Raw genomic sequence first — 72,089 nt, 5'->3', positions numbered from 1 at the left:
TACCGGACGATACGATCCAACTATCATCATCTTTTACTGTATATATACCGTACGCCATTAATACAAGCGAATGCTAGATTCTATTATATGTCATCTACAGAAACCATTCAAAAGTATCTAGAATTTTTATAATATTTATATTTTGTAACAAAATATGTTATGTAGTAAATTTATATATATACTGTACTAAGTTGCAACACCGATTTGGATATACTGTAATGGTCTTGTAATATTGAATTGAATAAATAAATAAATAAATAAATATATATATATATATACTAGCTCTCCCGGCAAACGTTGTTTTGCCATATAAATTAATAACGCTATAAAAAAATAGGGGTTGATGATAGAAGGGTAAAAATTTAGGATTGTATGTATTTTTGTATGTTGTATCATAAAAAAATAGAAACTAAAAATTTTGTCTAAAAAATAAAAAATAAAAATTTAGGGGTGGACTAACCCTAACATTTAGGGGGATGAAAATTAGATATTGGCCGATTCTCAGACCTATTCAACACGCTCACAAAATTTCACGAGAATCGGTCAAGCCGTTTCGGAGGAGTATGGGAACGAAAACTGTGCCACGAGAATTTTATATATAAGATTTATTTATTTAGATTAGACATTTCTGCTGACTGTACCTTATCAAAGCAACAATGATATCCGTAACGAAATTGAATGAAAAACGTTCACAAGGTTACAACGCGACATAATTCCTGTCACAATGTGTTATCCAATGAATATTTATGTTGCACGCGTATAGTGAACGCACGTGGGTGTACCGCAATGGACGCGATTGTTGTGCTACATTGCGTAATGTCGATACATTGTTCTTTTTATTGGTCAATTTGATAAATTGACTTTGACAGCCCTGTCAATATGCAATATTAATTACAGGTATTGAAATATACACCTTTACGCTGCTCAGCCATCATCTTATTATTATTATAAACTCGAAAGTTTACAAAAGTATCGATGGATGTTTGTTACTCTTTCACGCAAAAACTACTAATTACAATTTAGATAAAACTACAGTAATGTAGCTTACACATCAGAATAACACATATAAATTTCATGCAAGTGAAACTGAGGGAATAGCTAGTGAAAGATAAAATAAAATTGAAGAGTTTATACGCGGAAACATAGGGACTCGGTGGTGTAGCGGTTAATCGCACCGCTTTATGTCCGATGGTCGCGGGTACGATTCCTCGCATGGCTGAAACAAAAAAAAATTAAATAATTTAAAATTTGAAACTATCAGCTTTAAATTCTAAATGATTTGAAATTTTTCCATGATGGGCTAACTGACCTGACCTCATGCTCATCTTATCATCCTCCCCGCAGGGGTATACCATCAGCACAGCCGGGTACTCGATTCCATTAGCATCCATTGAAGACGTTCGCATTCAGGACGTCCCAGAACAAAAACTAGGACATGTCCTGGGAATACAGAACGTTTGGTAACTCTACATAAACATTCAGAAATAATAGAACTCACGAATCGAGTACGCAACAATCAGACAATCGACGAGACTGTCAACATAGCAGCTAATGCTGAGCAAACATTGATGTGAATGCGGGTCTGCTACAAATAGAGTTCTGATTACACTGAAAAAGTGTACGCACCTCGCACCAAATAGACAGATATAGTAAGTTCAAAAAGGAGCAAGCAAAACGGCTGGCAATTTATTTGTTTACTTCAGGCTTCTAGGCCCATATTATAAATACTATATAAACATACATCTATACATATAAATACAATTGGAGTGTCTGTTTGTAATATTGAAATACGTTTTTTACTACATGCATATGAATACAAATACGGTACATACACCAAGATAACATTTTTTACAATTTTGTTCTGTCTGCCTGTTTGTACCGGATAATCTCTGAAATGGCGAGACCGATTTTGATGGAATTTTTTTGCCAAGTAGCTGATGGAATAAGGAATAACTTAAGCTACTCTTATTTTAGAAAAATAAAGTTAAATTCCACGCGGACGAATTCGCGGGTACAGCTGGTATGAAATAATATTATACAATTAAGATATTGAAATTGTCTGTGTGGTCACGGCACTGATGACGGCAATCTGCCACGGTAGCGCTGATATACCACACCCATCAGACACTAGTCCTTCATGAAGATGGGCAGAATGTTGGTGGGGACCCGGGTCACAAACGCCTTGGAAATCGCGTTGTGGCTGCGTCACCTTCAATGTCAGGTTCGTGAATGGCCTGTTCCATTGCCCTCTGAGTGACTTTGACCTCAAATATACTCGATATTTGGCATAAAACTATAGAATTAACGAAAATATAAGTCAAAAATTATATATAAAAAACATGATTCAAAATAAGGAATTGACGACCTCGGTGGTCTAGCGGTCTAGCACACCGCTTTACGACCGATGGTCGCGGGTTCGATTTCGCACAAACAATTTGTATTCATGAGTATGATTGTTTGTATCGGTCTGAGTGTTTTCTATGTATAATATGTATGTATACGTATTTATTTATGAAAAAAATCTATGTATATATATATATCAGTTATCTAGTACCCATAACACAAGCTTTAGCTAGCTTAACTTGGGTCTAGATGGCGCTGTGAATTGTCCTGAGATTATTATTATTAAGGAAACCAAAGAGGTCCAAAGAGGTCTGTCTCCAACAGTACCTAAGTTTGAACTTTATATATATAAATTAGCTGTATACGGTCGCTCGCAAGGGGGCACCCTTGTCCAATTTAACCCCTAACGGTGCCCTCAGACTAAAGTCGTATCCGTCAGACAGGAGTTGCCCTTCAGCGTTGCATAAGTCCTTCCTTTTGGAACCTTAGGAATCTTCCTGCTGCCAACAGCATTGGAGTAGTCCAAACATAATGTCGCTTTATATGCATATTGTATTATATCAATATTCGATATTTAACTTCCGTTACGTCAGTTTTACTTCAATCCATCCATCAATATACTTGTCAGTGTTACCTAGTATACCTTACATTTTTTTTTCGGACTACTCAAATGCTGTTGTTCGCAGCTGGCCTTTACAGCTTCACTGGGCGATTGGGGGCGAGTGCAGATAGCACTCCAAACCCGCGGAAGGACTTATGGAGCAGCTAAAGGCCAACTCCCACCTGACGGATACGACTTTAGTCTGAGGGCACCGCTAGGGGTTCGAACCTCGGCTCAGGCCGTCGTAACATCGATCCCCGTTTGAATTGGACGGGGGATCGATCGGAGGGGTTATCTTACATTGTTGTTACCATATACATTATATATATATATATATTCAACCCGGCTGAAAACACGGCTTCCAGGAAATAAATCATTCAAATACACGAAACAAATTACCATTGATTTTCTATTTGAAAAATAATCATTAGAATAAAACAAACGGCAATAAATTCTATCACAACAGTTTTTATCGGTACATTTTGTTCGTGTCTGTGGGCCGGTACTAATTTATCTACTAAATAATTTACGATACCATTGTAAATCAGTCCGGCCGTCTGTTTGTATTCCATAGCTAATATATTTTCATAAATAAATAGTACTGAAATAATTATTATGAGGATTATTTTTTATAATTGTTTATTTATATGTTAATACGTGAAGAAAAAACTGCATTTCTTTTTACGAAAATTGCGCTGATGGGCAGTATGTAATTTTGCTCACTTATTGTTTATATAGAGAAAGAGTGTAGAATACTAATATATCCGTCATACTCGTGAACGAGTGCTGCTTGTAGGGACTGGTCTGCTCTTATCACTACGACTGATTTAATCTTATTGTGTTTTTATATTTGAGCCTAAATAAATTAGTGCTGGTTGGTAGTTTGTATTCACACGTTTCGACTTGTAATAAGTGAACTTACAAGGATTGTTTAAAAGAGCAACACACAAGTTTCTTGCTAATTCTTCTTGTGATGAGACAACATTCTGAATGAGCGGTAGATTTAAAAAAAAATGTTGACCTTTCAAAAGTGCTTAAATTAAGTTTATTTGAATAAATTATTTTCTATTCTATTCTATCTTTTTTAATTTTGCATAAAAAATAGATGAAATCAATAAAAAAAAGATTATACACTCTACCATGTATTTCAGACACACACAGATATATACTCGTTTGTTTATTGTCATAGTCTGTGGTAAAATTGATAATAGACTAATATTTTGTTTGTTTTTAATATTATTTGTCTGTTTCCCTGAAGGTTAGGAGATTATATTATACTAGCTTTTACACGCGGCTTCGCTCGCGTTAATTTATACCCTTAGGGATGGAATTTATCAAAATCCTTTCTTAGAGCCTACGTCATAGTAGCTTTATGCATGCAGGGTCTCAGCCCGATCGGTTTAAACGCAAAAACTACTAAACGGTTTTTGATGAAACTTTACAGTAATATAGCTTATACATCAGAATAACATGTAAGTTATAATTTAAAGAGATATTATGTAAATTGGGAGAAATATAATAATATATATCGAGTATGTGTGGTGTAGAAGAATTTGTGCGGGCCAGCTAGTAATTCATAAACATAGCTAAATATCTGTCTATTGTTGCAAGATGATAAATATCTAATAATATAGGATAATTGATAAAAAAATCTTTATTGTAATATAATGTTTACTATACATTAATTCATTAAAACTAACTATAACATTATTATTTAACTTTAACATTTCCATTTATAAAATAATAAAACGAGAACATTTATTAACAGAACTTTGTACAAACACTTCTATGGACTTCTATTTCGCCTACTTATGGTCTAGCGGTATAGCGCACCGCTTTACTTCCAATGGTCGCGGGTTCGATTCCTCGTACGGTACTAACAGTTGTAGTAGATTCATTATTCATAGTAGATTTTTTAAAGAGTTTGGTTGTTTTCTGTGCTATGTACATATATTTATCACTTATTTGGTACCTATAGCACAGGTTTTGCTTAACTTGGGCCTAGATGGTAAATTGTCCAAGGATATTATTTATAAGTTCTCTTTTTAGCTATAATTTTCCGTCTCGAACTTATAGCTAATTCAGATTGGATAGCAGGTTCTATTTTCACATCTTCGCGTTCTGTTTCGTATATATGTGGATACGTATCTATATAATCATTGTAATGAGAATCTTTGCTTAACTTGGGCCCAGATGGCGCTGTGTAAATTGTCCAAAGGCATTGTTACTTATTTTCAAGTGTCAATTCTCTCAACAGCAAGTTTTGTATTTCACTCCTTATTATTAACTTCCTAACTGGATTTAGCTTCTTCATAAAAGGCACTAATGATTTAACAAAGTGCATATCATCATCAAGATTTACTTCTTCTCTATCGTCTTCTACATTTGATAGTCTTCTCTTTTTAGCGACAATTTTCCCTCTCGAACTTACAGCTAATTCTGCTTGATTTGCAGGATCTATTTTAACTTCTTCGCGTTGTGTTCCGTATATATGTGGATACGTATCTATGTAATCATTGTAATATTCAGGTGATAAAGAATTATCACTCACACTGATTTCTTCTAACTTTATCTGCTCTGGACCGTCCAGCGTAGTGTCTTCTGTGTTTGTATAAATCTTCTTTCTGACGTGGTCATCTATTATCACTTTCATGAATAGAAGCCTCTCGAAGTACATCCATTTGCCGCCGTAGAATGAGATGAGAGGTTTGCCATTGGTGCCTGACGATGGAATGTCCAGTTTCTTTGCCTCTCTCAAGAACTGGTCTCGGAGGTTTCGCCATTTGCTCTTCACTTTGTACTCTGCAATTGGAAAAACGTTTATCTATACATCTATGCATATAAATAAAATTGGAGTGTCTGTTTGTAATATTGAAATAATCGTTTTTTACTTACTACATGCATATGAATATAAATGCGGTACATACCCCGCATTATTCATAATATACATATATAATATCTATAAATAAAGCGATAAGGGACCGTTAATAATGAATGGGAACTAGTTGCTCATTTCCAATGTACCATTTCAGGTCTACCTCCACGCGATCCTCCTGAAAACAATAGTTGTTATTTAGACGACCTCGGTGGTCTAGCGGTCTAGCACACCGCTTTACGACCGATGGTCGCGGGTTCGATTTCTCGCACCGCAAACATTTGTATTCATGAGTATGATTGTTTGTATCGGTCTGGATGTTTTCTATGTATAATATGCGGTCCTCCTGAAAACAATAGTTGTTATTTAGACGACCTCGGTGATCTAGCGGTCTAGCACACCGCTTTACGACCGATGGTCGCGGGTTCGATTTCTCGCACCGCAAACATTTGTATTCATGAGTATGATTGTTTGTATCGGTCTGGATGTTTTCTATGTATAATATGCGGTCCTCCTGAAAACAATAGTTGTTATTTAGACGACCTCGGTGATCTAGCGGTCTAGCACACCGCTTTACGACCGATGGTCGCGGGTTCGATTTCTCGCACGGCACAAACATTTGTATTCATGAGTATGATTGTTTGTATCTGGGTGTTTTCTATATAATATGTAGGTATTTACAAAAAATATGCATCTATGTGTATGTATCAGTTATCTAGTACCCATAACACAAACTTTAGCTAGCTTATCTTGAGTCTAGATGGCGCTATGTGAATTGTCCTAAGAATATTATATTATTATTATATTTTTTAGTAAATTTGCGACAATACACTAACTGACTTGAATTCACACTCCTTGTATTATTCTCCACTTCTGTGCCGCCAGCGCATATCGGTAACGTAAACGGGAGCACTATATATCCATTAGAAAAACCTATAAATACATATACAAACAACATATACATAGCTATATCTAAAACACCTAATCAAAGAATAAGTGATACCTATTGACCTAAGTGGGCAAATAGGTCGCCATGTCCGTTCTAATCTACAGTAGCTCTTTGTTGTATAAATTTTAATTCACGTACAAAAATCAATCTTATAACTAACGACTTAGGGTTCAAATTTGAACACATACCAAACAAGTTTCCCGCTAATTATATACTTGAATAAAACTCTTTATGAAAGAATGAGACAACAACATAAACATGACTTACTCTCGGTGTGTAAAACTTTCGCAACAAGGCTCCACTCCCTGTCCACTGCCGTTCGATTTGGGTGATCGTCGTGGTACTTATTCCAAAGCATTGGTCTCTTTTCTACCTCGTCGATCAAGTCTTCAACCAAACTCATTGTCACTATTGAGATATTGGCGCGAAACACGTACGCATAAGGAAATACAAGGTAGCTTTCCAAAAAACTACTATTGTGTAAAAAAAACTACTATGTTCTTAATTCAAACACGGTAGAAACACTATAATGAATAAATATTAATACAAAATACTGGCCGGCTAAAATGATACAACGATTTTTGATTTGTTTGAAATTTAAAAATAGAACGCGCGTCGTGCGTGCGACGCGATGTAAATATTACTAAAGTGAAGTGAGCTGCGGCAGTGCATGTAGTGCGACGGCCGCGTTGTACGATGTAATCGATCGAGAACGCGCGACGTTGCCGCATCGCACGTTCGTGTCGTTCAAGGTCATATTGTCGCATAGTTTTTTTTTATGTATGACTAGCTGCTCCCGCGACTTCGCCCGCGTGGAATTTAACTTTATTTTTCCAAAATGTAGTATCCTAAGTTACTCCTTATTACAGCAGCTACCTGCTAAAAAAGGTCCCGCAAAATCGGTCCAGCCATTTCAGAGATTAGCCGGAACAAATAGATCGACAGACAGACAGACAAAAATTATAAAAAATATTATTTTGGTGTATGTACCGTATTTACATTAATATGCATGTAGTAAAAACAGTTATTTCAATTACAAACAGACAGTCCAATTTTATTTATATGTATAGATAATGGAATGGTGCACCGCACCGCCTGCGCTAACGGTTTACGCTGGCGGGGCACCAGTGGAGGATGATAAGATGAGCATGAGGTCAGGTCAGTTAGCACATCGTGACAAATTCACCAAGAATTTATCACGATGGTTTCCAGGGGGAACCGCGTGGAGATCAACCTGACATGGTACATTGCTAGCGATAAGATCACTACTATTACTAAAAATCCCCTTTCCCCCAAACAAACAATATTAATATGAAAGTAATAAATAAAATAAAATATTAATATATTCTCAACTTGATATATACGTGTGTGGGTCAAATACATGTTAGTTTTTTTTATAGCATAGGGGACAAACGAGCTTGCGGCTCACCTGATAGTAAGTATTTACCGCCGTCCATGAGCATCCGCAGTACCAGGTCAATTGCAAACCTCGATATGGGATACCAGCATTGGTATTCTGTAAGCGTTTTACCGCAGAGGAACCAAAGTGACTGATATAGCCCGAAGAATTGCGAAACTGAAGTGGCAATGGACAGGCACGTAGCTCAGAGTCAATAAAGTTCTCGAGTGACGACCACGGACCGGAAGACGCAGCGTGGGAAGGCCTCCAGCAAGATGGACCGAAGATCTGGTCATAATCGCTGGAAGGCGATGGATGCGACCAGCGCAGAACCGATCGTCGTGTAGATCTTTGGGGGAGGCCTTTGTCCAGCAGTGGACGTCTTTCGAGCTGAGATGATGATGATGATGAAGCGGTTTATCACCTCATTTCGTTCATCGCTTCACTCAAGGCACTCGTATTTATTTGCATATATAAAGTTCTTACTGAGCTATCGAGATTGCCTATATTTCTAAAATAACACTAGTGTCTGTTTCACCTCCATCCCGCTCTCGAGCGTGTGGTACTGCAGTCGCTATCGAGTTTTACAGAATACCAATATACAACATCACAGCGGATTCTGCTTTCGAATTAGTAAGTGATGCTTTCAGAACAGCTCTACAATTCTAAGATGAACCTGAACTTAGATATCATCATCATCCTTATTCTAAATACCTAAACACAGCATAAATCAAAGAGGCAAATATTCTCACCGTTGCTTCTCAATTTATATATTCAAATATCCTATATGTTCATAAAAATTTTGACTTATTTCCAAAAAACAGCAATGTTCATAATATTAATACTAGATTTAAAGACAAACTTGCTGTCCCCAAGTATCGTTTAGAGAAAGTTAATAGGTCTTTTATGGGAATAGGTATAAAATTTTACAATAAGATACCAAAGGATATATTGGAATTACCCTTAAATAAATTCAAAACATCTGTTAAATCATATTTACTGAGCAAGGCCTATTACTCACTAAACGATTACTTGAATGACGAGCGTGCATGGCAATAGTTTTCATGTTCGGGATTTTCATTTAATGTTAGACATAGACACCTATATAAATACCTATGCATTGTAAATAATTGGATTTAAAAAAAAAAAATTCAATTGAGTTTCTTGCCAGTTCTTCTCAATTGGATCTATATACCGAACTGGACGGTAGGGAAAAAAATTCTAAAGTAAAAACTTGACGTTCATAAGCGACTAAAATGTCATGAATAAATGATTTTTGAATTTTGAATTTTTGAAAATAATTTGAAGGCAGAAAGTCATTTGCTACCTCATGGCAATTAGTGGGATTTAAAATTCATTCTGCAGTTTGACAAATGTCAATAAGCAGCACTAAATGCAGATGTCAAAAGCGAATGGCCGAAAGCAAACAGCTCGGATACATTCGCAGTGAAGTTTAGCAATCAGTGTGCCAGCCAGTGTACACTCCTGATAGGGTTGTCACTTATTGGTAGATTATGACTTTGAATTAAAGAAGAAATCTGTGGTATTTTATTCACCTGCCTGAGAAAGGTTTGAATATCCCCAGAAACCAGCAGAAGACTGTGTAATGACAGAAATAGGAAGGAGAAAGCGGGACTCACCGACCGGGCTAATTTGATTGTAAATTGAAGACCTTGGGTGCACCCTTCGTCCTTGACTCCGATTCCACACACCACCAGCAGTTTATTTCACACTTATAATGCACTGGACACGTGAATTCACACAGATTTTCTTGTTAAATCTCAATTAGAATATGAGTAATGTCAACTCAGGTATTAATAATAAGCCAGCCATAATTAATTGCACATTTTTCTTTTTTTTCGGGGTTCACACGCTCACGCAGTTAGCACCGGTTGGCGGGAATATTTGAATTTGGAATTAATTGAACGAATGAAATATCTTCTTAGTGATCGTTGATTAATACAATGTTATGGGGATTGGAAAAGGATGTCAGAACACTTATATTGTTATTTTTTATTAATAACTCTGGATATTTATAATGTTTATTTAGTAACAAACATCCATCCATACTCACAAACTTTAGCCTTTATAATATTAATAAGATTTATATATTACCTATACACAGCATATATAATTAGTTTGACGCCAGAAATATTGGTAACTCATGGCAATTAGTGGAATTTAAAATTCATTCTGCATTTTGACAAATGTCAATAAGCAGCAGTAAATGCAGATGTCAAAAGCGAATGGCCGAAAGCAAACAGCTCGGATACATTCGCAGTGAAGTTTAGCAATCAGTGTGCCAGCCAGTGTACACTCCTGATAGGGTTGTCACTTGTGTTATTATTTAATTATTAATAGCTCAAAATGTTTTAATTGTTGTAATTTTAAATTACAAATCTTTGAATGTCTCGGCTTGTTCTATACTATAACACACATATATTATAAATATAGACTTTCCTCTTGAATAATTCTGTTTATTGGTGAAAACTACATTAAAATCCGTTGTATAATTTAAAATATATAAGCGAACAGATAGCGGCGGCGACTCTATTTTATACTATGTAAAGATATTTTTGATTAGCTAGTGTTTACTGGAGAAATCGTGCTATGTTTATAATAATAAAATAAACAATGATTAGAACTTTTTGTACACCGAATTTAATAGTGACGTCACGGAATATTCGAGAATAAATGAAAAAATGTATATAAAGGAAAACAAAACAACATCGATGTTCCATGGCTGATGTTCCAAATTTGAATTTTATGAATTCATTTTTGAATGTATTTATATATAGCTGTTTACGATTACAAACAGCTAATTTCAACACGATTAAAGGTGACAACCCTAACTAAGAGTCTCCCGTAAATGCCATTGTTTCTTTTTTGAAATGAAAAAATGTATATAAAGTAAAACAAAACAACATCGACGTTCCATGCGAAAACGTTCCAAATTTGAATTTTATGAATTTATTTTTGAATGTATTTATATAACTATTTACGATTGCAAACAGCTAATTTCAACACGAATAAAAGTGACAACCCTAACTAAGAGGCTCCCGTAATTGCGATTGTTTCAGTTTCAACACTAGAACCGTTTTCGGTTTCATAGTTCTCCTGAAAAACTGAACGCAGAACGCTTTCTGACCGACCGCTAATTGCATTTATTTATGAGTAGTTCGTGTTTGGAATATCATTCACCCGTTCACGAGTATGACGGATGAGCCAGCCGTCATTGCGCTCAACCATATTAGGCCCACCACGCCGCCACATGTTTGAACTATATAGCGAGCATGACTGTTTCAAGTTAATCCACTACGTCATTTATATACATAGGCTGTACCAATCACAGTTTTCACTCATTACAATATTGAATTGTAATGGGTGCAAACTCAAGTTTGTCTATGATACTTATGATTTTTAATAAAAGCGACAGCCCTGACTAAGAGGATCCGCTAATTGTGATTGTTTCAGTTTCAACACTAGGAGCGTTTTCGGTTTCATGGTTCTCCTGAAAAACTGAACGCAGAACGCTCTCTGACTGACCGCTAATTACATTTGTTTATGAGTAGTTCGTGTTCGGAATATCATTACACACTCTAGTTTGTATTTTGCATGATACTAATGAATTTTAATGAGTTTATTTTTGAGAGTTTGTTTTAAACTATATAAATAATTATATATTACTAGTATTATAAATGCGAAAGTTTGTGAATAAGGATTGACAGATGGCGACCTCGATGGTCTAGCGGTCTTGCACACCGCTTTACGACCGATGGTCGCGGGTTGGATTCCTCGCACGCCACAAACATTTGTATTCATGAATATGATTGTTTGTATCGATCTGGGTGTTTTCTATATAATATGTAGGAATTTACAAAAAAAAAAATCTATGTGTATGTATCAGTTATCTAGTACCCATAACACAAGCTTTAGCTAGCTTAACTTGGTTCTAGATGGCGCTGTGTGACTTGTCCTGAGATTATTATTATTACGGAAGGACTGTATTAAGGCTGGTTAAGAATGAGACACGTTCCTAGGTGATGTAAAATAATTGTAATCAGCTCGCTAGCAAAAATATAAAGACAAAGAATATAGCATAAGAAAACAAACGGTATATCAAAACAGAACGTCAAAATATAAATTTCAAATGTATATAAAAAACATAAAAACTATTAAAAAAGGTTGCCATCGGCAACAATTATTATTTATTTTTTTCCAAAAATTCTCATCTCCCCTCTTAAGGAGAGGAGATGGCAACATACCCCCGGCAGAAGCACAGTCGGCCGGGGTTCAGGGCCCCAGGGAGAGAAACCGGCGTACAATGCGGGCAGAATCTAACAGCACCGCTTTCTGCATCTTTCCCGGGAGTGAGCCGCCTGCATCCATACTCACAAACTTCCGTGTTTATAATATTAACCTTACTTTGTTAGTTAGATAGCTAGATAGATAGATAAAAATTTTATTCACACACACACACACAAGCCACTGTAATAATAAGAACAAAAATAAAAACAGATATACACATTACATTAGTGAAGTCAAACAAAATACAATACACAGCAAACATACAGATAAAATAAAATGCAATACAGATAACAAAAAACAGTATGAGTAACGTAGTGTGTATGCATAGCCCATACGTAAAAAGCAGCAGCTCAGTGTATTGTTTGCAGCATACAAGCAGCAAACCACTGATATTCAGGCACTTTTTTGTTGTATGATAATGGAATGTTGCACCCACCTGCGCTAACGGTTTACGCTGGCTGGGCACCAGTGGAGGATGATAAGATGAACATGAGATCAGGTCAGTTAGCCCATCGTGACAAATTCTCCAAGAATTCATCACTATGGTTTCCAGGGGGAACCGCGTGGAGGTCGACCTAACATGGTACATTGCTAACAATCCCCTTTCCCCAGATATTCTGGCATTGTCCAGATACAAACGCGAGGACGCATGTAACAAGACCACAGCTTGTAATCAGCTCTATTATATTATCATAAATAGTAATATATTAAAAAAAAACTATAATAAAACAAGAAATAGGTATAACATATAGGCATAAAATATATAGGAAATTATTATCAATTCATATAATAAAATAAATATGAAAAACAAAAGAGAGATTAAACTTATTGCATTGGAGTGTTAATTACTATCTAATTGGTTCTATCTTGAAGCGACAATACCCACATATACTGTGTGTATATATAGTAATATGCACATTATATATATATATATATGTGTGTTATGAAAACAGCTAACGTATAATTTTGAATTCAGCTGTCTTCAGTGGACTGTATTTACGACAATAGGATTTGAGCAAGAAATTGATAATTTGGAAGGCACTCACCTTGTACTGCGAGGATTGCCGGTTCGGTTTCAGCAAGGCTTCCCAGAACTCCGGGCTTGTCCGAACTTACCTTTTGAACGGGTTACCTGTTTACCGCCAAAACCGACAATAGGTGCTTTCCAGCATCAACTCTTGCGTTCCTTTATTATTTCGTACTTAAACTAATAATATTTACGAATTTAGTTAACAAATCTATATAAAATATCGACAATTACGACAGCGATCATCAGAACACTTTTTCGACAACGACAAAAGCGAAACGACTCCCACCCTCGTAATCTCTTTTTATTTTTTTACTTTTTTTTATTATTTACGGCATTGGATATCGCGATAATGTTGCCGTGCTTATTATTGTGAATAGTGAACAATATATATATATATATATATATATAGTAGTATGCAGTATTAATTTTTATATCTCTTTCCAATTACACTCCACATAAATTGCGTAGATGTATTCATTCACCAACATCACTTGACTGATTATGGTTCTAAATCTATACATATAAATAAAATTGGAGTGTCTGTTTATAATAGTGAAATAACCGTTTTTAACTACATGCATATGAATATAAATACGGTACTGTCTGTCTGTCTGTCTGTTTATTCCGGGTAATCTCTGAAATGGCTGGACCGATTTTGACGGGACTTTTATTGATGTAATAAGAAGTAACTTAGGCTACTTTTATTTTACAAAAAATATTTTATTTTAGGAAAATATAGTTAAGTTCACGCGAAGTCGCGGATACAGCTAGTTTGATATATAAGTAACAATTTAGTCAAATGAGTGTTCTTTGTGTATTGAAGCTAACAGTATAATGTAAACAATACGAGAATCGTCCTATGAAAAGGGTGTAGCGACTATCGGGATGCTTTTTAAATAATTCGCATTGCATTATCGAGAGTGCCGGCTGTTCTATCAAGTGCTCTTACATTAACGAGCCGTGAGGAGCGAAGTTCTTTTATTGCAACGTTACCAACTACCGAAGAAAGCATGGAGGAAAAATAATAGTTGGGTTTTTTTGGTAAGTGGATTGCTAACTCTGCTTATGTTGAGATTAGATCTATCTATTATTATTATTAAACTAGCTATTACCCAGGTGAAATTTATATATTTTTTTAATAAAAGTAGTCTAAGTACTCTATCTGCCAGTTATGCCCGTGATACTACTCATATATTGCTATTCTGGAGGACCAAGATGCCTCTTTACCCTATAATTTCGCTGCCTAATTATAATATATGAATATTTGGAAAAAGGGTATTTATTCTAATGAATTCGGGTTTCCTTCACGCGGTTCCCCTTTGGACTATCGTGGTAAATTGCTATTTGCCATGATGGGCTGACCAGGGACTGACCTGACCTCATGCTCATTTTATCATCCTCCACTAGTGCCCCGCCAGCGTATACCATCAGCGCAGTCGAGTGTTCCATACCATACATAAAAAAAACTCCATTGCGAGCAATTTACCATGTCGGTTGATCTCCACGCGGTTTCCCCTGGAAATCACAATGACTTTAAGCTCGTTTTATCATCCTTCACTGGTGCCCCGCCAGCGTATACCGTTAGAACAGGTTGTGCATTATTTCATAACAAAAATTATACATTTATCCTCGGGATTCATAATTAAAAAGTGCGTTTCAACCCTCTGGACAGGGTGAAGGGGGTCGTTAGTTATGTCCCCATTGCTAACAATGTACCATGTTAGGTTGACCTCTACGCGGTTCCCTCTGGAAACCATCGCTATAAATTCCTGGTGATTTTCTCCTGATGGGTTAACTGACCTGACCTATTCATGTTATCATCCTCCACTGGTGCCCCGCCAGCGTATACCATTTGAGCAGGCTGTGCCTTATTCTATAACAAAAAACTATACGTCTAAACTCCGGTTTCATAATTAAAAAGTGCGTTTCAACCCTCTGGACAGGGTGAAGGGGGTCGTTAGTTATGTGGGCTAATGTCCCCATTGCTAGAAATGTACCATATTAGGTTAACCTCCACGCGGTTCTCCCTGGAAACCATCACGATAAATTCCTGGTGATTTTGTCATGATGGGCTAACTGACCTGACCTATTCATCTTATCATCCTCCACTGGTGCCCCGCCAGCGTATACTAGCTATAAGCTAGCAGTGTACCATGTCATATTGACTTCCACGCGGTTCCCTCTGGAAACCATGACTTCAAGCTCGTTTTATCATCCTCCACTGGTGCCCCGCCAGAGTAAACGGTTAGTGCAGGCTGTGCATAATTCCATAATAAAAAACTATACGTCTCTCCTACGGATTCATAATAAAAAAGTGCGTAGCAGCCCTGGTATCCTCCTAGAAAGTGCGTTGCAATCCACTATAGGACTACCCTCCGGTTTTATAATTAAAAAGTGCAAAGGGTTGGCCTCTGGACATTTATTCGCATTTTCTCACCTCATCTGAAATAAACGAGTCCGCCCGGATCAGCTGTGCTATCGTCCAGTAATTGACACGTCATTAGGCCCTCGGCGCGAACGTAATTTAGCGCGGTCCATCGGTTTGTTGAATCCCTACGTACTAGTAAACTAAATGACTTCCTATAGAAGTCGCGGGTTCACATTTTGTGCAATCAATGAGATAGATATGTTAATATATTGTTGTTGTTTTTAGAATAATTTCATCATGAAAATAAAATTAGAAAATATTTTGAATAAATAAAAAAAATATCAGTCTTTTCCTTATTAGACAATTTTTTTTAATTCTGTTTATCCTATAATGGATGGGCAAAGGAAACTGTGTCCATACAGCCATGTCTGCATCCTTTTGATGTTCTTAATTTTCTTTGTTCCTGTAATATGTCTCTAATTGTTAAGATAATGTAGTCGTACAGTGTTAAAAATGTTCTTGAATTTCTTAATAGTTCCAGAAGAGAGCGAAGAATGCCTTCACTATGGTGGACACTAAGGTGTCTCCCGGACAGAAGAACTCGTATAGAAAAACCCGGCACATCAGAACTCACAACACCAAGCGCCAAAACTTTCCCACACGACAAGACCTCCATCCGGAAGACCCCCCGAAATCCACCACAGCGAAGAGCAAATCCCGCGCCTCTGCCATCTTTCTTCTAATGCAACTCAGAATAAATTGAATTCGAATCAGTTGACCGTTTCTGATATTAGTGCTTTACAAACGGATAGAGAAACAGTCAAATATTATAAAAAAACGAAATATATTAACTCCAAAATATTATACAGTGTACAAATTGTCTTTCAATGTTTTTATAGAACTATTAAAAGTACCTACTTACTTATGCTTGTTACTAAGTAACAAAAAATTATGAAAAGTATTTCAAATTCAGAATATTAATATTCTAAATTTAAAATAGGAGCTATAACCGTTAGTTCTAGAAAAATGTAATCATAAAAAAATGTTAAAGAATCTATTCCAATTTTGAAATTACACATTTAGGTATTCTAAATTTACAATGTTTAAGATTCTAAATTTGAAATTTAGAACAATATAAACTTTTGTTCCAAATTTAAACTTGAATAATTGCCCAATCATGTAGACGCATTTAAAAATAGAAATGGTTCCCATAGCAGTTCATTACTGTAATCCGTGTAATTAATTGCGTATTACGTTAGACAAACTTTTAATTTATTTCTTACAGTTTATCAAACCTATAAATTATTAGCTCACTTAATTTTGTGGTCACTAATACAGCGGATGTATCAGCTTGAACATTGTTCTGGACTTATATTTTTACCGTCAAACTAGGATACTTATATTAGATAACAACGTCGAAAGAACAAAGACTTATATCAAATCAGGGAGGTAGTAATGTAGTAATTACAAATGTAGGATTTTTAGCAGCTTATAGAAGTATTAACACATCTTCCCTACGCTCCGTATAAAAAAAATAATCACTGTAATAATGGTATTCAGTTATGTATACGCCGTTTTTGCAATGTCAACAAAAAATCACTTCGCATGGATATTTATTTTTATCTCTCCGCTCCGAGGTTGGTTTGTGAGTATAGATTGATATTTGTTAATCTTTCTCGCTAAAACTACTGAACGGATTTTCATTCAACTTTACAATAATATAGTATATACATCAGAATAACAGATAGGCTATAATTTAAAAACATATTATGTGAAATGAGGGAAATCTAAATATATATAACTTAAAGGTGACTGATATAGTGATCTATCAATGCACAGCCCAAACCACTGGACGGATCGGGCTGAAATTTTGCATGCAGGTAGATGTTATGACGTAGGCATCCTATAAGAAAGGATTTTGATTAATTATACCCCCAAGGGGATAAAATAGAGGATGAAAGTTTTTATGAAACTTCGTCAATTTTAAACCGATCGAGCTGAGACTTTCCGATCCCCGATTCCCTAAGAAAGGATTTTGATAAATTTCACCCCTAAGGGGATAAGTTAACGCGAGCGAAGCCGCAGGCAAAAGCTAGTATAACAATAAATGTCATCACACTTGTGATGCAGATGAACTTGCGCGGGACAGCTACTTTTAGAAATTTATTAGTGCAACTCGCGCATTATCTCCAGCTAGTTTCAAAATTTATTATTTCAACTCGCGCATTCTCTGGCCGCACATTTTTCAACACAAAACGACTACTCACCACAATTAAACAAATTCTATGATTAATTGCGTTTCACGCGCGATGACGTTTCAATTCCGTCTGAACGCTAATTGACGACTTATCATTAATTTCAGCTTTGTACACACACAATTTACCATTGTAACGCAGCGTTTTAGGCGCCCAACGAGTGTTTTCGTTGCACAACATGTAATTAATGATGGATCAACGATTATGATGATTTTATAATAAAAATGTACATTCTGGTGAATGTACATTTTTATCTGTTATCCCATGTCGGTTATTTATTTTCTTGCTAACCTATATATATGGTACATTGCCTTATCTTTAAATATATATAACTCAAAGGTGACTGATATAGTGATCTATCAACGCACAGCCCAAACCACTGGACCGATGGGCCTGAAATTTGGGATGCAGTTAGATGTTATGACGTAAGCATCCACAAAGAAAGAATTTTGATTAATTCTACCCCCAAGGGGATAAAATAGAGGATGAAAGTTTGTATAAAACTTTGTCAATTTTAATCCGATCGGGCTGGGACTTTGCATGCATAAAGCTACTATGACGTAGGCATCCACTAAGAAAGGATTTTGATAAATTCCACCCCTAAGGCGATAAATTAACGAATAAGCTAGTTTGTGCATATACGTTTATGATTAATATTCGTTATATATTATATGTTGGGTGTCTAAAATGTAGTAACGCAACATTATAGGCGCCCAACGAGTGTTTTCGTTGCATAACATGTAATTAATGATGGCTCAACGATTATGATGATTTTATAATAAAAATGTACATTCACCACTGTTAAGATGTAAAGATGGGGTAGTCATTTCTTTATTTTGTTGCTAACCTATGTATATATTATCTTATCTGTGCTATTATCTTAGCTTTGTACATATTATACAATTTACAATGATAATTGTGAATTGTGTATTTGTTATATACGTATAATATACATATATAACAAATACACAATATAGTAAAGTAAAGTATATATTGGGTGGCTAAAGTGTTTTCGTTGCACAACATGTAATTAATGATCAACGATTATGATGATTTTATAATAAAAATATACATTCACCACTGTTATCCCAGGTCGGTTATTTATTTTGTTGCTAACCTGTATATTATCTTATCTGTACATATTATTAATATCAGCTATGCACACAGTTTATAATTAACATCTATGTATATATATATAACTTTTTACTACATGCATATGAGTATAAATACGGTACATACACCAAAATAACGTTTTTTTACAATTTTTGTCTGTTCATTTGTTCTATGTTATCTCTGGAAATGGGTAGACTCATTTTGGTGGATATTTATTGGCAGGTAGCTGATGTAATAATAACTTAGGACTTTTATTTTAGATTAGAAAAATAAAGTATTACTTAAAATTCCACGCAGACGAAGTCGCGCGTACAGCTAATCTATACATATAAATAAAATTGGGGTGTCTGTTTGTAATATTGAAATAACCGTTTTTTACTACATGCATATGAATATGAATACGGTACATACACCAAAATAACGTTTTTTTACAATTTTTGTCTGTTCATTTGTTCCGCCTAATCACCTAATTTTGACGGAACTTTTATTGGCAGGTAGCTGATATAATAAGGAGTAACTTAGGTTACTTTTATTTTCTAAAATTCCACGCGGACGAAGTCGCGCGTACAGCTAGTTGTAAATAAAATAGAAATTACCTATTATATATACGTATCCTTCTTCCTTCCAAACTATGTGTAATATCTCCCAGAACTTTCGATACTTACAACTCCCTGTTTCAGTAAGAATAAAAATTAATTATTTATTCAAATAATAATATTATTTATATCAAATTTAACGTTGGAATATAACAGTTAAAATAATTAATTACCTGTACCATTGAGCCGTGAAACTCGAGATTATGTCGTTTTCTACGAGCAAACGTTGTATTTTGACAAACGCCTACATACCTCTGTGTTTGGATTGATTTATCTGCGCCTATAAATATAAAGTCGGTACTAATGAGCGGGATCCAAATCCCCTATTTATTTATTGAATTCCCGCTTTTATTGTCTACTATATGACCCACTCAACTTCGTCTGCGTTTCATTTCCACACCTCTTGCAACATTTTTCATTGCAGCTCCGCTCCTATTGGTCGTAGCGTAATGTTATATAGCTTGAAGCCTTCCTTGACAAATGGACTATCTAACACAAAAATAATTTTTCGATTCGCACCAGTAGTTTAAGAGATTAGAGCGTTTAAACAAACAAACAAACGAACTCTAGCTTTATGATATAAGTATAGATATATTTACGACGGTGTATTACATTTAAAATAAAGACGTACGTTTTATCAATTTTAATGGCGCAATAAAGCTGAAAAATATAAAAATCACAGTAAATCTCATCCGTCATAAAGTCTCGGAGAAATCAGCGGGGGGCGGTGTAAAATGCAACGCGTGCTTCGTTGTACGACAGATATGGTCCATGTCTAGTGATGGGCACTATCGGATATACGTTACGGATATTGTGGATATGTGGGATATATGTTACGGATATATTATATAACAATAATAATCTCAGGACAATTCACACAGTGCAAAAGCAAAAGTTGTGTTATGGTTACTAGATATTTGATACAAATAATCATACTCATGAAAATAAATGTGCAGTGCGAGGACTCGAACCCCCAACCATCGGAAGTTAGGCGGTGTGGTACTGCTAGACCACCGAGGCGATAAAGCAATGTATATAAATATCTTTATTTATACAGGTCTATTACAGACTTATGATATGTCAAATCTACCGTCAGTTTGGAATGCTTTTGAGCCGAGAACAACTGACAAGAAACTCAGCTCTTATTCGTTTCAAATGATCTTGTACATGTTCAGAAATCTACAGATTTATTTCTAATTTCAAATTAGAGAGAACAGAGTGACCAGCATATGCTATTGCAATATTGTCAAAAGAAAATAGTCCTAATCAATGGCCATAACTCGAACAGACCTGGTGACAAGCATCTCCTTGAAAATATTAAAATAATTCGCGTCGATGGTTCGGCAAAGAGAAACATTTAAATAAGATTTTATTGATATAAATTACGTGATATAAATATACAGAATCAAACAGATTTCTCTTTAACATACTTCAAAAAATGAAAGATAAGTAATTCCTCTTTTTTAATAATAATAATAATCTCAGGACAATTCACACAACGCCATCTAGACCCAAGTTAAGCTAGTTAAAGCTTGTGTTATGGGTACTAGATAACTGATACAAATACATAAATATTTTTTTGTAAATACATACATATTATAAACTAGAAAATACCCAGACCGATACAAACAATCATGCTCCTGATTACAAATATTTGTGCCGTGCGAGGAATCGAACCCGCGACCATCGGTCGTAAAGCGGTGTGCTAGACCGCTAGACCACCAAGGTCGTCTTTTGAACAGAATTATTTCAAATCATCTAAGAGATGTATGAAAGAATCATGGCGTTTAATACTGCTCATTTACTATCTACCACGCAACTCCATGTAATAATACAGCTAGCGTCAGCCAGACGTAGTATCTGACAATAAATAGAGAAAATCAAACCTCCACAAAGCCCTACTTAATTTTCTTGAATTAAATTTGCTACTAAATACTATATTCTAGAATCTTTAAGTGTTCAAAGTACTAATTTACATTCGAAATCGTTCATCCGTTTAAGCGGGACTGAGCTGCTTACTCTTTACACTTTACAAATTTAATAACTTTCACAGTATTAATATAATTCTAGTACAATAGTCCATTGAAATTTTTAGTTAAATAACAAAAAACAATCGTTTTATTACAAATAAACCTAAAATTGTACGCTACATTATCCACGGATATAAAGCGATATTAAACTTGTTATCCCAACACTATTTAAGAGCTCACAAAGTAACCTAAACAGTAAATATCAACTTATTTTCAACCGTAATTCTTTAAAATAGAGTCGAGTTATGTATTTGTTAAACGAAACATGATACTTTGTTATTTTACGAGTACGTACTGCGAGTATAAAGATAATTCGATTTATTTAAATTCCAGATTGAAATGTACCATAAATGTTTCCGTTTCATGTGCAACTAAATTATATAGTGATGTTTGTTTTACAATACGTATAATATTTTGAATTTCGAATACCCAATCAATGGAACATATTTGTTGGTGAAAGTTTTTAATATTTCCTTGTAATTATCATAAAATTTATAATAACTAGTGATCGCCCAGAGTTCGAAATTCGAACATAATTATTTTAAATTTGTATTATAAATTTATATTAAAAAAGTTTGAACATTATCAAGTTTGTATTGTCAAATACTTGCTTCACACGTGTTGTTGGCAGCGTCTACCATTCTTTTTATAAACTTTTTTTTTTGTTTTATTCATCCGTAATGGATAGGCAAAGAGTCTAAGCCCATACAGCCGTCTTATATAAAGTGTCATATAAAAATTTGATATCCAAAATATATAATGTTATTTTTCCCAAAAGGGCTCACAGCGAACAAGAAGAATTCAAAAGTGTCATATAAAAATTTGATATCAAAAATATAAAGTTCATATAAAGAATGATTTGTTGCTGGCAGCTTCTATCATTCTTTAATATGACAACAGCACAGAAACAAACCGATTCAGTGATTTGACAATTGACAGTATTCATATTATTTGACATTGACGTTTTGTCGTGTATAATTGTAGTGAGTGTAATGTTTTATTTATTGATTTTGTATATCGATTATATATAAATTGAGAATATATTAACATTCTATACTCATTCTCCATATAAACAATAAGCATACGAGATTTCATACCTCTGTCCACGCATTTTCCTAAAAAGGTGTACTAAGTTTTAGCATCACGTTTAAATATATAGATTCTTTTCTTAATTCTCAATTTAATTCAATTTTTAATATACGAGGGAGAATACTGTGCACTTTTACATATTTCCGCTGTCTGCAGATTTTTTTTAAATATAGACATGGACCGGTGCATCTGTCTGCGCTAACGGTTTATGCTGGTGGGGCACCAGTGGAGAATAGAATAGAATAGAAAATCATTTATTCAAAAAACTTAATTTAAGCACTTTTGTATAGTCATAGTTATCATTCTTTTAATCTACCGCTAATTTAAAATCCTGTCTCATCACAAGAAGAATGAGCAAGAAACTTGCGGTTGCTCTTTTAAATAATCATTGTAAGTTTACATTTCTAATTGAGGATGATAACATGAGGTCAAGTCAGTTAGCCCATCATGACAAATTCACCAAGAATTCATCACGATGGATTCTAGGGGGAACCGCGTAGAGGTCAACCTGACATGGTATATTGCTAGCAATGAGTGCATCAGTCCACATTACTAACCAACTTTCTACTCTATTATTATGTATTATTTTATTACAATCAAAATTCAAAAATTCTGAATTCAAAATATCTTTATTCAAGTAAATCTATTACAGACTCTTATGATATGTCAAATCTACCGTCAGTTCGGAATGATTTCAAGATGAGAAGAATAGACAAGAAACTCAAATCGTTTTTTTTTTAAATAAATCTTGAACATGTTTACAATAATACAGATACTGGTTTCATACATAGGTATTAATTAATCAACCATTAATCAAAGGATTACACGCGTGGGTAGATCATAGGCATCGAATATTGTAAACTGTTACAGCGATTTGGTTCAACTTCATTAATTACACAGGATATCCCATCGTAAAAATAACCGATATGGTGTGAATTACAAATTGTTTGCCGCCCACATAAATTTCCAGCTTCGGGAACCGAACCGGCTATCTGGCGTCGTATATCAATTAGTCTACATTGTCAATGGAGTGTTTGTTACTGCAGCAGGGTTGCCAACTCTAAAACCTTTTGCTTGTCTATGATCTCGTGAACAAAAATTGTAAAAAATGTTATTTTGGTGTATGTACCGTTATATTCATATGCACATAGTAAAAAACGTAGTATTTCAATATGACAAACAGACACTCCAATTTTATTTATATGCATAGATTATGTAATGGTGCACCCGTCTGCGCTAACGGTGTATGCTAGTGGGGCATTAGTGTAGTAGTAGATGAGTATGAGCACAAGTCATGGCAAATTCACCAAGATGCCAAATTTAATCAAGATGGTTTCCAGTGGCATCCGCATGAAGGTGAACCTGATACTGGTACAATAGGGTCATCAGTCCACATTACTAACAATCCCCTTTCAGATCGATTAGAGATTCGAAGATCCTCGTGCAGTTGACAACCCTGATCACCAATTAAACTGATATAAACAAATCAAAAGGAAGTTTTGTAATACGATGAATGCGTAAGTGATACGGTTCGTGTTTGAATGGAGAACATCGTTTGTTTATTAGAAATTGATCCAGAACATTCTGTGATATTGTTCACGTGAAATTCTATAGTTGCTACTTTTGTTATGTAACTGTAAACATGCTGACGTGTTACCTGATAGCATGTGTAGTACTTTTTATTTAAGTCTTCTTATTCTTCTTTTTCAATACGTTGTTAACAGAAGATCATGTTCATTATGTAGTGGAGTGAGAGGCAGATGTATTCCACTTTACGATAGCTCGCCATTTCTCTCTAACGCTAGTGTTACTTCATACACTACATGTATGATAACACAAAAATGCTTAATTTTAGTTTATTTGAATAAAGAATTTTCTTCTTTTTTGAGGAATCTATTAAGAAAACTATCATCGTCACCTGCTTCTTCTTTATCTCATTCATTTGTTGTCGGCGTAATATGTTTTTGCTTCCCTGTTCGCAGTCATCTCGTTACTTATCATATCATCTTTCACACAGTCCATCCATCTCTTTTCATATGGAACTCCTTCCTTAAAATATATATATATTACACTAGCTATACTCGCCACTTCGTCGGCGTGGAATATAACTTTATTTTTCTAAAAGATATATTCTAAAATGAAAGTAGCCTAAGTTACTCCTTTTTAGATCAGCTACCTACCAAAAACAATCTCGTCAAAATCGGTCCAGCCATTTCAGAGATTAGCCGGAACAAACAGACAGAGAGACAGACAAAAATTGTAAAAAATATTATTTTGGTATATGTACCGTATTTATATTCATATGCATGTAGTAAAAAACGGTTCTTTCAATATTACAAACCGACACTCCAATTTTATTTATATGTATAGATGTATTAAGAAAACTGTAATAAAACAAACTGATTCGTAAACGCTTGACATTTTATTTGGAAACATTTACAAGAAACGTCGTTTTAACAATAGTTCAATCCCATACTTAGTATGAGCACACCGGCAATTGACATTAGCCTATATTATGACGTCAACAATAGCGAGTTCCCACTACGTAATACAGAAATGCAAGAGTAACTGAAAATATGTATATGCATGCATGTAGATAACGATTGTCATGAATAATGCAGATATATAAATAAATAAATAACCTTGGACAATTATAAATACCTAAATATATTTTTGTAAATACATATATAATATAGATAGAAAACACCAAGACCGATACAAACTGTTATAATTATGAATACAAATGTTTGTGCCGTGCGAGAAATCGAACCCTCGACCGTCGGAGTTAAAGCGGTGTGCTAAACCCGTAGACCGTAATCAGAATAGAATAAATGTTAAGTATAAATTGTGGTTATATATTGTGTACAATTTTCTAACTTGTAATTTATACTTGATGAATAAACAACATTGATTGTATTAAAAAATTGATATAGAATATGATCGGAAATTAATTCAAAATGATATTCTGGTATGAGTTATTGTTGCCTCTTTCCTTTAACAATGTTCTATGTTTATACATATTTATATATATAATAATATATGTTTATATATATGTTTATTTGTCTTCTAATAGAAGAACAATAAAGAATTTTCATTTCATTTCATTTCATATAATATGCGAATTAAATAAGTTTCCATGATATGAGTAAGCAAGCAACTTATTATTAAATATAGTAGCTAATAGAAGAGTTAGCGTAAAATCAATTTTATGTAGATAAAATAAAATAAAAATAATATAAAATAATAAAATGAAAATAAGAGATTTCATAATTAATTAATATATACGTATAATAAAATGTTGAATGTCCAAAATTATATTAATGTTAATACGTTAATTTTGAAAAAAACGTCTATGTTTGCAAATAATGAATAAATTAACGTGAATATATTTTAAACAATAAACCATTACGTTATTTTGTTTTAGTAAATATATAAAAAAATTTATATAATATAATAAATAAAATATATTATTAAAAGATGTCGCTTTAGGCAAGGTTCCGAAGATACTGGCAGCGTTCCCTCTTTGAATAGCTATACTAATTCTTTGTCCGAGTTAGCTGCCAGCTCTTCGGTCTCCTGTGATGTCGACTAACCTTTTTGTTATTTCCTTAAAAAAATATCATTTTATGAATTAAAGACCAAATTGTGTATGAACTGTTAAAATAGGCCGTTGATATATCGCTCATTAAACGCCATAGAGCCGCATGACGCAAACGGTAAATTTTACAGGAGAGCTCATCAAAATTTTCACTGTGATATATTTACTTTTTTAACAATTATATAAGTGGTATATTTATGTGTTACCTCTAGAATTATGGGTGTCTTTTTTAAATATAAAAATTATGACGATTTAGATGCCATTTTTGGAAAAAAAAGCTTTCAGTTTTTTTTGCGTTCTGGTCCTTTGGCATTTAATCAGCGATATGTACATACAAACGAGATGCATGCATGCACATTTTGTATGAGATGAGTAATGGAAGTTCGCTATTATGTAATTGTTAATAATGTACAGTACTTAGCACCGTTAGACCTAATTAAAATTAGACTAGACTTTTAAATTTCGTTATAGATTTTTTATTTACAATTTTATGTACATAAATACAGACATTGCAGCTTACGACTAAACATTTACAGTAGCTGCGGACGCAACTTCTAAAATACGTTATCAAATTATTTATATTGGTATTATTAATATTTTAAATAAATATTTAAATTACAAAAGAGTATTAATTTTGTTATTGTAAAAATAATTATACACATATTACAAATTAAATTACAGACATTTAATATAATTTTAAGAATAAAAACCAATACGTACTTGACTTCAATTACACTGCATAAAAAGATTTATTTACTACAAAATTATATAAAAAAATTGTAATTATACTATGTAAGTGATATCATTTATTCGTTAATTGAGCAGAAATAGAAAACGTCTCGGTTTTTATGATAAATTACAATGAATTAAATTATTAACGAATATTAATAATTGTGTTAAATCGGTTTTATATGAAGTTAAAAGTTAATAAAAATAATTATGTCCAAAATCATACATTATATTCTAAAAAATAATTACCATAAATTTAGAATAACATAATACTTTATTTCACGAATTGTAATAAGATATAGTATAAAATAAATCATAGATGAATTTTGAATATTCTGCCTCATTATATAGTCAGAATATTCAATATCAGAGTTATAATAGTTTAAGAATATTATTCTTAACATTTGTCGGCTATGTCTGAGTATTAAAATGTGTACTTAAATAAAATAAATTACATTCAATAATTGTATTAAATTCTCAACTTAAACTAAATAATTATGATATAAATCTGTTTTAAATGAAGTGAATAAATATTTCCAAAATTATACATTACATTTTTAGAAGTTAATATTTAACAAGTTAGAATAATTTAATACTTTATTCAATCAATTGTGATGATACATTATACAAAATAAATCATAGATACACTTTAAATATTCTTACTACATCATACATACGACCAGTATGTACTACAACAGTTTAAGAATATTATTCTTAACATTTTTCATATTTCTCTGACTATTAAAATATGTACTTAAATAAAATAAATTGCCTATAACAATTGTATTGAATTCACAACTTACATACAATAATGAAGATTAAATACAAATCCAGTCATATCTAAAAATCCAACACACCAATTTGAAATATTTTAACAGCGTTAATTGAGAATAATGGTTGCCATCGAACAATGTTTTTGGGCAATAAAGTGTGGTAATATCCAATTTATTTGTCAAACAGCCGGCTTGTAACATAATTCGAGTTGAGTTATGTATGTATTCGAATGTAACAATTCAGTGATTCGAGTGGAGGAATCATTGTAACATAATTCGAGTTGAGTTATGTATGTATTCGAATGTAACAATTCAGTGATTCGAGTGGAGGAATCAGTAACTGCAGGTCAGTGGTTCTTAACCAGTCATGCGCTAGTCATATGGTTTTTGAAAGATTATTCTTAAAAACAACAACATTCTCATTCATTAAAAAAAATGTGTCTGTAGTATTTGCGAGACAATTCTTAAAATCGAACAATATGAAGCAGTCTAATAAAGAAAAATAGGTAGATGGAATATAATAATAATAATAATAATCTCAGGACAATTCACACAGAGCCATCTAGACTCAAGTTAAGCTAGCTAGAGCTTGTGTTATGGGTACTATATAACTGATACATATACATAGATATATTTTTTTTTGTAAATACATACATATTATACATAGAAAACACCCAGACCGATACAAACAATCATACTCATGAATACAAATGTTTGTGCCGTGCGAGGAATCGAACCCGCGACCATCGGTCGTAAAGCGGTGTGCTTGACCGCCAGACCACCGAGGTCGTCAATATAAGGAATATGCTTTGCAATTATAGAAAACACCTGTAAATTAACGTAAGGCTGCCTTTCTGTTAAAAGTAAGTTCACAAGGCAACTGAGAGTAATGGAATTAATTGTAAAAAGAGATGGGTGACAAGCAAATAATACATATTACTTGTCATAATAAGGTAATGAAGAAGGTATGTAGTATTAAGTATAATTTAATATAACAAAAAATAAGGCAAATTGCCTTGAGAAATTATATGCGCCTTTTCAATTCTTAATTTTCTTTTCTATATTTCTTATTATTCTTATTCAATTTCAATTCTATATTTGCTGTACCATTTAGGTACAGCAAATATAGAATTGAAATAGCATTTGTTTACTATATGTAATCCTTAAATTGTGGGCAGTTGATGTCGAGACATAAATTTTATATAATGGAAATGAATGGTTTTATAATGCTTCTAACATTAAGATCGCCTTTTATATTATATTTCAATTGTCTAATAAAATTATTTAAATAAATAAATTGAGCCTGATTGCTGAAAGGTTAAGAACCACTGCTGTAGATAAATGTAAGCATTCGTATTAACGGCGCTCCGCGTGTGGCGTGGGCCACGAAATAAGCGAGGTCACGCGGAGCGGAAGCGATTTATTGTAAGTGTTAAGACAGTGTGAGATAATGTATTTGTTATTATTACCTGTCCCCAATCTGAGCTAAATTTGCTAAATTTGCTGCATGCGAGGAAGAATATTATAGAAAGTCTGCGAATCATTGGAAGTAAGATGGATTCTACTGAGACCGCGCACCCGTCTTTAGAATGTATATATAGCATACATATTAAAAGACATAGAAATAATATTTTGGAATCTATTAATAAAATAGGTGAAATGGTGGAATAGAAAGCTTATAGATTAAAAAAAAGAAATAATATTTTGGAATGTAATAAAAAAATAGGAAAAATTATGGAATTATAAGCGTATCGCCGTCAGTTTTATGGCCACTCATCATCTCTTTGTACTATCAGTCATGGGATGGATATTGAACATTAGTTCGGACAATCATAGACAGACAGACATCATAGATTTTAACATTATAGCTATTTTTTTAACCCTGAACAATTAACACAGCGCCATCTAGTCCCACGGTAAGCAGAGCTTATGTTATGCGTACTAGACGACTGATATAAATACTTAGAAATATATATTTTTTGTAAATACATACATATAATACATAGAAAACACCCAGACCAATACAAACAATCACCGTGCGAGGAATCGAACCCGCGACTATCGGAAGTTAAGAGATGTGCTAAACCGCTGGACCATCGTGGCCATCAATATTGTGAATCTATACAAATAAAGAAATGCTATAAAAAAACACTGCTCGATTTCTTAATTTTACACACATACTTAAAAATGTGAAACGAAAAGTTGCTTTCGGTACAGACCAAGCTCAAATGAAAGCATGTATAGATTCATACACTCATCAAAAGCGACACTATTTCTTCAAACGTGGCATTGAATATATTGTGAATACTTTCTGTAGATGCATATCACCTGTCCATTCTCTCAAATAGATTACGATCATCAGTATTCATTTAAGAACTTACGACCTTCGGAATGCAATGTTTCTGAGCTCTATTGAATTTGCCGCGAGCAGGATTAGGAATTTATATAATTATAGTGTTTCAGTGAATTCGCAACGAAATTGGTGTACCTACTATACTATATATACTGTAACCGAGAATAGAATAGAAAATAATTTATTCAAATAAACTTAATTTAAGCACTTTTGAATAGTCATATCAATATTTTTCTTAATCTACCGATTATTCGGAAAGCTGTCTCATCACAAGAAGAATAAGCAAGAAACTTGTGTGTTGATCATTTAAACAATCCTTGTTTAAATGATCAACACACAAGTTTCTTGAAGTTCAATTTTATGAAACAACAAAGTATTACAAACAAACATAAAATAATTATAGAATTAATGTTAAAACAATTAAAAAAATAAATTTACAAATTGGTTATTAATGTTAATCAGTCAGTGAGATTTTAATTAAATATTAGGTAATAAAATAAGATAATCACTATAAAACAGTTAGAAAGGCTTAATGAAGAATTAAAGAATTGGACGTCGTCACATTTTCACCAAGCATATCACATGTAATAATACTCTTAGGGATTTATCTCGTTAGTGGGAGAACAATGAGATATTTAAAATTAATGAAATCTTATTGTATATACGAAAGTTTGTAATTATGGATGTTTGTTACTCTTTCACGCAAAAACTACTCAACGGATTTTGATAAAACTTCACAGTAATATAGCTTATACATTATAATAACATATAGGTTATAAATTACATGCGGGTAAAACCGCGGGCGCAGCTAGTATATAATAATAATTGTTTGCAGCCGACCACCACAATCTTTTTTGTGATATTATTATTATTTTTAGAACAGTTCTTTTTCTATGTCATATTTTTTGATATATTTCAATTATACATTGTCGTTCCATAGTTTACAGTTGTATATCTATGTATTTTACTATCATAATCTAAATATTTTCATCATTTAAACACTCATAAAGTCCCCTGACTCGTTACAATAATAATAACCCTGAACAATCCACACAGGGTTATCTGGTATCATAATAGACAAAGCTCTTATTATGGGTACTAGACAACCCGTTCCCCGCGACTATCGGAAAGTACTAGCGGTGCGCTAAACTTTTAGACAACCGAGTCCATCAATATAATCTGTTCGTAGTACAATAATATTTCAATATATAATGTTTTTAATTTAACGCAGTTATTTTTATACGTATAATTCAAAATAACAAACACTGCCGAAATATCGAAAACTTAATAAAAAATAAAACGTCGTAAGATCCCGTGATTTTTACTAATTATACATTATATATAATAATTAAAATGTATATTAAATTGAAGTATTATAATTGTTCAAAATCTACCCTGTATCATCGTAAGCACAGATATTATATTATATTAGAGTCCGTTAGTTTTCTGTTCCCGCGCGTTCCCTTCCCCTCTCTAACTAGTAACAAACGGACCGTACAGCGGCCTTGACGCGCGCGCGCATTGTGTTGTGAATTAAAATAAATTAGAACTGTGTTAAACCTACTGTGAGGCCTGCTGTGAAACTGGAAAGCTAGCGAAGATACCTTCGAGACCCTGAAGCCCAAGAAATCGGCAGAACCATAAAGGTAAATGACTGACGCTTCCTTATTTTTCCCTATATATACATATACAGAGAGTAAATTCCCTAACATTTTGGTAGCAGAGTAGTTTCCCAAACAATAATATAAATATTAATTATTCAAGACAATCCGATCTATCTAGTACAAAATATAGGACAGTATCCAGTTCGCATGACTCCGCTATTCAGGCTAAATGTGATTCCATTTATAACACGGAAGAAGCACTGTCAGTCAGCTATACTACTTTTGAATCTCGATGTTGAAGTTAATTGAATTCGAAATCATTAACTAGAAATTGGGTTAAAATTGGAATCGCGCGCTTTTAGAATTGATAGATAGATAGAGAGAGACACAGTTATATATAGATACTTCAATGTAATACTTCCAATTAATGAAGGCATTTTTTTTGTTTTTTCGGACTACTCTATCTCAATAGCTGTTGGCCGCAGCTGGCCTTTACAGCTTTACCGGACGATGAGGGCGAGTGGTGAGTGAGATGGCACTTAGGACTTATGGAGCGGCTGAAGGCCAACTCCCGCCTGACGGATACGACTTTAGTCTGAGGGCACCGCTAGGGCGAACCCCTAGCGGTGCCCTCCACAACCACGGTTCAGGCCGTCGTAACATCGATCCCCGTTTGAATTGGACGGGGATCGATCGAAGGGGACAAGTAAAACAAATATAAATATTATGTAATACGTTGTTTTTTATTTCCGGAGACAATTTTGACATTACCGATGTTGCCAGCTTTTAGCAATTTTTAAATAAGGTTGTGGCACTATTCGAAATTAACATTAATTACTCATTTTTATAGTTTACTCAGAATTAGTATATATAATTAATAAAGTATAGGTGTTAATAAATATATGTTTGTTGTATGAAATTGCGCATTACTAATAGTACCAATTTTTAACAACTCACCTAAAATGAGAAACAATTTACGCTATTTCTTCACAAAATTATCAACTGAAATTATAAACGTATTATTATTCAGCAAAACTGTTAGAAACATCTAGAAACTTCCTCGACTAATGTCATCATTCTGACGTTTAAATTTAATTCAACTACAAATGCGCGCCAAATTCAAATAATGAATATCAATGACTTTCACGTACATATATATAAGTTTATATATATCAGAGAATTGGGTTCACTCATGAAATACACTTTAAATATAACACCGTAAGGTAGAAAATTATCTATCAACATAATAAAACATCTCTATGTTCTCCCACTCACTCAATTTTGCAATTTACATACAATTTATATAAGACTTTTACAAAAGGTTTACACTAATAAAGGAACACAGTCAATACTTATATTATTTGTACAAAATTTATATACAGCTCTCCTGGACCCTGTGCGAGGTGGTCACCACCTCAGGTCGCAGTCGGTGGGCGGTGAGGGATGAAGTTACCCCCGTTGCGGAACTCGGACTACACGCGTTCACACCCTTGTTCACGCGTCCTAAACTATGGTACGACTGTAACAATGAATAATAATATTTTTTAATTTTTTTTTTAATTTATGCTATAAGGTCCAGATTGTAAATACCTTACATATATATAGTCTAGGATGCGAACTCTGAAACAGGTTGCAGTGCTATAGGTCTAAGCACCAAACAGTAGACCAAACCACACAATAAAAGAATAAAAAATAAATACAACAATATCTTAGGATAATCCACACAGCGTTATCTAGACCCAGGCTAAGCAGAGTTTGTGTTATGGGTACTTAACGACTGATAATACGCACATTTTTTATAAATACATACATAAAACATCCAGACCGATAGATATTTGTTACTTGTTCACGCAAAAATTGCTGAATGGATTTTAATGAAACTTTACAATGACATAGCTTATACATCAAAATAACATATAGGTATAGCTAGTAAAAAAAATTGAGTGTCTTGCCAGTTCTTCTCAATTGAATCTATATACTGAACTGGACGGTAGGGAAAAAATTATAATATAAAAAATTGTTGTATTATGTAGATATAACTATCAAAACGTACAGAAATGTTTTTAAAGAGTTAATTATTGATCGTCACATTTATTGTATATACATTTTTCGTACAGTTATATGTTTAAAAAAAAGACTTATTGTCTGTGTAACGAAAAAAAAAAATATGTTGGTGTACTCTTAGATAAATAAATAAATAATCTCAAGACAATTCACACAGCGCCATCTAGACCCAAATTAAGGTACCTAAAGCTTGTGTTATGGGTACTAGATAACTGATACAAATACATAGATATGTTTTTTCTCGTAAATACATATTATATATAGAAAATACCCAGACCGATACAAACAATCATACTCTTATGTATTGTACTCTGTGTATTGTATTTTGTTTGACTTCACTAATGTAATGTGTATATCTGTTTTATTTTTGTTCTTATTATTACAGTGCCTTTTGTGTGTGTGTGTGTGTGCCTTTAACGTGAATAAAATTTTTATCTATCTATCTATCTATCTACTCGTGAATACAAATGTTTGTGCCGTGCGAGGAATCGAACCCGCGACGATTGCAAGTAAGGCGGTGTGCTAAATCGCTAGACCACCGAGTACTCTTAGACGTATATCTATTTGTATTGATTTTGTTATACTTAAATAAAGAAGAATTAAATTTAAAGGCAATTTGACGTTCATAAGCGGCTAAAATGTATTACATGAATAAATGATTTTTGAATTTGAATAAAGAATATATGTATTTGAAATTGAATAAAGAATAAATGTTTTTGAATTTGAATTTAGAATATATATTGTTTATACTTACACTAGTTAACGGTATCCTATAGTCCTTCTTCCTAAAGTCTGTATAGTAGGCGCCGCCGTCCGGCTCTGAGCGAACTTCATCTCCGCCGATCTTTGTAATTTTACCGGTCGACGGTGGACGCTGCAGGCTCATGTATCCATTTGATACTGGCCTTCGTTCTGTTGAAGAAGAGTATTATATTAGACAACTATCTGCACCCGCGACTTCGTCCGCGTGGAATTTAACTTTGTTTTTCTAAAATAAAAGTAGCCTAAGTTAGTAGTACATCAGCTACTTGGCAATAAAATGTCCCGATAAAATCGGTCCCGTCATTTCAGAGATTAACCGGTACAAACAGACAGACAGTCAGACAAAAATTGTAAAAAATGTTGTTTTGGTATTTATAGTCGTATGCATGTAGTAAAAAACGGTTATTTCCATATTACAAACAGACACTCCAATTGTATTTATACGTATAGATTTATAATAATTTTTGTACCTGTTGAAATAAATTTTCTAAATAAGAACAGATATGAACTTTAAACCTATGAAGCATAAGATATCTTTTTATAAAAATGCTATATATATGATTGTGACGATCCTGCACCTCAACTTATGGGACCAACAATCTTAATAATTTGATGAATTTTCGGGCGAGAGGAACTGCTTGACGAAATTAGGCTCTGGCTCGCGGACTATAGTCTACTTTTTATATCAAAGTTATATCAATCTCAAAGTTTCGTAAGTTTTTTGCTCCTCCTTTTTGTCCTGAACCTGCTTTCCGAATGAGTGTAAAATAAAAAAAAAAGATGACTATTCAAAAGCATAAGAATATTACGTATATTATTATTTGAATAAAGATTATTTGTATTTTTAAAAAAATAACAGAATGTCGCCTTAGAATATATCTTGTTAGAATATTCAATGTCCCAAATGATAGGCAACGATATCGGCTTTGTACTACATTAAAAATAATTTAAAAAGAAGTTTTTATTAATAGCCTCATACATACACACAATTATTATTTAAACACGCAAAAAATACAAGGCATTGTAGTCATTATAAATTCAACTATAAGAGTCAATTTCCAAAGAAGCGTATTAAATTCTTATATACATTTTCTTTCAAAGGAAATTGTAAAGATAGCGTACCTTATTACTGATACATTCACGTTCATAATACCTAATTTGGTAGAAGGAAACGTCTGGTAATGATCCCTCCTATTAAAATTGATATAATACAAGAAAGAACACATTGGCCAAATGTCGTTTATAGAGAATATATCTTTCAATTCTTGGTAATACGAAAACGACTTATTTATGCGGAATATTGTACGAATAACAAACAATAATAATGACTTGAAATAATTTCATATTTTGTTAAAGAAAGATAATAATAATAATAATAATAATGTTATGTACTTGGCTTAGGCCCGTACATACCAAGATTACCGGCGAAAGTCGAGAAAAAATAATATAAAAAAAAAAAATAATAATAATAGTAATAATAATCATTTATTCAGAATAACAAAGAGTAGAGTAGTAAAAAAGAAAACTTAAAAACTAATAATTCGCTATGCTGAAAAGGCTTCCACTCAGCTGGTGCCGCAGCGTGTCACTACATCGCTGATTTTCGAATAAATGATATTTACAAATTTTAATAGAATCAATTATGTCAGCTGTGATGACTATGAACAATATCGGACCTAGAATACATCCTTGCGGAATACCTTTTACAACTTGATCAGATGATGATGTTAAAATGGGAGAATTTGTAGTTGTCAATTGTACTTACATTGATTACAGATACATATGTATATACGCCGCGGTTGATAAGATAAGACAGTGAAAGAGATGGGGCGCCCTAACATCGTCGTCCTCCGGAATAGCAAAGCATAAGAGTTATTAGACAAACTGGCTGTTCCCGCGACATCGTCCGCGTAGAATTTAACTTTATTTTTCTAAAATTAACTTAAATTAAGTAGTCAAAAGAACTAAACATAATTTTGTTCGTCTTAATTTATTCGTTTCATTAGGTACTGATAGGTTCAAACTAATACATTTACATCCTGCATCATACCCTATTTTATCCCCATGGGGGTTGAATTTATCAAAATCCTATTTAATCGTCTTCATCATAGTAGCTCCAATCTTTAATTTCAGTTCAAACAGTCAAAAATCTAAGAAGATTTATACAAATATTCATCCCCTATTTTATCCCCTTAGGGGTGGAATTTATCAAAATCCTGTCTTAGGAGAAGCCTACGTCATAGTAGCTTTATGCATGCAAAGTCTCAGCCCAATCAATGACAATAGGATTAATAATGTTGATACTACATACAATAGGGAAAAAATATATTAAATATAATACAATTAATTATTTTGAAATTTAAAATTTAAATAAAATAAGGTCGAATACGATTTTTGGTTACTTTTACTATAGTTACGCCATTATTGTCCATAAACTGAAGGTCCACGCCCACGTGTTAGTTTAGACAGTAAATAAACTGGTTTATTAAAAAACAAGTAATTCAATTGAGTGTCTTGCCAGTTCTTCTCAATTGGATCTATGTACTTAACTGGACGGTAGGGAAAAATTACAATATAAAAAAAATTACGTTCATAAGCGGCTAAAATGTCCTACATGAATAAATGATTTTTGAATTTGAATTTGGATTTAAACTCACCATACAGACAAGGTATGATATCGGGGTCTGCATCATCAGCATCCCTGGGGTCAGGCGCGTGCAGTAACGCACCCCGGGCACCGACTCTCTCTCTAGGTTCAGTGCTGCTAGACCTGGACTCTATCTCTTGTTTCACCGGAGTTGGACACTGGCCGGTTCTCTCCACGTACACAGCTTCACTGGATGAGATAGTAGAGATGAATAGAGAAGTATATTTAAATGCTACAGGACACTACATAATTATAATAATATATACATACTAGCTTTTGCCCGCGGCTTCGCTCGGGTTAATTTATCCCCTTAGGGGTGGAATTTATCAAAATCCTTTTGTTTAGAGGATGCCTACGTTGTAGTACCTTTATGCATGCAAAGTCTCAGCCCGATCGGTTTAAAATTAACAAAGTTTCATACGAACTTTCATCCCATCATTTTCATACAGAAATATATAACCATTGGCTGCGCCCGCAACGACGATACTTCCATATAACCTTTCATATCACATTTCAACCCCTGGCAACCCTTTTTTCGCATTAAAAAGTAGCCTATGTCCTTTGTCGGGGTCTAGACTATCTGTGTACCAAATTTCATTTAAATCGGTTCAGTGGTTTCGGCGTGAAAGTGAGACAGACAAACATAATATTAGTAAGGATTACAAAATTACTTATACATATTATTATAGTTTATTTGAATAAATATTATTTATATTTCCCTATTCTTTTACTAAAAAACTGCATAATGAATTTGAAAATTAGTATATAAATTTATCCAGATTTACATGAACAGTCTCGCGAGATAACGTAATCAATTCTTACCTCAAAGGAGCGTGTTTTGCAGGCAAATGTCTGTGCCTATTCGAATGCCGTTTGTATAGCACGGCCAGTACACCACAAACAGCTGTTGCCAGCAATGCTGACATCGCTGCTATGGATACTAGCACTGGTGACATCCCGAGGGTACTGCTCTCTCCTGTACCAAATTAGAATTTATATAAATATCTAGCTATATCCGCGATTTCGTCCGGATGGAATTTAACTTTATTTTTCTAAAATAAAAGTAGCCTAAGTTACTCCTTATTACATCAGCTACCTGCCAAAAAAAGTCCTGTCAAAATCGGTTCAGCCATTTCAGAGATTAGCCGGAACAAACAGACAGACAGACAAAAATTGTAAAAAAATATATTTTGGTGTATGTACCGTATTTATATTCATACGAGAAAAAAACGATTATTTCAATATTACAAACAGACACTCCAATTTTATTTATAGATAATAATGCAAACAAAAATTATTAAATATACAGTCGTCCCCCATATAACAAAGGACTACTATATTATAACGTGTTGTCATACAACACGATATCACCTCGTATAACACGAGGATACCCCACGTATGTATAAATATTTTTTATTTTATATGTTGTTAGTTTAATTTTAATAAACATACATATATCGTTCATAAGTACTTTAAAGAGAAAAAGAAAACGTGAATTATTTTCACATATATAACGCGTTATATAAAGTCATTCCAGTGCGTTATATGACTCATACAACGCCATGTTCTATAAAAAGAAACTCATACACCTCATTGTGGGAGATATTACTGTATTAAATATTATATATATAAGGTTTGTACTATGGATATTAAAATAAATTATACACTTTTAAAAAGAAAACACATATTAATATGTATATATATATATACATCTGTTAGAATTTCTGAAATACCTTTATATAACACATATGCAAAACATCGAAACAAGACCTCTCAATAAAAATAAAAGAATATGAAAAAATAAGTCACTTGTGTGCGACTATTAAGACTAAAGTATTGGTTTATAAAACCACAAAAGCTAAACGATACAAAAAAAATGGCAATGGTGAAATAGGAAGAGGTCGAAAGCCTATATCCTTAAATGGATACCCAAATAAAAGAGAGAAATGGATTGAAATGTAATACTAATAAATATTGCATGGTAATAATAAGTTAACTAAAATATATAAATAAAGTTTTTTTAAGAATATACACAGAGTAATTCTAATAAACGATTATTTCGGTTAACATTTACGCTTTCCAAAGAACAATCATGTAAATGTTCAAACAAACAAACGTCCGGTACATATACCAACTTATTTGAACCACACTGAACATTGCTTATCAGACAATGCAAACATAAACTGTACAATTTTATTCCAATCAGTATAGTCGATGTGCAAGTGTAATAAAGAGCTCAGTTCACAAGCAGTTATTATAATATTGAAAGCTGCAAACATCAACGGAAACCTGCATTCACAAAGAGAAAGAACATTCGTGGTAACTACTATAACGTATAACAGTTAGGTCACGCAACCTAAATTAACCTCACTCCTGCTTGTTTTAGCCGTTTCGTGGAATAGATGCAATTTTTGATACCAAATCATATTTACAATGGTGAATTATGAGCGCAAAGCTCGAACACTGAATCATTCGGATTAGATTTCCCGACTGATTCTAGTTCTGTTTGTTTAAGTTCCTGCAAATACAGAACTACATAATTACGGGGCTAAGCAAACACCAGATCAAATTATGGCTCGGATACGAAATTACTGTTCACTTATTTATTTTATTTTGTATGGTTTTGTATAGTGTAGGCTCCTTCGGTGTCAAAACCCTTGGTCCGTGGGGTTCTAGCGCTATAAGACTTTTTAAGGAAATAGCAAAAAGGTTAGTCGACGTCACAGAAGCAGTTACCTCGGACAAAGAATTAGTTTAGCTATCCAAAGTGGGAACGCTGCTAGTATCTTCGGAACCTTGTCTAAGTTACCGTTAGTTAAAGTAGTTAAAAGGGACACCTTTTAGTAATATATTTTAGTTATTATATTTTTTAAGGTTTCTAGTCTTAGGTTCATTGTCCTAGTATATATAAACAAAGTATACCTAGTATTGTATATATAAACGGCGTGTCACGTTATTTGTCCGCGATAGACTGAACTACTGAACCGATTGCAAATTTTATTTGCACATTGTGTGCAATTTGATCCAACTTGAATGTAGGATAGCTTACATCTCAATTTATAGCCGCAATATTATTTCATTCAAGAACCTTAGCCACAGCAACGCGTGGCCGGGTCTGCTAGTTGGATGTAAATTAAAATATATTTTGTATGTTAAATTAAACACACGTGAATAGAAACGATTTGTAATTTGATTGATTCCGTAGAAATGTACGATTGTGGTGTGTACACAAAAACATGGTATGTAGGTCATCGGTAATATTTATAATGGGACTAAATTCTCGGTTGAAGTAGAGCATATAAAGGAAATAACGATTTCCGTATACGTATGTACACATACCATTATACACAATCCACTTTATAAATGATCGAAAATTCATAAATTTGACAGCCTCGGTGGTCTAGCAGTTGAACACTTCGCTTTATTTTCGAGGGCCGTGGGTATGATTCCTCGTACGGTACAAGACGGTTTTCTAAGTTATTGAAATTCCAAAACTTATTATTAAATTTTACCTACACACCCCAGTGTCTCCATTAACGTCTTCGATTAAACAAAACAAAAATTCATTTTTGTGGCTTCCGTAATATTCAAATATTTATGGTATTAAAATATAAACCAACTATTTTTTTCTTTCAAACAACAACTTTGATATAACAATCCTATATTTATTCATATCTATACCATTTTAAAATTGTGTTAATACATTTTATTTAAACACCCACATATTGTTTTTGAGTAACCTATAAAAATCGCTAATTAATATTAATTTTCATTAATAACCCAACACTGTTTAAGAATCGCAAAAAACTGGCTACATAGGTAATGTCATAATTGTCTGAGATAATAAAACAGACTACGTCGTTAGAGGAAATAAATAGCCCTTGTTCAATAATAGGTAATCATAGATGGATGTAATGAAATAATTAATATTTTATGAGAGTACTTGTAAATATGTTGTAATATAGTAGAATTAGTTTATGTCGACGATGTCTGTCATCATAAGACAATTAGCATCCCCTTTACTAATAGCAGGCCTTACATTATTTATGACAATACTTAAAAGTTAATTCTTTAATTACCTACATTAGGAATTCTATTCCATCTAATTGAAGATATTAAACAAAAGAGAACTGAAATATTGAACAAATTTGCTGTTACTATTGTTTTTCATATTATCGACATATGTTTTAAAATAGATAAGTAAAGTAAGAAAGAAGAAATAGAGGAAGAATTCAAATACAACCGACTTAGAAAGTTATGCATAAATTCAAAAGAATTATATTTGAGAAATGGAAATTCCAGTATATCTCATTCTAAGGGCATTTGGTACAGACACTACAGAAACGAACGTTCTTAGAACTTAGATCTTAGAAGAACGTTCTTACATTGTAAAAATGTCATTAATGGATATTATCCATCGGCAAAGTTTGTATATGAAAAAAAGCAATTCACAAAATTGTGAAGTATGTAGTATAATAGAGGATGTATATCATTTACAGATGGAGTGAGTCAGGAACATGAGTGTATGACATAGAATAACGTCAGACAATGGAATAAATATATTAGATGTTGTTGCCATCAAACTGTTTTAGCCGATCCTTCAGACAGTGCGGCTAAGGCAATTTGTTCCCTAGTAATTAGTTTTAGGGTACAATGGGTATAACTAATTGTTATTACGTTTTCGAAAATGAAAAACTTTATTGCTGTTAAAATATTATTTGTAAATTACTTCAAACAAATACATATCGTATTCTTAAACATATTTTTTTAAAATCAACTTCATTTATCTGATCTAAATACAGAACCTAATAGAGTTAATAAAATCAGACCTAATAATTAGACTCGTGAGACTATTTCGATACCTTCTACCAATTTCGGCAAATATTGGCGTAGGGTCTTGGAAATAGGTAAGATCTTAGTCCAGGAATGGACAAGACCAGAAGTATAATTCAATAAATTTTCTTACAGAGGTTAAAATGATTTACTATGTTGTAAACATAAGGTAGTATGAGGCGCACGAATGGAATAAAATATAAATGACAAGAGTATTTATTGATAGACAAACAAACTTATCTTTTAAAGCGATAGACGGGTAAGTTCTATTTATTATATTCAGTCGCTATGAAAGAAGTAAATAAAATTACAAGACTAAGTATATACAATAATCTCAACGCTGAATACAATGTTCTTGAAATAGCTATGGACAAGAGAAAAGATTATGAGACTGGTAAACATTGAAATAATGAAAAACATAAGAAAGGTATAAAACAAATAAGTATTTTGATAGAAGCTAACGAATCATCACAGAATTACGTTCATAATAAAAACACAAATTGCTACACAAAGAGCCACTTAAACAAGTACGGTTGTATTTCAAGGAAATAAAGTCAAAGCTGGGTGATTTATAATTTTATGCTTTTTATATAATATCAAGTTTCGCAAAATTAAGTCGTTCATGCAGTTGGCGTGACTATTTCGAGCGGTTTTATTGGTAAGTATTTCGAGTAAGAATAAAATCGAGGGTAACAAAACGAAAAGTTGGCAATAAATGGTTGACTCAGTACGCGAGAAATGGGCTTAATTATAATTTACATAAGCTTTAACAACAAGAAATTGACGTGCAGCAGAAATTTAAAATTATAGATTCATGCATAAATGTAAATGATAGACATAAAACTGTGTAACTATCTGAGTTTTTTTACAGAACTATTCTAATGCTATTGGCCGCAAATGGTCTTTACAGCTTCACCGAATGATAAGAGACGAGTGTCAGTGTAGATGGCACTCTAAATCCGCGAAAGAACTTATGGAGTGGCTGAAGGTCAACTCCTGCTTATCGACTTTTGTCTCAGGACATTTCTAATTTCTATTCTATACGTTTATCGTATATTCAAGTATATTATTAATTATATATTAGCAATCATATCTGATGAAAAGTAATTGACTGTTTGCAGATAGACAAGGAAAAAACAGAAAAAGTTAAAGTATCAAGACTGTTCGATTCTAGTAACTAAATATATAAATAAATTATTACCAGTAAACTTGGCCTGCCCTTTGAGAGTGACTGTTTCAATAGTAGATACATCGCTGCGCCCTTTAGCGTTCACTGCATAAAGGTCGATACGATAGCTGACGCCTGGTGGAAGACCTCGGATCTCGAAGTACGGTGGAGTCTTGTTCGTGTAAATGTTGTAACGGACCTAAAGGAATTAAAAGTGTTTAATATATCGACGGCCTTGATAGTCTAGCGGTTTAGCATACCACTTAAATTCTGATGGTCGCGAGTTCATTTCCTCGCACGATATGAACATTTGAGTTGACCAATTAATAGGCAACACATTCTCTCAAAGAATAAAAGCACAATATTGAACAAGTAAATACAAGTAAAACTTTAGATTTATACAATTTTTGGTTCTCAAACTGCTTTAAACGAAGTTTTTCTGCAGCAACATTTTAATGTAGCAGCTTAACTTACGGTCAACGAGGGAAGTTCAAGCAACTCCATCAGAAAAGTTTGAGGTAGACCACCATCGAAATTTTCTACACACTCCACGTATAATGAGTCGATACTCTGATTTGCAACTGTACAATTTTGTAGATGAAACGGACGACCTGAAAGAAAACAAAATATAATTATAATAATAATAATAATCTTAGGACAATTCACACAGCGCCATCTAGACCCAAGTTAAGCTTGTGTTATGGGTACTAGATAACTGATACATATATATATAGAAAACACCCAGACTGATACAAACAATTATACTCATAAATACAAATTGTTTGTGCCGTGCAAGGAATCGAACCCGTGATCATCGGTCGTAAAGTGGTGTTCTAGACCGCTAGACCGTCAATGCCGAGGTCGTTAATTATATTTATAGAATAGAGCAGATAAACTTAAGACATTTTGAATAGTCAAATTTGACAGATCAGTATCTATAAGCAACAGTTGTTTGCCACTATGATGAGCAATCCATAATTACGCTCTACTATATTTTAGGGAGACCAATGGTTTGGACCCTCTAAAAAAACGAGCCCTTATTGTTAAAGAGCCCTATGACCCGGACCCTGTAGCATCACTTGCAGGATAGAGATAGAAATTTGGGCCGCTGCTAATAAAGAATTCTGTTATATTAACTATTGCACTTGCATAAGATATTCCTATTAGATCTACATGCGAGATTTCACCAATTATTTTGATAATGACCCCCCCAAATTTCCTCCAAGTCAATCTCCTGTCCGATTCCGGAGGGGGATCAAAACTATAACACCCTGAGTCGAGAACCCAAATTGGTGCACTCAGATTAATATAGTATTTTTACAAGTAGGAATTCACTTTTAGCCGTATGCAAATTTTTTGCTTCTCCTGGTTTTAGGCCAGCTACAGCCAGCATAAAAAAACATTCGAAAAATGTCCGTGATAATAACAATGCTTTATCAGTATTCTTTATACCAGCATTATACTTTAATATCGTATCTCCTTTATCATTTTTAAATATAAATATTGTTTGCGTGATTCAATTTAATAACTCGTCTTAGCCGCCTGCTGGTTCCAGAGTCTTCACTGCGCTTCAGACAGTGCTATTACTAGGTTATTGTAAATAAAAATATATAAAGCGACGAGTTACGTGCAAGATGCGCTCTTTTATGCAAAATATGTAAACAAAAAGAACATCGTGATTTAAGAATTTACTATAATAAAGGTTGCGAATTCGAATCTGACAAGGCTGACACAAAAAAAAATAGTGATTCATTTATTTTGTTATTGTCTAATTTTTATATTTACTTAGTATAGCACAGTTTTAACTTTACTGCTATCGTTGTCGTTGATTTTTTATTACAATTATTTAAAAACTATAACAAGCAACCTATAAATAGCAGAGAGGGTGGACTCACTGCTCCCTCTGAGTTATAGCGCGTTCTGTCTTGATTAATATCTCTTAATATTATTATAAGCATCAACTGTAATAGTTTCTGTTGTAATAATTTATTTAAGACAAATGAACATTATTATTATTTTGGGTTTTTATTATTGTTATATATAAAATAATTACAAATTTTCTTACCAGCAGCAACCAGTTGGAATAAACATGGCACCTTCTGCTGTCCAACAGTATTAGCACCGTAACAAGCTAAGGTTCCGTACTCCATATCTGTGGTTGGTGTGTAATTAAGTGTGGATGTATGTCCGTGACTGTTGTATAACCTGTTGAGACATGTTTTATTATTAACATTTAAGGCTGCATGTTTCCCAACCTTTTCTATCCAAAGTTTTCTACAATAACTAAATATGCTCGATGAAACTTTGTCCCTAGAATAAGCAACTAATGGAGGGAAATTGAGTAATGCGGACTGACTGACAACCACGCGGTTCCCTCTAGAATCCATCATGACAAATTCTTGGAGAATTTGTCAAGGTTGGCTAACTGACCTGACTTCATACACATTTTATCATCATCCACTAGTACTCCGCCAGCGTAACCCATTATGCAATGTACTAAGTCAGGTTGACATCCACGCGGTTCCCTCTAGAATCCATCATGACAAATTCTTGGAGAATTTGTCAAGGTTGGCTAACTGATCTGACTTCATACACATTTTATCATCATCCACTAGTGCTCCGCCAGCGTAACCCATGGATGATAATGGAATGGTTCACCCAGGTGGGTGAACCATTCCATTATCATCCACAAGGAATAAGGCAACTAATATCAACGTTTCGCACTAGTCAGATTTTCTTTAAGCAAGACTGTTTTAGAATTATACGTAGTGACGTGAAAAACTCGATTTTCACCAGTAAAAGGACCTATATTCAGGTAATTTGTATGGACAATCTAAAACATTATAAAAAATTAATATTAACAAATATTATTTTAATGTAACTATTCTCTTTTACTTATAATGCAAATAAAACCATATTCCATCTGTATCTAAGACTCAACTTACTTTGGCGGGATTTCCGTTTGTTCTCCAGAATTGTTAAAAGTCCAATGAAAAGACACAAGTGCGGGATTGGCATCAACTGAACAGTGGAGTGACACAGTTTCATGTTTCAGTGCCCCGAACAACTCGCCGTCTCTTCGTTCCGCACATATCGGTGCATCTAAATAGAAGCAAAATAGAATTTATATTAATGACTATACGGCTCATAATCGAGATGATACATATTGTTGAATAAATAAACTATACACATTACATAAACGATATATTCACCATGACAATATTAAAAACAAAAATCTTTACTCAGGTTGCAGACAATAATATATGACAAGTGTAATCTTATGTCTGTATATGTATATAGTATATAGTAAAATATCCCCTAATTTAATACGTAAGTTTATTTTCTTTTAAATTTTAAGGACTTTTGTACAAACTAAAAGTACATGCCAGTCCTCATTGTATCCTAAAACTAATTACTACATCACCTCACTAGTGAGCTTTTTTCTCTCTGGCAACACTGCCGATAACAGTCTTTGTCAGTTGGCTCTTATTTATTTATTGTTTTTAATTTATTACTTGTGAAATAACGATACTAGTGTATATAATCAGTGAGTTTTGGGCATAAGTAACGTCGATTATTGTTGGTGTGCAAATCTGTGATTTCTTTGTGACAAAAATCTACGTTACAAAATTTGTGGGACCGCCAACTGTCAAAGTATTGGTAATTTACAATAGAAGTCTTGGATTTCTATTGACTCCTTTAATAATTAAATACAGTTATTACACTTCACTATTACTATATCCGTTTACAAATAAACAATAATATTAAAGTTAAATATTCGATAGTGAAGATCGGTTGTTGTTGTTGAGAGGAAAAAAAAAACTACCACTAACATAAAATATTATTGTTATTGCAATACAGCTCATAAAATTTATTTATTATCATATTGATAATATATTCCAAATAGCTGTGCGAAACTAAACTTATGTATTTGATTAAATAACAATACAATATTAGTAATCCATAGCCATTGCTAGATATCATATGACAAATTAAGACATATTTACTGTAGTGGTAATATATAAGATTAATTATTTTTTTGTAACAGTATTGGTATTTAAAGTTTTTACTAACAATATTTATTTATTTATTTATTATTAAATTATTTTATTGAAGGGAAATAGCGCACTTTCAACACTGTATTTCTTCTATTGAATAATATTCATTGTTGTCTTGTTTCGTAGATATTTAACATAATAATTAAAAATGATGTCCCGCAGAGCATGTGATCTTGATGCTAAGCTCAAGGTATAGAGTTAAAAAATCCAATGAATTAAATAAGGCCTTATTACAGGAACGAGATGAAAGTGAGATTGAAATTAAGTTGATGTCTGATAAATATGTGGCTCTGAAGAATGACCTAGTGAAGATCAGTACAGACTTTGAAGTTCTACATATCGAAAATGAAAAACTTCAAGAAATTGTAAATAAATATGATCTGTGCAGAGACACATATGAGTCAGCATTGCAGAAAATCACTCATCTAGAGCGGCACCTTGAGGAAGTTCAATCACAAAATAAATCTTTGTTGGATCACAGGCGGTTGAGTAGTTATAACGAGACCATGGATCTGTATACAGAAATGTTAAATACTACTAGTGATCAAACATCTGCTCTGCCCCTTGTGACCATAGATTTGACAAATACACCAAGCTCCTATAGTCCTAATAAAGTACCTATTAATAGTAGTAAGAAGTTAAAAAAATATGTAAAATTAAATAAATTTATTCGAAAATCAGAAAATTTAGTGAAAAGTCATAAAAAGTGTTTAAAATCAATTATTACTAGGAAGCAAAAAATTGACTTATCAATAGAATTAAATAATTGTAAAGAAAAAATATATAACAAAGATTTAAAAATAGATGAATTATCACAAAAAATTAAACTATTAGAGAACTCGTTGTCCAATTTATCTTTGAAATACGAATCAGCTAAGAATGAAATACATGAATATTCTGATCAGTTGGATAATTTAATAAAATTAGGTAACTACAACATGGAGCGGTTTGTTTCTCTTACGGATAGATGTCACTGTAATTCACCAGAGTCTGATAACTATATCCAACCGTCCCACCATAATCAGTTGAACATTGATATCTCATCCGTCACGGAACCAGACGTTTCATGTTTACCCACACGAAACAGTACAAAAGTAAATAAATGCAGCACTGTACATGAAACCATCAGGAGAACAATTATTTATTCAGATGAATTTGGCAAGGATTTAGGTAGTTTATTATCGAACTGTCTCTCGCAACAAGTAATAAATAATTGTTTTCCGGGATCAGGTATATATCAGATTATAAGAAATATAGTAAATGAAAAATATGATATTCACACGACCCTAGTAATAGCGTTAGGGAATTGTTTGCATATGCGTAAATCTGATATAGTTAATTTAATAAAATCATTATATAATATAGTGGAGCTTGGTATAGGTAAAATATTATTATGCGCATTTCCCTACTCTCAATCCCTGACTAATGAACAGAATAAGTTCATTTATAGTATAAATAATTTAATTTATTCGATGACATATCATTGTAATGATATATTTTATTTTGAAAGTAACAAATTTGTTACAAATTATTATATGACGGGAGGTAATTTTTATCTTCCTAAAAAACAAAAAAAGACTATTGCTAGTTTACTAGCGTATAACATTTATGATCCCATTATAAGTAGTATAACGGATTTAATTAGTAATATTAGTAATAATACTAATAATGTGACATGTGTTAATTTAAACTAACATCTACGACATTGGTTAAGCCACAGGATATGGTCATTATTCATCAAAATATTCGTGGCTTCTCCAGCAAAGAATTAGAATTAAGTCTATTCTTAGAATCTAACAATGTACGGGTGTTATGTCTGACAGAACATTGGCTTAAACAATATGAAATAATTTGTCCTTTTGAACATTATAATATAGCTAGTTTTTTTGCTAGGAACAATGCCATTCATGGCGGGTCAATTATTATTTTAAAAAATGATGTAGAATATAAAAACCGTCAAGACATTGTAAATATTTCTATTGAGCAAACAATTGAACTATCTTGCGTAGAATTAGTTACTTGTATAATAATTTGCGTTTATCGTCCGCCATCGGCTTGTTTTGATTCTTTTGAACTGGCTATGGAGGAAGCATTGAGACGAGTCGCACGGAGGAATAAAACATTATTTGTATGTGGCGATTTTAATGTTGATTTATTATCGGAATGCTCAATAAGCTTAAGATTGATTAACTTATTTAAATCATTTAATTTGCACAATCTTTTTTTAGAACCCACTAGGGTCGCAGGAAATTCTGCCACTTGTATAGATAATGTTTTTTGTAATTGTGAAGTAAAGGTGAAAATGAATTTCGACTGTCTTGGATCTGATCATTATGGACAAAAAGTTATAATTGAAACTAAGGGATCCAAAGGGACTCAAACAATTACATGCAGACAAATAACACAAAAGAATTTGGCACGTTTTAAAAATAAAATTGAACATAAAATATCTAGTGTTATAGTACCTCAATATGACCCGGACATTGTATGTGAACATATTTTTAATTTAATTGAACATGAAGCTAGCAGTGAATTTAAAACAAAAACCTTTTCAACTAGTGTAAAATCAAAGTTTTGTGACTGGGCCACGTTTGGTATTTATAAGTCTAGGGCTAATCTTTACGAACTTTACGAAAAACGAAGCTATATATCCGATCCCTTATTTCATGAACATGTAAAATCTTATTCGAAAATATTTAAAAAGGTTTGTAATACAGCTAAGTCTCTCTATTTAGGTAAAATAATAACTAAATCTAAAGATAAAATAAAAGCCACTTGGAAAGTAATAAATAGCGAAACTGGAAAAGTTAATTTTCAAAATAGTAAAATAGCTTTAAATATTAATAACAAATTGGTAAATTCCGACACAGAGGTCGCGGATACATTCGAATCTTATTTCACTAATATTCCATTAATTACGACACAGGCTCTAAAATCTTCCCCGTCTGCTGCTGAAACTTTACTAACAGACAATGTTAGCAAGTCATCAGCTGTATTTAACTTTAGACATACATCATCAGTAGAAATAATGAAAATATTCAAACAGCTTAATAATAAAAAAACAGAGGATCTATGGGGTATATCTGTTAAAATACTAGATAGTATAATGGAAATTATTGCGCCCTCTCTTGCTTTTATTTTCAATAAATGTATAGATGAAGGTAAATTTCCTAACATAATGAAAATTAGTAAAATTATACCGCTTTTTAAATCTGGAGATAAGAGTGACCCAATAAATTATAGACCTATATCTATACTCCCAGCACTCAGTAAAATTTTTGAAAAAATAATCCTTATGCAGCTTGTCAGTTATTTCAATTTAAATAATTTAATCCACAATAGTCAATTCGGTTTTTCCAAAGGTCGTTCAACTACAGACGCAGGTGCAGAGTTGCTTAGACACGTATTTGCTGCATGGGAAACTAAAATGGATGCGATAGGTGTTTTTTGTGACCTTTCTAAGGCTTTTGATTGCGTTGATCATAATACATTGCTAAAAAAACTTGCTTTTTATGGCGTCAAAGACAATGCTTTAAATTTAATAAAATCTTATCTATCTGATAGAATACAGAAAGTGAAGGTTAGCAACGCTACGTCTGACGGGTCACTTGTGCAAATGGGTGTACCTCAAGGATCTATTCTCGGTCCATTTTTATTCCTAGTTTACATTAATGATCTCCCATATGCCATGCAGGATAGATGCGGCATAGTATTATTTGCAGACGATACTTCATTGATTTTTAAAGTTAATAGAATGACTAATAATTATGACGATGTAAATAGTGCTTTGCGGCGTCTCCTGCACTGGTTTACAACTAACAATCTTATGTTAAACGCTAAAAAAACAAAATGTGTTAATTTCTCTCTGTCTAAAAGTTTTAATACTAATTGCAATATTAAATTAAATGACGAATCTCTGGAATTTATAGAATCTACTGTCTTTCTAGGAATCACACTAGATAATAAAACACAATGGGGTGCACAAATTCAAAGCCTTGCAGCGAAACTAAGTTCAGCAGCTTTTGCCGTGCGTAAGGTTAGACAGTACACTGATACTGATACTGCTAGATTAGTCTATTTTAGTTATTTTCATAGTTTACTCTCTTATGGAATATTACTATGGGGAAAAGCGGCAGATATTAAAAATATATTCATATTACAAAAACGTGCCGTTCGAGCGATCTACTGTATGAAGAGTCGTGACTCATTAAGAGAGAAATTCAAAGAGGCAAATATTCTCACCGTTGCTTCTCAATTTATATATTCAAATATCCTATATGTTCATAAAAATCTTGACTTATTTCCAAAAAACAGCAACATTCATAATATTAATACAAGATTTAAAGACAAACTTGCTGTCCCCAAGTATCGTTTAGAAAAAGTTAATAGGTCTTTTATGGGAATAGGTATAAAAATTTACAATAAGATACCAAAGGATATGTTGGAATTACCCTTAAATAAATTCAAAACATCTGTTAAATCATATTTACTGAGCAAAGCCTATTACTCACTAAACGATTACTTGAATGACGAGTGTGCATGGCAATAGTTGTTCATGCACTGAATTTTCATTTAATGTTAGACATAGACACCTATATAAATATACATTGTAAATAAACTGGCTTTAAAAAAAAAAAGTAATTCAATTGAGTTTCTTGCCAGTTCTTCTCAATTGGATCTATATACCGAACTGGACGGTAGGGAAAAAAATAAAATTATAATGTAAAAATTTGACGTTCATAAGCGGCTAAAATGTCCTACATGAATAAATGATTTTTGAATTTGAATTTGAATTTGAATTTGAGCAAATTGCCTTAGCATCGCTTTCTGAGGGATCAGTTAAAACACTTTGTATGACACCAACATCCAGATATTTATTTTATGGATTGACGTTATTCTATATCGTAGACTCTCGTTCATGACACACCCAATCAGCAAATGATATACATCATCTCAAAACAAATCAAATTCCAATCTTACATGACAAAGACAATAAACAAAATAAGATAAAACTGAGGCGGCCATGCCTTATCATGATTCATCGTATAATTTTGGTATACTTCTGGTCATTTGGGCTAATATAATTTAATTAAGCTTTTAAATTGCTTTACCTCAGCAATGAAGGCTATTTGGTTATTTATTATTCAAGAGCTCCCGATATTTCATAGAAAATATCCTATTTATATAGTCTGTATAATTATACAAATTCCCAATTGGGAACAACCGAAAAGATTTTACAGTTATTATTAGAATCTGAGCTAAAAATTAGTCCTGGTTTTATTTTAATCATTTATTGTAGGATTATACAAATTCTCAATTGGGAACGGAAACTGTTTATTAGACTCTGGGCAAAAGATTAACATTTTATTATAATCGATTTATCAATAAAAAAGTTTTACGAAATTGGGGGCTTAGCTAGAAAATACATAAGTAATAATAATCTCAGGACAATTCACACAACACCATCTAGACCCAAATTAAGCTAGCTAAAGCTTGTGTTATGGGTACTAGATAACTGATACATATACATAATTTTTAAATAAGTACGTATTATACATAGAAAACACCCAGACCGATACAAACAATCATACAATGCAATACAAATGTTTGTGCCGTGCGAGAAATCGAACCCGCGACCATCGATCGTTAGACCACCGAGGGTAAAACCATGAATCATGTCCAGATTAATGCAAAATATACTAAAAAGACAAAGGGTTTACGTGATTCCAATGTAATATCTATTTTTAAACGTCCACAAACAGCGGTAGATGTGCTCTTAAAAGTAATAGCATCATTAGAACGCTAGCACCCAATCTTTGTCTAACAACGCAGCTAACTGGAGGTCGTTATAAAACTGCAACGGAACAAAACTCGCAAAGATTTAATGACAAAGAGGGTCAAACTCCGAGAATAATAGAAGAAACTATCAAACTTTAAAGAAGATTGATATCCTACCAAGTTTCACATGAAATCTGGTCTTTAGAGGCAAAGTTGCCCGGAAGTTAATTACGTGAAGCGTTGCCTAATAAGAAAATTAATTTCCTTAAGGACCAAGCGGCACAGGTATATTACACGTTTTCGTATTTTTCTGTGTAAATAATAGCACAAAATCTTACATACACGTTAATATCAAAATTTTGGATTTTTTTAAGTTTTAATATAATAAAAAAAATAACCCAGAACAATTCACATAGTTATATAATTCCAAGCTAAGCAAAGAAAGCAAAGACAACTGATAAAAATACTTTAATACATTTATGTGAATACATACATAATATACATAGCAAAAATACAAACAATAATACTCATGAATACAAATGTTTACATTCTGCAGGGATCGGTCAGAACCTGCGACCAGTAACCTGTACAAGTAAAAAAATTGCATATTATTCTATTATATTACTGTAGCTACAGTTTTTGATACCTCTTGTTCTCCAGAGCCCTATATGCTAAATCATAACTTAGTCAACGAATAAAAATTAGAAATAAATTCACTTACATCTTACAAGCAGTGTGACGGGGTTACTCGTGCCTTTTCCTTCGCTGTTTGCAGCCATACAAGTATAATCTCCAGCCGCTGCTCTAGTCACACTTTGTAATACCAAACTTTGAGCACTGAGAATAATGCCAGCAGCCTCGTTGTGGTAGATTTCTGAATTCTATTAAGAGAAAATCAATGTGTGAAGATTTTAAGATGCAACTATATTTAGTACTATAGTTAGTTCTATTGGTAGCCTACGTAAATTTTATAGAAAAACAAATAAAATGTATAAGATTTGTCGCAATATGGATGTAGACTCAATGAAGATCGTAATTTGATCACCTATAGGAGAAGATCGTAATGCTTCTAGTAACTGCCAGTTTCCGCAATAAATATTTGTGGTCTCACACATTGCTAATAGCAGCAGAAACAAAATAATATAAATCTATGAAGTAAATAATGGACGGCCGCAAAATAACACCTAATTCGTTAAAATATAAGACGAATGTATCTACAAATCATGTCTAAAACTGGAAGAAACCAATATTATTTTATCTTACCGTCAACACAAAAATATACATACATTATATATTATTAAATGACCGCACAGTACAATTTTCAACGTCATGAGCGTTACCATAAACATTGTAGCACTCATCCTCGTAAGCGGTGCCTTTTTTTCGAACTATTGTAATGCTGTTGGCCGCAGCTGGCCTTTACGGCATCACCGGACGATGGGGGGCGAGTATAGACGGTACTCCAAACCCTCGGAAGGCTTATGAAGCGGCTGAAGGCCAACTCCTTCCTGACGATATGACTTTTGACGTTTGTACATACTGTAACAGTCGTCACTTATGTATGGACGCTACGGTTACAAATTTTTATCTAATGCACTATTACCTTTTTCTTCATTATAATTTCAATAAACTGTCGTTTATGCGAACGATATATTGGAAATCTTTCTCTTTAGATTGCTTAAAAAAAGATTTTGAAGAAAAACTATAATCACGCCGAAATGTCAAATTTATTTGAAGAGAAGCATGAGTTATTTATAAACTGTAAAGGTACCTTTCGTTTTCATATTTATGAAAGTTTCTAAGTAGTTTATGAAACTATTATAACTGCTGTAAGTGTTTTGTGATTTGGTATACGTGTTGAAGTTATAAATTTATTGTAAGAAAAACTTTCAATATATACTAAATAATTATAGGTCTTACTTTATTTGTAAAAATAAAAACGTAAGCAACATTATTCGTCGTAGAATTTTAAGGTAGTAATATAAAAGACTTACCTATTTTAGCGGATAAGCAGATTGCTTTGTCAGCAGTGTTTCGGGTCTAGTGCAATTATAGATTACAAGTTAAGAGGCATAACAACATAGTCCTCTAAAATGACAACGCATGAGTGTTATCAAGGATGTTGCATGATAATGTATTATCCATAGTGCGATTTTTTTACAGGTTTGGGTTATTACCAGGTGCTATACAGCTGTAGTATTACCCAAGCCTACCAAGATTTATTTTCTATCGAGAATTTTTTCAAATTTTGCTCCCTACACCCACTTCATCACACACCACACTATCTTCTAAGAATATTCTTCTCTCGGTAGAGACAACAATTGAAGATTATTCTTAGAAGATAGTGCTGCAGTCCGTAGTGCTGGTTTGTCATTATAACTAAATAAAAAATCATGATATTTTTATGCACTTACATCATGAAACCAAACCAATCGATGGGTTTTTGGATTTGCCTTCACCGTACATTCGAAATAAACATCGTCGCCTTCCTTTATCTCGTCCGGATTTAAATTGGATCCCATTTTGAGATCCACTACTGGTACATCTGTAGAAGAAATAGCAATATTATTATACATTACATTTCAGAGAATATGAGAAACTAACAGATGTGAAGAGTGGGCGGCGAAGTTGAAGTCTCAATGGACAGAAATACGCAACGTACGTACGAAAGACAGCGTTCGAATGTCCGAGAGCGAGATAGTTTTTTTTTATAACACCATGGTGACAAGTAAGCATTTTATATCAAAAGTACAAATTAGTACTAATCATAAAAAAATGTCTCTACCATGAATGTACATATCTGTATAATGTAATTTAATGTACAAGAAATTATTTATATTTCAAGAGTCACAGTCCGTTCTATTTTGAAATAAATATTCAATAACGGAGTATTATAAAAAATCCTTGTAATAAAGAGGTATTAAATTCTATATAGTTTCCAATTTAAACAGACAAGGTATAAAATCAACACATTATTTGTCAAAGAAAAATAACATAGTATTATATTAGCGCTGGTACAGACTTGTTAAAGTATCCATTATTCACATATTCGGCGTAGACCTTCTGTAAAAGATTAATTCCACTAATTTAAACCTAATTTTATAGCAATCATATAATTCTTTTCGGCGATTACAATGAAATTAGATTATAAAAGACGTAATTATAGCATGACCTTTGGCTATTGAGGCTACTCGAGTAACTGAATCAGTTAAGGAAAATTCTTTAACAGTATTTCTATTATGGTAAGTCTTCAACCTAATTCATATATCAGATAAGCCCGGCGTAACGGTAACATTGAAATATCTGACCACAAGTTAGGTCCTAAAGGTATTACAAACCGAAACACTATATTCGTGTATACAAGGGTATTACATAGTTTCAAATCCGGAAACAAGCGTATTTTTAGCTAATATAATGCTATTGGCCGCAGTTTCACAGAACCATAAAGACACTGCCTATCACCAGTGAGTGCAGAAGACATTCCAATCCCACGGAAGGAATTATGAATCGGCCGAAGGCCAACTTCTGTCTGATGAATACGACTTCAGTCTGAGAACACCGCTAAATTCAATTTTGTACATTTATCATACTTTGAAGTAAATATATCATTATTAGCTATTCAAAGAGGGAACGCTGCCAGTATCTTCGGAACTTTGCATAAAGGGACCCCTTTTAATAATATATTTTAGTTATTGTATTATATTTTTTAAGCTTTTTAATTTTAGGTTGTAGTTGTATAATTAAGTTATGTAAATGATATAATTAGTTTAGATTAGTTTATTGTTATCTATAATTTATTGTACAATGTACAATAAATTATAGACAACATGGAACAGACAACTAGATGCATTATTAAATTATATATTAGCAATCAATACTTATAAAAGCTAATTAGCTGATCGCAGATAGACAAGGAAAAAAGAAAAGAAAAAAATGAAATAAAATAATCAGAGATCCAGAAACAAAAACTGATTTTTTAATCTATTCTAAAGCGATTGGCTGCAGCTTTACAGAACAATAAGGAGTGAGTGCAGAGGGAATTCCAAATCGGCGGAAGGACTTATGGAGTGGCTAAAGGCAAACTCCTGCTGGACGGATACGACTTTAGTCTAGGGCGCCCCTAGGGGTTCGAATCTCGACTTAGGCTGTTGTTTGTTTCTTGGATGAATTGGTTGGAGAGATAGAAACTTAATGACATAAAATAAAATAAAATCTGTAAAACAAAACTATAATTCGATGTATATTTAGTATAGTGCCATTTATTGGCGTTGTATACTTATATATCACAATATTATTCTAATGACATATTCACTGTTTAAACTATTGTATATTTCTATTAGACTCCGTTTTCCGCATTTAGCCTCTCATTGGGCCTCTCATTTCAGTTATTTAAACTCTATAAATTCAAATTCAATTCAATATATCTTTATTCACGTAGGTCTATTACAGACTCTTATGATATGTCTAATCTACAGTCAGCTCGGAATGATTTCGAGATGAGAAGAACTGACAAGAGACTCAGCTCGTATTCTTTTCAAATTAATATTATACATGTTTACAATAATACAGATTAATTTCTAAATTCAAATTTGGGAGAATAGAGTGACTACCACCAGCATATGCTATACTCAAATAGATCGGCTTTTTGTGCTTGCAAAACATACTAAGTCAGTTTCCTAGTATATTTTAATAAACTACATATAATTACCACAAAAGACCTGTCAAGCATTACCATATGATTCTCAGAAGCTTACTACGTTAAAATGGCAACAAAAATTCTTGCGAGTTCAAATTCTAAATATTGCCAGAAACACCGCTGCAGGTGTCCTAACAAATCAACATTTGGACTTCGCATTTTCACGATACCTGGCATCAAATTCGCTTGGAAGCTGCCGTAGTGATCGACAGATCGATATGAATGTAGAGAATTTTTGGCACAGCAGAATTTAAATAACTCTTTGTGGAGTTTACGTATTTCAACCAGGATTTGCGAAAGGCTTTTATGGCGTTTTTATTTCGTTAGGACCGAATATATAAAATTAAAGTGACCGTTTCTGTAATTCAAGATTAACAGTTTTCACTAAATGTATATGAAAGTATATACGGTACTTACATGAAAAAGTAATTTTAAAATTTTTGTCTCTCTGTTTATTCTTGCTAATTTCTGAAACGGCCGTACTGATTTCGATGGGCCTTTCACTCGGGGATAGTTAATGTCATAAGAAGTAACTTAGGCTAATTTTATTTTGGTATTTTTTTTAATTCCACGCAAATAAATCAATAGGTAACTGCTAGTTAAAATAAAATATACTTTATGTTCCTTTTAAAGGACTAGGCGTAGACATTTAGTCTTCTAGCGCACGCAGACTTCTATCACAAAATCAAATTCATTCATTCAATCAAGTCGTAAGTAACAGGTAGTCATAAATAATAATAATAACTCAGAATAATTCATACAAAGTCATCTAGTCCCAAGCTAAGCAAAGCCTGTGGTAAGAGTACCAGACAATAGACAAAAATAGGCAGATATTTTTTCTTAAATACACATAACATATATGGAAAACATCCAGACCTATACAAACAATTATACTCATAATATAAATATTTACACCGTGAGGAACCAAACCTCCGGATCGGAAGTATGGCGGTCTGCTAAACCGCTAGACCACTGAGGCCGTCAAAATAAAAATAAAGTAAATAATACAACTTACAGTGTACGTTGAGTCTCCATTTATCCTCGATGGCTGAGTCTGGTATGAATTTATTTTCAGATCTGCATGTCAAATATTTACCATCATCTTCTACACTCGGAACCAGACTCAGCACGCTTAACGTTTCATTATTCTCAGAGAACTGCAAAGAAATAAACAATATAAATCCTTTAAATATGGAAGGACATGCTCCTTTAACGGCAAATTATTAACAAAATAAGGATTTCAATATATTAAATATGAAAAACAGATACTTTTAGATTAGCTACCTCCTAACGTTGAAAAAGTGACAGAAAGCCGCACACTGGTATGGCCATATCCAAAGACGCGAAGACGACTACATGGTTAAAAAAGTGCTCAAGATACCAAACACGACCAGAGGCAGAGGAAGGTCACGCGGCAATTGGTGGAACAATATTATGAAGCAGGTGGCCAACCTTACTACTCAGACAACCTAGAACAGAGTTATCTGGGGCAGATAGATGTAAAGGGGGTCTCCCTTGGTAAACTAGGAACATGGGTTGGATAGAGAGAGTACTAAAACAAGGTAAAAAAATTGACCTTATAAAGCACATGGCCTTCCACTGGACATCTTATGCTATTTAAGGATTTAGATATTTCCTATATAATTAAGGATTAAGCTATTATTAATTAAATTATTATTAAAATGTTTTATTTGATAATCAAAACCTCATAACATCTCTATTAAATCACAAACTGTCTTTTCGTTATTAGTTAAGAAAAACAATACTCCGCGTCTTAATTAACGATTTTTAACCGTCACCCGGGAACCATCTATTATGGGATCTGTAGCATCTCCAAACAATTGATAATTACGACCAGAAATAAAAAAAATATGAGCAAACAATGGACGACATTATTATGCGACCCGCAAAACTGTACTGAAAAGAATCTATTAATTAGAACACAATGGAAACGATCCTGAATGAGGTTTCTCTTATTTCATGAAGCTGACCCTGTTTTGTGTAACCTACATTAAAATAGACCGGATGTTCATTATTACGTTTCAAATTTAGCCTACTTTTAATGTAATTGGAATGCTAAATAAGCTCACCTTTTTTATAGCACAAACAAGCTTGGGTCTCACCTGATGGTAAGTGATTGCCGCGGCCCATGAGTATCTATAACTCCAAAATTGCAAGTGCGTTGTCGACCTTTTACTAAGGAAGAAGCTTTTCTTGAACGTTTAATTTCGGTTCAGAAATACCATTGCTCGAAAGAAATTCCACAATGTCTTGTGCGTGTCAAAAAGTTTCTAGACCGCACGGTGGAAGATCGTGATCATCAAGATGATCAGGATGGTATTTTAGTTTTTCTGGCGGGTGGTACGGTGGTAAAATTCAGCAGCTGGTATTAATCCGAACAATCAATGACAGCTCAGTCAAAATAACGTGTCAAAAATTACGTGTCAAGTTGTTTGTCCGCGATGGATTCCTAAACTACTGAACTGATTGCAAATTTGTATTGCATATTGTGTGTAATTGGATCCAACTTGAAAGATAGGACAATTTATTTAATATAACATGAACCTAAAGAAGCAACGTGTAGATTTATGTAATATCTATAGATTTAGTAAAATATGTCATACATTTTTGGCCATTCGTTTCAACTGCCTGTTGTTCTTCCACCATGTCACAGACGCTTCCGGCCGGGAGCCCGTCGTCTTGCATTCCACCTCGTACCTCTTGTCAGCGGATACTTGCTTCTCCTTTGCTAATATTGTCACAGTTATTGGTTTTACTGGAACAAAATTTATTATTATATGTATGTTGTTTGAGAAATTAGAATTAATTATATGCTATTGTAAACTGGTGACTGTCACATATATGTATATATCCCTGGACAATTCACATAACGGCTTCTTGTACCAATCTAAACAGAGTTTATGTTTTTGGAATTGCATACACATTGCATATACATAAAAAACAGACAGACAGACAGTTCGTTACAAGCAATAATACTCATGAATGCACATGTATGTACCGACCGTGAGGAATCAAACCCGCGTCCATCAGAAGTAAAATGGTGTGTTAAACCTATAGACTACCATGGGCGTCATATATAAACAGCAATATAGATATCACGTTATCATATATACTGTGTGTAACTACTGTATACTATGTGTAACCATTCCGGAGCATTAACATATAATGCCGAATGTAATATCATGTATATATTAAAAAAAAAGTATCTATGTATATTATTAGTTGTCTAGTATCCATAACACAAGCTCTGCTTAGCGTGGAACTAGATGGCACTGTGTGAATTGTCCTTAGATTTTAAACTATTGTATTTGCTTCTGCTTGATACTGTGTTGTAAAAAGTATATGTATGTGTACTTGATGATCTATCTGTCTCTTAAAATGTTAATTGATGTTAGTTCTCAATAGGTTGTAGGGACTGGACTGTTCTGAGTCTTGATTACTGATGATTTATTTTATTAGTCAAGCAAGTATTCATTTATTTGCATGAACTTTGCTATTTTTTTTCATAAAATTCATAAATAAAAAAAATTCATAAAATTATAATTCCGAACAACATTTATTTAAAAGAGCAACACGCAAGTGTCTTGCAGATTCTTTTGTTACGAGTCTGCGTTCCGAATGAGTTAGTAGAATAAAAAATATGACTATTCGAAAGTGATTATATTAAGTTTATTTGAATGAAATATATTTCTATTTCTATTACATTACAGTAATAAAGGAAAAGTAGACATCGTTAATATTTTATAAAGATTCAAGCAACAAAATTAAATATAACTTTTAATTGTTCCTCGTAATGTCTATAAGTATTTAAATATTTTCAGAAACAGTTACCCTAGATGTTAACTTGGGAAAACTTTCCTATACACATCAGAAATTAATTTTCTTAACTGTTTTGTAGCGAAGAACTAGGCTTTATTTTCGATGTACTTAGAGATGTTATATAAACTTTCATGCTTTGCTCTGACTACTGAACGACCGAGTTTTGCTTGAATTTTTTAAATAATTGTCTTTTCTCGAATAAGATTTGAATGTAATATGACATTATACTATAGAAATGATTTATTTTTGAATGAAATTGCTTTTTCAATTTGAAATTTCTTTTATGAATGGTTTTATTATCTTTACATAGTATAAAATGAAGTCGCTTCCGTTGTTTGTTCGCTTGGATCTTGTAATCTACGCAACAGATTTTAATGCAGTTTTCAGCAATAGATAGAGTGATTCAAGAGGAAGGTTTGTATGTATAATAGATGTACTCATGCAAAGCTGGGGCGGGTAGTTAGTTTCTAATATAAAAGAAAGCTCATGAAAAAATCGTGAAAGAAGAGATATACAGTGAAACATTATCAAATCTGGGAGTTTTCTATATACTATTTCATATTATGTAAGTATTTACAAAAAAATATATCTATATATTTATATCAGTGGTCTTAGTATCCATAACATAAGATCCGCTTAGCTTAGGACAAGATGGCGTTGTGTGAATTGTCCAGGAATATTGTTATTGCTGTACCCGCGACATCGTCTGCGTGGAATTTTACATCATTACTTTATTTTTCTAAAATTAAATTAGCCTAACTTACTCCTTATTACATCAGCTACCTGCCAATAAAAGTCCCATCAAAATCGGTCCAGCCATTTCAGAGATTAGCCGGAACAAACAGACAGGCAGACAGAACAGGTAAAATATGTTATTTTGGTGTGTGTACCGTATTTATATTCATATGCATGTAGTAAAAAACGGTTATTTCAATATTACAAACAAACACTCCAATTTTATTTATATGTATAGATAATTATTCTAATATTACTTACAATTGATATCTAAGATAAGGACTTTGGTTTCTGGCGGTGCTAAATTCGTGTTGGAAGCTTGGCAGACCAGTCTCGCGTTGAAATGCTGTCTACCAACATTGGGGAAGGTCAGTGTGTTAACGGTGATACCATCAGGCCGCTGTTCATACGAGTCATCAATGACTGTGTTCTCGAGATACCACGTGACTCGGGGTCTAGGTTTACCTGTAGAAAAAAATATCTTTAAACATACACGTATAAGCTAGGGGTGATATCCAAGTATTATAAATGCGAAATTTCATTGGATATAGAAATATTACTTAGGAATGAAGGTGTTACATATGAATGTGGATGGTTATAAGGGCAGAGGAAGGCCGAAAAAGAGATGGATGGACTGTGTGAAAGATGATATGGTAAGAAAGGAAGTAAATAACGAGATGACTGCGAACAGGGATGAATGGAAGAGAAAAACATGTTACGACGACCACAAATAACCCATTTAAAAAGGAAGAAGCAGATGATTATGATAGGAATATTCAAATTCAAATTCAAATTCAAAAATCATTTATTCATGTAGGGCATTTTAGCCGCTTATGAACGTCAAGTTTTTACATTATAAATTTTTTTCCCTACCGTCCAGTTCGGTATATAGATCCAATTGAGAAGAATTGGCAAGAAACTCAATTGAATTACTTTTTTTTTAAATCCAGTTTATTTACAATGCATAGGTATTTATATAGGCGTCTATGTCTAACATTAAATGAAAATCCCGAACATGAAAACTATTGCCATGCACGCTCGTCATTCAAGTAATCGTTTAGTGAGTAATAGGCCTTGTTGAGTAAATATGATTGAACAGATGTTTTGAATTTATTTAAGGGTAATTCCAATATATCCTTTAGTATCTTATTGTAAAATAAGATATTATTTAATATTTAAAATTTATTGAACAATAAATTTTGGTACAAAAAACGGACTTAATGCTATAGGTAAAATAAATAGGTATTTTTTTTATTTATTATCTTTATTTTTTAATGTACTTTATAACATTTACTATATTCGAATTTTAATTGATTAAATTTGTTAAAAAAATTTTACTAAAAATAAACTACTTATAATGATCTAATAGTAATAATAATTATTTTATTTTCATCAAATATCTTAATAACCTGTATTATAGATATAAGTTCTCTCCTTTTACAATTCACAATTATTGAAATTACAATTGACTGAAAATACAAAAAAATATTCATTTTACCAAAACTAAACAAGACACACACATCGTTATACTGCGATTTTTCTAATTTAGCATATGTACTAAATTAGAAAAATCGCAGCAAAACGATGTATGAGTATGATTTTGTACACTCTGTATTAAATAATAATATAATAAATGTACAGTTTAATACAAGCAACACTGCGTGTAGTTACTAGTTTTACAATATCCCATTACAATTAGCGTTCTCATATTACACAAGGACTATTAAAATAATTGATAGCCGTTATTATTTTAATGGAAAAAACACTATATGGTCTGTGTTTAAAAAGTATTCAGGTATACACGTTTGACACCTGAAATATTTCATTTATAACGTTAGAATACAATACAAGTTCACTAATGATATAGGAGGACTATATCGATATTTCCACTCGATTACGATTAAAGCTTTTGGTAAAACTTTTAAATAAGTCATTAGTATAAAAATCAAAATGTATAATAAACTAACTGTGCAAATAAGAGAATTCCTAAAACAAGTCAAAACTGAAATAAGATCTTTTTTTGAAAAACATCCTTTTTATAATATTACCGAGTATGTAGACCTAAATATAATTTTATCGTAATTATGACTACGAAACATTATTAGTTATATTGTGTACGTATTTAATTCATGTAATTTTATTTATTAAAGTAATTTTAATTGGATTGAATTTATAGAAATACTAGCGGTCCCGGCAAACGTTGTTTTGCCTTAAAATAAAAAAAAAATTTAGGGGTGGACTACTAACATTTAGGGGGATGAAAAATAGATGCTGGCCGATTCTCAGACCTACTCAATATGCTCACAAAATTTCATGAGAATTGGTCAAGCCGTTTCGGAGGAGTATGGGAACGAATACTGTGACACTAGAATTTTATATATAAGATGAGTTACTGTATATTATAACTTGCCATATATGTAAAGAAGTTTTTTTACATTGGTTAATAAATGAAATATGAATATGAATAAAGCGATAGTGAGAATCGATTCAAAACATCTGTCAAATCATATTTACTGAGCAAAGCCTATTACTCACTAAACGATTAGTTGAATGACGAGCGTGCATGGCAATAGTTGTTCATGCACGGGATTTTTATGTAATGTTATACATAGACACTTGTAAATAAACTGTCTTAAAAAAAAAGAAATTCAGTTGAGTATCTTGCCAGTTCTTCTCAATTGATATGTAAAAAAGTATAATACAAACTAATCGATGTGAATGATACTTGGAAATGTATACGTTCGTATGTTTAAATGGTAAATGAAATTTTCATCGGACTGTTTGACAGTCTGAAGGAGAAACTTAATTTTAATGATATATTTTTATTTTACGATACTTTAGATACATTGTTTTCAATGTATAGGTTTTGCATATATATATATATTATAAAAATCTATAAAAAATACTTCCATTAAGAGCACAAATGAGAGCGTCAAGAAAACAGGAATATTCGCTATTAACAGATGTCGTACAAAATCTGGTACTCGGTCACCAATTTATAGAATTATTAAAGCATATAGTGATATGTTCACTAATATAGATATATCTGCCACTAGACCATCATTATTTAAAAAGATGGTTGGTCGGACTGTTAAACACTTAACATAATACATATTAATTAATTTATATTCGCAATTCCTTTTTTTATTATTTTATATAATTTCAAGCTTTCTTCATATTAAATATGAATTGAATTCAAATAGGTTGCATTTTAAGTCGATATTTGTAACTTTGTATAAAATTCACCACTACTCTAAACAAATTTGCATGATTATATATGTAATTATTGTCTTAAAACTGTGACGTCGTTGGTGATACATTTATCTTTCATCTCATCACATACTGTATATATATATAATATTGAATTACTGTTTGTTAGTCCTAAATAAATTAAAAAAAAAATAGACAATAAGTTTCAAAAAATTAAAAATTAAATGTTACAATACCTCCTTCGACTTCGCAGCTGAGCATAACATTGGAGCCCTCGTTGTAAGGCTCGACTAACTTCGTTCTGTCTCTTCTCAGTGAGTCGTATATCGTAGGACGGCTAGGCGGAACTGAAATATATTGTACTGTTAAAGCAAACATATAATATACAACAACAACATATAATATAAAATATATCTCGCTGAAACTTAAAAACGGCTTGACTTTAAACCATACGTACTGTACCGACAATTTTGACCGTAAGTTTTGTTAAATATCACATCCATAAGTACTCAGTATTAATAAGAATTGTTCGCTACATGTAAGTTTTAGTTAATCATAAGAAATATTTTTTTTAATATAGAACATAGATTTTAATAGATATTGTTTGTGTTTGACATACTAGAGGATATACAAAATTGTAATTATATCTTAAATTGTTTTATTTTTTACAATTTCAGTATTTGTTATAGATGAATATGCAGTAATGTAGATATATTTATATAGAATCGCAGATTTATCACATACAAAATTTAGAATAATTATAAGTTCTTACAGGATCAGGGGTATGACAGCTTAGTCCGGAATAGCAACACATGAGTAGTATTGCGGATATCACATGATAGCGTGATGTCCATAATTCTGTTGATGATGATGCTATTACTTTAAAAATATATTAAAATCTTATACTCACTTATAACAGTAAAATTAACCCTCAAATTTCTCGTCGGCGAGTTCTTGAAGTCTACCCTGCATCTGTAAACTCCAGCGTCCATGGCCACGACATTGTCCACCATGAGGACCGCTGGTGTAGCACCACCACGGAAGAATGCTCTGCTCCCGAATACTAGTGGTGATGACCAGAGTTTGGGCTGTGACATTGAGCGTCCTCGGATATCGTAGCTATAGAAAATTACAAAAATTTAGCATAAATTGTACAAGTTAGGAAAATAAAAAATCGACTGTGTACGAAATATTGAATCCTTGTCTAATATTTCTGAATTAATTAACATCATCAGGCAGGTCGTATGATTGACTACCTTTATTATATAAAAGAAAAAATCTGATTATTCAGAATAGTTATATATATATATAGACGCAGTGTGGGAAGGCCTCAAGCAAGATGGACCAACGATCCGATCAAGATCGCTGGAAGGCGATGGATGCGAGAAACGCAGGAGCGATCATCGTGGAGATCTTTGGGGGAGGCCTTTGAACAGCAGTGGACGTCTTCCGGCCTGAGGTGATGATGATGATGATGATGAAGATTAGTTAGTTAGTTGATTTTATCAAAAATACCACCTTTATTAATGTAGTGAACCGGGTCTTAACACGAATGATTTTATAGTATATAAGGTATTTAACCTCTCTCGATGTTTCGACTAAAATAAACACCACCGAACTACTTGGATAACTTACTAAAGACTAGGGAAAATGTCCTGGGTTCAATTCTCTGTCAAGCCAAATCAGTAAAAATTTTTTTCTAAATCTGTTGTCGTAATTTTTCGTAACAGGCTGTCCTAATTTGTAGGTCAAGTACTTGACCTGCTTATTTATTGCTTTATAATATTCTTGACCTTGTTAAAGAGCTCTATGCCCGTCTAATACTGGCTACTGACCTACTACTGGATTCAGATCTGTTCTTATTTCCCACTAGTAATTCGCACAAACCTTACGGATTTTTTTAAACTATTTTAATGCTGTTGGAAGCAGTTGGCCTTTATAGCTTCACCGAACGATAGGAGGCGAGTACAGAAGGCACTCCAAACCAAAGGAAGGGCTTATTGAAGGTCAACTCCCGCTTGACGGATACGACTTTATTTTGAGGATAGGGGTTCAAACTTCGATCGAGGCAGTTGTAATTTCTATTCCCGTTGAATTGGACGAGGATCGATCGGAGGAGCGCCTTGCAGGAGTGCCATTATGGTAACAATTTTAATAATAAAAATCCATCTATGTTTGTAACGAGAGAAAACAATTTACATACCTATACAGCGGTTCCCCATCCAAATCTTTGAACCATAGTACCATCACGACGTCGTCTTCAGCGTTAAGAGGCTGAATATCACAGGGCAGTGACGCCTTCTTTCCCAGTACTCCTTGAACGTCAGATGTTGGCACTGTAAAGAAAAAAATAATATTACAATTATGAAAATTAACGTTACAATTATGAATATAATGATAAATTTAGGACAATTAAATCTACTGAAGGGTTATAGTTAGGACTATAATTTTATAACTGTGATTACTGGAAGATAACATGAAGCAGTAGTGTAGATGAAACCAGATATTTGTAAACTCAAATGAGTATATTTATTAATATGTGAACAAAGGTATTGTATTATTAGTATGCGCGTAACTATAATTATGGAAAGACGATGGCTTTTAAAAATAAATAGTGTATTTAAAATGTATAGAAAAATAGATAAAAGAAGAAAGATGGTATTATTTCTATATAAAATTATTTTAAAAGTGATAATTATGAACGTTAATGTTACAATTATGAATCTTAATGTTACAAATTTGAAATTAAATTCAGAAGTTTAAAAATAGAATACAATATTTAATATTACAATACTAAATATAAACAGACAATTGTGACATGTTATAATATAGGAAAATGTTTGTAATAACCCTTACAATTTGGTAGTAGCTTATTAAACTTAGTAGGTACAGTCTCGAGGGTGTAAACATTTCGGTCCACCAAACTTATTAGTTATAATGGTAGTTATTATAACACGGAAACAAATTTTCCTAATAATACCATAGACTCGCCAACGTCCGGTCAGTTTTTATATATGAATATTTAATTTAATATTCCATATTATTATATTTTTTATTTCCATATTATTTTAGTTAGTTTTTAGTAGTTTAGTTTAGTTTATTTTAGTGTAATATTGCTTATTATTAAGTTTACTGCGTAGATTTTTTTATGCTATGACTGATTTCCATCTGTCATGGAGACCCGCCCGTTCCAGGGGTAATGAACTTTTCTACAACGGCGCTGACAACCAAGTATACGACCCATGTGATAGCAAAGGGTAATCGTAGCTGTCTGCCGGACTTCTTCCAACTATAATCCCGAGCTGTACCTGCCGGAGCCACTTGTATGCACGAGCATCTTTTTTAGCAGCTCCGACGGCGGAGACCCAAAAGACGGACAACCGTGGAACCGCGCTCCTTCTTCTAAAGTAGAGTATACTTTAGAAGAAGGAGCGCTGTTCCACGCTCGTACCTTCTTAAGGCTGAGATGTTGAGGTAAGTAGCCCCTCCTTGCGAAAGGAGGGCAAAAATATTCTCATTCACAAATCCTCCTCAGTCTCACCTATTTAAGCCATCCAGCTTGTCTTGTAAGCTGTGTTTCGGTTGTACAGTTAGATTAGACAGTGATATTAAAGGATACGAGGTTATCTCAGTCCAGTAACGTTTCCAGTAGCGGTATACAGGTTTCTGCACTGATTATTTGTGGTCTCACACATGCTAATGATAGCGGAATTAAAAAAAATCTTAATGTAAGTAATGAAATGGACTTCCGCAAAATCGTAATCATTACATAGTGTAAAATAAAGTCGCTGTCGCCATCTGTCCGTCCCTATGTATGCTTAAATCTTTAAAACTACGCAACGGATTTTGAAGCAGTTTTTTTTAATAGATAGAGTGATTCTATAGGAAGGTTTATATGTATAATGCATGTACACCCGTGCGAAGCCGGGCGAGTAGCTAGTAATATTATAAACATAAAAGTTTGTGAGTTTTTTTGAAAAGTTCGCAAAAACTACTGAACGGATTTTGATGAAACTTTACAGTGATATAGTTTATGAGTCAGAATAACACAGGCTATATTTTTTATTGAAATTCAACTGCGAGCACAGCTAGTATCACATAATTCGATAATATAACAAATAAATCACGCAGTGCCCTAGATCTCATGTAAAATAATTGAAAGCCTCAAATAAACGGAGTTAAACACAAAACTCATTAGTGTACGGACGTCGGGTGGGCTTCCTGTACGGTATGTTGTAGTGACCTACATTTGACCCGATTTGAGCATTACAAACATACATACGTGTCACATTGAAAATATTAATGGTCTACTAATACAGAATAATGTAAAAAATTATAAAAAAAATATCTTTCTTACTAATATTATAAACGCGAAAATTTGTGAGTATGGTTAGATGTTTTTTACTCTTTCACGCAAAAACTACTGAACGGATTTTTATGAAACTTTATAATACATACATACATTCATACTATATAGTAATATAGCTTATATATCAGAATTACACATGGGCTATAAATTTCATGTGGATAAAATCACGAGCACCGTTAGTAATCATATAATTTAAAAGTTACAATATTCAAAGTTTGCTTACAAAAAAAATTAAAGACTAAACTTCATCGTAAGTAGTGTGTAAGTATTTTAAGAAAGGTTTTACATAGGAATGTGGATTGTTATAAGGGCAGAGGAAGACCGAAAAAGAGATGGATGGACTGTGTGAAAGATGATATTGTAAGAAACGGAGTAAATAACGAGATGACTGTAAGCAGGGATAAATGAAGAGAAAAGCATATTACGCCGACCACAAATAAATAGGATAAGGAAGATGATGATGATGATGATGATAGTGATAATGAAAGACTAAACTTCATACTTTCATTATTTTTAGAAGTTATTTTTATTAATGAAATTTTAATATTCGTAAACAGAATTGAGTTAATTATTCATAAATCCACTGAATGTAACTGGAACAAATATTCCGACAGAGCGTCACGTCAATGGCAACATAAAAAGCAACGTTGAAATATTGGAAAATAATGAACGTCAGAACGGTACGTTTGTACGATTTTTATAAATATATAACCCAATAAACGTCAATCGTGAACTTGTTGTCGTTTCCGAACAGATGCTTATGATTAATGGGAAGCCTCTCTTTAATTATTTATTGTCTGTAGTTCATTCACAGACTATACAGGGTAATATACTTTTTTTTTTTATTTGACGCCGTCATCTACAAGTAATATAACAATAATAACAACCTTGAATAATTCACACAGCGCCATCTAGCCTCAAGCTAAGCAGAGCTTGTGGGACTAAACAACTGTTTTTTATTTGTATAGTATAGAGTATTTAATTGAATTTATGCTAGTTAGTAGTTTGTATTGACACACTTCATCTTGAAAATGTAAAGTAACAATTATTTTATCTAAAAGAGCAATACCCAAGTTTCTTCCTCATTCTTCTTGTGATGATAAAGCTTTCCGAATGAGCGGTAGATTAATAAAAATGTGATGACTATTCAAAAGTATAGAAGCACTTTTGAATAGTCATTAGTAAGTTTGTTTGAATAAATTATTTTGTATTCTATTCTATTCTAAAAATTACATTAATTTCTCAAGATATGGAAACTTTTCAATACAACCTGATAGATCGCGTTTGGAAGTTTTAGAAAAAAAAAATTAATCTGTAATCAGATTCTGGGGAGCAATTGCGAAGTTTCCAACGTCACAATCTTAACTTTACGAATTGAATTACAATCCTCCATCGAGGGGTTTTAAAATGATTACATTCTGCTGGAGTAATCAATGGGAAAGTCAGCCGATGTTACCCTTTGGAAAATTTCCAATGGTAAATACGGTTTGGGGAGAAAGTTGTAATTTGTCTTTGTTTGGCCTTAGTTGGTGGTCTCTCCGACCGTATGAAATATTTTAGGTTGAGTGTATATTTTTTATATTTGTAATAACAAAAACGGTACAATTTTTTTTTTAGTAACTCTCTTACGGGATAGGTATACGTCTAATGAAATATTTTAGGTTGAGTGTACGTCGTTTTAACCAAATATGTATTACAGGTTGAGTGTACGTTTTTTAAATTTGGAATAACAAAAACGGTATAATTTTTCTTTTAGTAACTCTCTTACGGGATAGGTATACGTCTAATGAAATATTTTAGTTAGGTTTACGTTTTTTAAATTTGGAACAATAAAGGAGGTATAATTCTTCTTCCAACAAACTCTCTTACGGGGTAGATTATACGTCTAATGAAATATTTTAGGTTGAGTGTACGTC

General features: G+C 32.9%; 2 protein-coding genes across 2 annotated transcripts; both read right to left on the bottom strand.

The window, feature by feature from the left end:
- Nucleotides 1-4,987: 4,987 nt before the first annotated feature.
- LOC131845736 (uncharacterized) lies at nt 4,988-7,401 on the bottom strand. The gene is made up of 2 exons (XM_059194830.1): nt 7,036-7,401; nt 4,988-5,746 (listed from the first exon to the last, which is right to left on the bottom strand). Exons 1-2 carry the CDS (start codon nt 7,169-7,171, stop codon nt 5,169-5,171), a joined length of 714 nt encoding a protein of 237 aa, XP_059050813.1. The 5' UTR covers nt 7,172-7,401; the 3' UTR covers nt 4,988-5,168.
- A 25,984-nt stretch (nt 7,402-33,385) lies between these two features.
- On the bottom strand, nt 33,386-68,066 carry LOC131845723 (hemicentin-1-like). The gene is made up of 16 exons (XM_059194815.1): nt 68,008-68,066; nt 66,715-66,923; nt 66,041-66,151; nt 62,856-63,059; nt 60,644-60,795; nt 59,035-59,176; nt 55,738-55,868; nt 54,045-54,204; nt 46,433-46,589; nt 45,553-45,692; nt 43,962-44,098; nt 43,521-43,686; nt 38,309-38,462; nt 37,497-37,675; nt 34,832-34,989; nt 33,386-33,532 (listed from the first exon to the last, which is right to left on the bottom strand). Exons 1-16 carry the CDS (start codon nt 68,049-68,051, stop codon nt 33,386-33,388), a joined length of 2,391 nt encoding a protein of 796 aa, XP_059050798.1. The 5' UTR covers nt 68,052-68,066.
- Nucleotides 68,067-72,089: the final 4,023 nt, after the last annotated feature.

The sequence above is a fragment of the Achroia grisella genome, unplaced genomic scaffold (assembly GCF_030625045.1).
Source record: "Achroia grisella isolate CSIRO2021 unplaced genomic scaffold, CSIRO_AGI_Agris_v1 utg483, whole genome shotgun sequence".
Classification (NCBI taxonomy): domain Eukaryota; kingdom Metazoa; phylum Arthropoda; class Insecta; order Lepidoptera; family Pyralidae; genus Achroia; species Achroia grisella.
The sequence above is the reverse complement of the archived record's forward strand: the minus strand, read 5'-3'. Positions and strand labels throughout refer to the sequence as shown.

Bases quoted from the DNA above. Each gene is read 5' to 3' on its own strand.
- LOC131845723 (XM_059194815.1), bottom strand. From the start codon at position 68,051: ATGGTACTATGGTTCAAAGATTTGGATGGGGAACCGCTGTATAG. The intron at 66,924-68,007 runs GTATGTAAATTG...AATTTTCTATAG, and splicing joins GATGGGGAACCGCTGTATAG to CTACGATATCCGAGGACGCT. The intron at 43,687-43,961 runs GTAAGTTAAGCT...TAATTCCTTTAG, and splicing joins TTGAACTTCCCTCGTTGACC to GTCCGTTACAACATTTACAC.
- LOC131845736 (XM_059194830.1), bottom strand. From the start codon at position 7,171: ATGAGTTTGGTTGAAGACTTGATCGACGAGGTAGAAAAGAGACCAATG. The intron at 5,747-7,035 runs GTAAGTCATGTT...TTCCAATTGCAG, and splicing joins GAAAGTTTTACACACCGAGA to AGTACAAAGTGAAGAGCAAA.